The 52,436-nt window shown below is 39.7% G+C and overlaps 3 protein-coding genes across 4 annotated transcripts; 2 read left to right on the top strand and 1 right to left on the bottom strand.

The window, feature by feature from the left end:
- Positions 1 to 1,805: 1,805 nt before the first annotated feature.
- mespbb (mesoderm posterior bb) lies at positions 1,806 to 3,240 on the top strand. The gene is made up of 2 exons (XM_036934634.1): positions 1,806 to 2,449; positions 2,504 to 3,240. The coding sequence occupies exons 1-2, from the start codon at positions 1,852 to 1,854 to the stop codon at positions 2,683 to 2,685; spliced, it is 780 nt and encodes a 259-aa protein (XP_036790529.1). The 5' UTR covers positions 1,806 to 1,851; the 3' UTR covers positions 2,686 to 3,240.
- A 16,472-nt stretch (positions 3,241 to 19,712) lies between these two features.
- mespab (mesoderm posterior ab) lies at positions 19,713 to 20,875 on the top strand. Its single transcript, XM_021579621.2, has 3 exons — positions 19,713 to 19,733; positions 19,950 to 20,633; positions 20,816 to 20,875. The coding sequence occupies exons 1-3, from the start codon at positions 19,713 to 19,715 to the stop codon at positions 20,873 to 20,875; spliced, it is 765 nt and encodes a 254-aa protein (XP_021435296.1).
- A 2,297-nt stretch (positions 20,876 to 23,172) lies between these two features.
- On the bottom strand, positions 23,173 to 50,934 carry anpepb (alanyl (membrane) aminopeptidase b). 2 transcript variants are annotated; one of them, XM_021568270.2, is made up of 21 exons: positions 50,629 to 50,934; positions 38,971 to 39,369; positions 36,581 to 36,723; positions 35,931 to 36,067; positions 35,577 to 35,703; positions 35,331 to 35,485; positions 35,114 to 35,227; positions 34,799 to 34,942; positions 29,755 to 29,820; positions 29,463 to 29,528; positions 28,839 to 29,014; positions 27,532 to 27,608; positions 27,259 to 27,386; positions 27,104 to 27,159; positions 26,858 to 27,005; positions 26,652 to 26,743; positions 26,441 to 26,551; positions 26,120 to 26,287; positions 24,936 to 25,076; positions 24,226 to 24,307; positions 23,173 to 24,024 (listed from the first exon to the last, which is right to left on the bottom strand). In XM_021568270.2, exons 1-21 carry the CDS (start codon positions 50,880 to 50,882, stop codon positions 23,872 to 23,874), a joined length of 2,937 nt encoding a protein of 978 aa, XP_021423945.2. In that variant the 5' UTR covers positions 50,883 to 50,934; the 3' UTR covers positions 23,173 to 23,871. The 2 variants fall into 2 exon arrangements, with proteins under 2 accessions (XP_021423945.2, XP_021423931.2); XM_021568256.2 differs by lacking the exons at positions 23,173 to 24,024; positions 24,226 to 24,307; positions 24,936 to 25,076; ... (15 more) ...; positions 36,581 to 36,723; positions 38,971 to 39,369 and adding exons at positions 42,700 to 43,270; positions 43,398 to 43,479; positions 43,610 to 43,750; ... (14 more) ...; positions 49,715 to 49,863; positions 49,978 to 50,120 and having other exon boundaries at positions 50,230 to 50,934.
- Positions 50,935 to 52,436: the final 1,502 nt, after the last annotated feature.

The raw sequence follows: 52,436 nt of genomic DNA, 5'->3' as shown, positions 1-52,436 counted from the left end.
CTAAAACCACAAACTGGGTTCTAAGGCAAAAACTAGACTCACTGCTTTAAACAACTGTGGAGTGCTGAATGTGCGCCCCTGGGAAGGCTTGGGCCATGTCAGGCAGGCTGAAGGTTCTGGTTGCGTGGGGGGCGGACAGGACAGGTGCCAGCTCTGTCTCTAGCTGTAACTCTGAGGTGCCAAAGGCCACCACAGGCCCACTGGCCTCACCCCCGCAGTCCCACTGGCCCCTCTCACCCCGACCAGGGTGAGCCTAGGGTCACTCAGGGCCAGGGCAGCTGGGGATGGGGATGGATGCCAATCGTTGTACAATGTGTACAATAATGGAACACTGCAATACAGATACACTACTGGCTCCACTTAGAAATGTGACTGAGAATGATTGGGAAGCATGTTCAAGTATCCGGTAGCTCAACTCACAAATGAAATGAACACATTTTCTTTTGTGGTTTGAATGTTTAGTCACGTAAGGAAATGCAAAGTTGTGTGTACAGCACAGTGTAATCTGGGTCATTTTTTTTCTCTCACAATGTCCAGATCTAGACATTCTATTCACAGCTATATACTTGATCTATCTACAGAGGGAAATTCAGTGATCTTGACCTGTTCACCAAGGGTCGAGATGGGTCATGTAATTCCTAATCCTGCACTGTTTCCCATGGAGATGTTCACGAGTTAACAAAACCAGGCTTCAGGATAAACATAAACGTGTGAGGAAAACCCCCACGGACCTCCCCCAGTCTCAGTCCCAGTGTATCAGGTGGGCAATGCATCTATTGCTCATGGTGCTACTAGCAGTTGCATAACTATCAATAACATTCTCTTTGGCTCATATTTGAATTCATGTCAATGTATGTGTGTTGGTGTGGGAGGGGTACAGATGTCTCATTCAGGATGAATGTTCATATCTACTATGGCAGCCTAAAACCACAACATGACAGGTCAACCGGTCACAGAGTACACCGATGGTCAGTTTAGGTTCAGAGAAGAGTCAGGAGTGACTCTCTCACAGCCGAGGCGTCACTTGGCACCCCTAATGAGCTCAGCTAAAGACACAACCACTGTGTGAATCTGTAATGGAAAGTCACGCCACACGTGTAACTGGGACTAAAGAGATAATCAAACATAATTAAGACCTTTCATAGTGGGCTGTGATGACCAAAATGTACACACAATGCCATGCCCTGGGAATGGTATGCTGTAACTGACTTACATTGTTAAAAATTATATTACGCAGCAGTCTTTCAAATGTTCCCTATGTTATATCAATGATTAATGATCAAGTGATGGATTGATTGACAATTATTATAAATATTCAATAATATTTCATTTAATGTGTAATAATGGCTCTATATGCATAAACATTTGTTTCAGTCATTGTCATTGGAGCAATTATTTCCCGAAAATTCAGCCTCTGAACCACTATGGTCTAAATTAATAACTTGTGAACAGTGGCCTTTTTCAAATCATTGGCTGATGTAACTCATGAGGGAAATGATTACAAAACCAGATGATTTGAGACCACAATGGCAAAAACATTATGAGAGCAAAAATGTTTATTGTTTTGGTCAGGGGTCAAATTTGACACGTCTCTCTCTGAGCAGCAGTAGTATGATTTCCCAGCAGAGGACTGCATGGTGGAGCCTCTCTCTGTCCAGTAGGGCTGAGCTCTGGGAAGCTCTGAGAAGCTCTGGGAAGCCATGTTGATGGCCTGAGAGGGCCTGCAGAGGTGTCACTTCACACCTCCGACTCCTGCATAAAACCAGGGCTCTCCTCTTCACCAGCCCACAGGCCAAGCTCTTCAGTTCAGTCCTACCGCTCAACACGCAGGACAGGACACAGACAGACAGCATGGATATGTCTGCCCCTCTTCTCAGCAACTATGGTGTTGGTGTTCAGTACCACTGGAGTTATCCCAGTTCGGACTCTGAGTTTTATAACGTCTCCTCTCCAGAGACCTGCATCCTCTCCCCTTCTGCCTACATGGACTTCTCATCCTCCTGCCTGCCTCGGGGGACCGCCACAGAACCTCACAGGTCCACACACTCTGGAGGAGCCAAGGCGTCCGCTTCCCCATCCTCCAGTGACGAGGGAGGACACTCCGGAGGGAGGATTAGAAAGAACCGCTCCAAGAACCCCAGCAAGCAGAGACAGAGTGCCAGCGAGAAGGAGAAGCTGAGGATGAGAGACCTGACCAAAGCCCTCAACCACCTCAGGACCTACCTGCCCCCGTCTGTGGCTCCGGCTGGACAGACTCTGACCAAGATCGAGACGCTGCGCCTCACCATCGGCTACATCTCCCACCTGTCGGCCCAGCTAGAGCTCAGCGAGGAGGCTGTGTGTCAGAGGAAGGAGCTGAACCTCCCTGTGTCAGGACACCACGTATCGCCTCAACAAGACTCTGTGGGCCTGTGCCAGTTCAACACCTCCTCCTCAGGGTACTGCTGGGGTGAGGAAGCAGAGGTGGGGAGACGTGCAGGGCAGGAACAGATCCTCCACACAGCTACGCCCACGTACCCGCTCCACAACACTGGGATGGAGAGGCACCCACTCAGCAGTGAGATGGACACGTGTGCTTACGACAACAGCTTCAACTCCAGTATGGATTCGCTGTTGGAATCGCCAGAGTATGCAGAGGCTGCACAGTCATGTCAGGTATGTACAGATTCAATGTACAGTATTTAGATGTTCAAATATTTTTCCATTTATATGGTCAATGACAAGTTTTATTGCTGTTAATTTTGTTTACTCACAATAATTGGTATCACTCATTGCAATTTTTCAGTTTGATGGTTTTAAGGAAATTAGAAAATCTGTTTGAACCAGTAAACAAAATATTTTTTTTCTCCTTCAGATATACAGAAAAGATGTCCACTATCAGAACATTCCTCAAGACTTCTGGATGTAACAGACGTCCTCATCAAGAGAATCTACTGTCCAGTCATAGACGTTTACTTTGATCTACAGAGTATTTATATGTTAATATAACTAATTTCTATTATTTCCAAATTCTAGATTTTACACAACGTTCATTGTAAATACAAAACTTTTTTTAAGTGTATAATAAAATATGAACTAATAACTAACTAATGTGTCTTTGGCTATTCCTGTATTTAAAAGTAAGAGTTTTGTAAGTAAATTAGCAAGTTTGTAAGTAAAGAAGCATTTTAAGTTGTAAGTAACAGTATTGAAATGTTATTAATATATTAATGGAATATTCTGTACTTTTAAGAGAATCTACTGTCCAGTCATAGACATTTCAATCTACAGAGTATTTATTTGTTAATATAGCTAGCTTATTACTTTCAAATTCTAGATTTTATACAACGATCATTGTAAATACAGAACGTATTCTAAAATGTATAATAAAATATGAACTAATAACTAACTACTGTGTCTTTGTCTATTCCTGTATTTGATTCTTAAGGGTTTTGTAAGTAAAGTAGTACGTTTGTGAGTAAATAAGCATTTTAAAATGTAAGTAACAGTATGTAAATATTAATGGAATATTTTGTACTTTTTCTGTCTAGACGGTTTTACTTCCTCCATAAAAGTCAGCCCACACCACCAGACATTTACAGAGGCATATGACACGGAGTGCATTTTGTGATTATGGAACACAGCATGGCAGATTTGCCAGCATTATAACTGCTGTGATAGAAATAAACTCAAACAGTCCGACTGCCAGCTAACATAAACACAGCACCAATTGAATGAAAGCGAGCGCTCTGTAGGTCAAAAACGTCATTTTCAAACCAATATTTTAAATGCATGAGTAGCCTATACCTTCCACATCAGTACACACACTGAGGAAAGAATAACATAATCAAGAATGACTATGAAACACAATATCAAATTAAGATCCTACATCTGTACATACCAAAGCTTCAATCATTGGTCTATTGTATGCTTCCACACAATCTCCTTAACTTCAGAACACTGTTTATCTTTCACAGAGAAGCTATAAGTCAGGACCCACACTCCCCTCTGACATTAGCATTCTAATGACCCCTCTTATCCTAGACCAGATAAAGAGCTTAGCACTCCCATGCTAATACAAGGATGAGAGAGTACTGGTTAGAGCCCTGGTGGGCACAGTAAACAACAAGCTATTTTTGCCCTGGATCATAAATCAGATGCATGGAGGATAATTAATGAACTCCTTCACTTATCTAAAATCTTTAACTTTGACTGAAACCATGGATGCTGGTAACCTGTTGGTAGAAATGACTATATTGTAGCAATAAACAGGTAGATCAAGCTTGGATCAAGTGCCATGTCGTGGTCAGTATGCCACGATGTGGCAGAGACTGGAAGTGCTGCCATTCCACACACGTGTCACAATATGAGCTATGTATCGGCAATGTATCAGTATCAACTATGTATCAGCAATGTAAAAGTAGCAACTATGTATCAACTATGTATCAACTATGTATCAACTATGTATTGACTATGTAACAGTATCAACTATGTATCAACTATGTAAGAGTATCAACTACGTAAGAGTATCAACTATGTAAGAGTATCAACTATGTATCAACTATGTATCAACTATGCAACAGCATGAACTATGTATCAACTATGTAACAGTATCAACTATGTATCAACTATGCAAGAGTATCAACTATGTAAGAGTATCAACTATGTATCAACTATGTATCAACTATGTAACAGCATGAACTATGTATCAACTATGTAACAGTATCAACTATGTATCAACTATGTAACAGTATCAACTATGTATCAACTATCTATCAACTATGTAACAGTATCAACAATGTATCAACTATGTATCAACTATCTAACAGCATCAACTATGTATAAACTGTGTATCAACTATGTATGAACTATGTAACAGTATCAACTATGTAACAGTATCAACTATGTATCAACTATGTAACAACTAAGTAACCGCATCAACTATGTAACAACAATGTAACAACTATGTAACAGTATCAACAATGTAACAACTAGGTAACAGCATCAACTATGTAACAACTAGGTAACAGTATCAACTATGTATCAACAATGTAACAGTATCAACTGTGTATCAACTACGTAACAGCATCAGCTATGTATCAACTATGTATCAACTATGTAACAGTATCAACTATGTATCAACTATGTAACAGTATCAACTATGTATCAACTATGTAACAGTATAAACTATGCATCAACTATGTAAGAGAATCAACTATGTATCAACTATGTAACAGCATCAACTACGTATCAGCTATGTAACAGTATCAACTATGTAACAGTATAAACTATGTATCAACTATGTAACAGTATCAACTATGTAACAGTATCAACTACGTATCAACTATGTAACAGAATCAACTTTGTATCAACTAGGTAACAGTATCAACTATGTATGAACAATGTAACAGTATCAACTGTGTATCAACTACGTAACAGCATCAGCTATGTATCAACTATGTATCAACTATGTAACAGTATCAACTATGTATCAACTATGTAACAGTATCAACTATGTATCAACTATGTAACAGTATAAACTATGCATCAACTATGTAACAGAATCAACTATGTATCAACTATGTAACAGCATCAACTACGTATCAGCTATGTAACAGTATCAACTATGTAACAGTATAAACTATGTATCAACTATGTAACAGTATCAACTATGTAACAGTATCAACTACGTATCAACTATGTAACAGAATCAACTTTGTATCAACTATGTAACAGCATCAACTATGTATCAACTATGTAACAGTATCAACTATGTATCAACTACGAATCAACTGTGTAACAGTAACAACTATGTATCAACTATGAATCAACTATGTATCAACTATGTAACAGTATCAGCTATGTATCAACTATGAATCAACTGTGTAACAGTAACAACTATGTATCAACTATGAATCAACTACGTATCAACTATGTATCAGCTATGTAACAGCATCAACTATGTATCAACTATGTAACAGTATCAACTATGTAACAGTATCACCTATGTAACATGATCAACTATGTATCAACAATGTAACAATATCAACTGTGTAACAGTATCAACTATGTATCAACTGTGTAACAGTAACAACTATGTATCAACTATGACTCAACTATGTATCAACTATGTAACAGTAACAACTATGTAACAGTATCAACTATGTATCAACTATGTATCAACTATGTAACACTATCAACTATGTATCAACTATGTATCAACTATGTAACAGCATCAACTATGTAACAGTATCAACCATGTATCAACTATGTAACAACTATGTATCAACTATGTAACAGTGTCAACTATGTATCAACTATGTAACAGAATCAACTACGTATCAACTATGTATCAACTATGTATCAACTATGTAACAGTATCAACTATGTAAAATAATCAACGATGTATCAACTATGTAACAGCTTCAACTACATATCAACTATGTAACAGTATCAACCATGTATCAACTATGTAATAGCATCAACTACATATCAAATATGTAACAGTATCAACTATGTAACAGTATCAACCATGTATCAACTATGTATCAACTATGTAACGGTATCAACTATGTATCAACTATATAACAGTATCAACTATGTATCAACTATGTAACAGCATCAACTATGTAACAGTATCAACCATGTATCAACTATGTAACAATATCACCTATGTATCAACTATGTATCAACTACGTAACAGTATCAACTATGTACAAGGATCAACTATGTATCAACTATGTATCAACTAAGTAACAGTATCAACGATGTAACAGTATCAACTATGTAACAGTATTAACTATGTAGCAACTATGGAACAGTATTAACTATGTATCAACTATGTATCAACAATGTATCAACTACGTAACAGTATCAACTATGTAACAGGATCAACAATGTATCAACTATGTTACAGTATCAACTATGTATCAACTATGTATCAACTATGTAACAGTATCAACTATGTAACAGTATTAACTATGTATCAACTATGTAAAAGTATGAACTATGTATCAACTACGTATCAGCTATGTAACAGTATAAACTATATATAAACTATGTATCAACTGTGTAACAGTATCAACTATGAATCCTCTATGTAACATTATCAACTATGTTTCAACTATGTAACAGTATCAACTATGTATCATCTATGTAACAGCATCAACTATGTATCACCTATGTATCAACTATGTAACAGTATCAACTATGTATCAACTATATATACACTATGTAACAGCATCAACTATGTAACAGTATCAACTATGTAATAGTATCAACTATGTATCAACTGTGTATCAACTATGTAACAGCATCAACTATGTATTAGCTATGGAACAGTTTAAACTATCTATCATCTTTGTATCAGCATTGTAACATTGTCAACTGTGTATCAACTATGTAACAGTATCAACTATGTAACAGTATCAACTATTTAACAGCATCAACTATGTATCAACTATGTATCAACTATGTAACAGTATCAACTATGTATCAACTATGAATCAACTGTGTAACAGTATCAACTATGTATCAACTATGTAACAGTGACAACTATGTAACAGTATCAACTATGTATCAACTCTGTATCAACTATGTAACACTATCAACTATGTATCAACTATGTAACAGCATCAACTATGTATCAACTATGTAACAGTATCAACTATGTATCAGCTATGTATCAACTATGTATCAACAATCTAACAGTATCAACTATGTAACAGTATCAACAATGTATCAACTATGTATCAACTATCTAACAGCATCAACTATGTATCAACTATGTATCAACTATGTATCAACTATGTAACAGTATCAACTATGTAACAGAATCAACGATGTATCAACTATGTAACAGCATCAACTAAATATCAACTATGTAACAGTATCAACCATGTATCAACTATGTAACAGCATCAACTACATATCAACTATGTAACAGTATCAACTATGTAACAGTATCAACCATGTATCAACTATGTATCAACTATGTAACGGTATCAACTATGTATCAACTATATAACAGTATCAACTATGTATCAACTATGTATCAACTATGTATCAACTATGTATCAACTATGTAACAGTATCAACTATGTAACAGGATCAACTATGTAACAGTATCAACCATGTATCAACTATGTAACAATATCACCTATGTATCAACTATGTATCAACTATGTATCAACTACGTAACAGTATCAACTATGTAACAGGATCAACTATGTATCAACTATGTATCTACTAAGTAACAGTATCAACGATGTAACAGTATCAACTATGTAACAGTATTAACTATGTAGCAACTATGTAACAGTATTAACTATGTATCAACTATGTATCAACAATGTATCAACTATGTAACAGTATCAACTATGTAACAGGATCAACAATGTATCAACTATGTTACAGTATCAACTATGTATCAAGTATGTAACAGTATTAACTATGTATCAACTATGTAAAAGTATGAACTATGTATCAACTACGTATCAGCTATGTAACAGTATAAACTATATATAAACTATGTATCAACTGTGTAACAGTATCAACTATGCATCCTCTATGTAACATTATAAACTATGTTTCAACTATGTAACAGTATCAACTATGTATCATCTATGTAACAGCATCAACTATGTATCACCTATGTATCAACTATGTAACAGTATCAACTATGTATCAACTATATATACACTATGTAACAGCATCAACTATGTAACAGTATCAACTATGTAACAGTATCAACTATGTATCAACTGTGTATCAACTATGTAACAGCATCAACTATGTATCAGCTATGGAACAGTTTAAACTACCGTTGAATTGAGATTCTACTTTGTCTCTGTACGGACGCTTAGCTTGTTTGATAGCCTTGCGGAGGGAATAGCTGCACTGTTTGTATTACTGTCCACGTGATGGAAGCAGTCTTGGAGTGTGGAGTCAGCTTGGTCGGACCAGCGTTGGACAGACCTCAGCGTGGGAGCCTCTTGTTTTAGTTTCTGTCTGTAGGCAGGGATCAACAAAATGGAGTCGTGGTCAGCTTTTCCGAAAGGGGGGTGGGGCAGGGCCTTATATGCGTCGCGGAAGTTAGAGTAACAATGATCCAAGGTCTTTCCACCCCTAGTTGCGCAATCGATATGCTGATAAAATTTAGGGAGTCTTGTTTTCAGATTAGCTTTGTTAAAATCCCCAGCTACAATGAATGCAGCCTCCGGATAAATGGTTTCCAGTTTGCAAAGAGTCAAATAAAGTTCATTCAGAGCCATCGATGTGTCTGCTTGGGGGGGGGATATATACGGCTGTGATTATAATCGAAGAGAATTCTCTTGGTAGATAATGCGGTCTACATTTGATTGTGAGGAATTCTAAATCAGGTGAACAGAAGGATTTGAGTTCCTGTATGTTTCTTTCATCACACCATGTCACGTTAGCCAAAAGGCATACGCCCCCGCCCCTCTTCTTACCAGAAAGATGTTTGTTTCTGTCTGCGCGATGCGTGGAGAAACCCGTTGGCTGCACCGCCTCGGATAGCGTCTCTCCAGTGAGCCACGTTTCCGTGAAGCAAAGAACGTTACAGTCTCTGATGTCCCTCTGGAATGCTACCCTTGCTCGGATTTCATCAACCTTGTTGTCAAGAGACTGGACATTGGCAAGAAGAATGCTAGGGAGTGGTGCACGGTGTGGCCGTCTCCGGAGTCTGACCAGAAGACCGCCTCGTTTCCCTCTTTTTCGTTTTTTTTTTTTGGGTCGCTGCATGGGATCCGCTCCGTTGTCCTGTTTGTAAGGCAGAACACAGGATCCGCGTCGCGAAAAACATATTCTTGGTCGTACTGATGGTGAGTTGACGCTGATCTTATATTCAGTAGTTCTTCTCGACTGTATGTAATGAAACCTAAGATGACCTGGGGTACTAATGTAAGAAATAACACGTAAAAAAACAAAAAACTGCATAGTTTCCTAGGAACGCGAAGCGAGGCGGCCATTTCTGTCGGCGCCGGAAGTAATATGTGTATCAACTATGTATCAACTATGTATCAACTATGTAACAGTATCAACTATGTATCAACTATGTATCAACTATGTAACAGTATCAACTATGTATCAACTATGTATCAACTATGTAACAGTATCAACTATGTATCAACTATGTAACAGTATCAACTATGTTTCAACTATGTAACAGTATCAACTATGTATCAACTATGTATCAACTATGTATCAACTATGTAACAGTATCAACTATGTTTCAACTATGTATCAACTATGTAACAGTATCAACTATGTTTCAACTATGTAACAGTATCAACTATGTATCAACTATGTAACAGTATCAACTATGTATCAACTATGTAACAGAATCAACTATGTATCAACTATGTAACAGTATCAACTATGTATCAACTATGTAACAGTATCAACTATGTTTCAACTATGTAACAGTATCAACTATGTATCAACTATGTAACAGTATCAACTATGTATCAACTATGTAACAGTATCAACTATGTTTCAACTATGTAACAGTATCAACTATGTATCAACTATGTAACAGTATCAACTATGTATCAACTATGTAACAGTATCAACTATGTATCAACTATGTATCAACTATGTTTCAACTATGTAACAGTATCAACTATGTTTCAACTATGTAACAGTATCAACTATGTTTCAACTATGTAACAGTATCAACTATGTATCAACTATGTATCAACTATGTATCAACTATGTAACAGTATCAACTATGTTTCAACTATGTAACAGTATCAACTATGTATCAGCTATGTATCAACTATGTATCAACTATGTAACAGTATCAACTATGTTTCAACTATGTAACAGTATCAACTATGTATCAACTATGTATCAACTATGTATCAACTATGTAACAGTATCAACTATGTTTCAACTATGTATCAACTATGTAACAGTATCAACTATGTTTCAACTATGTAACAGTATCAACTATGTATCAACTATGTAACAGTATCAACTATGTATCAACTATGTAACAGAATCAACTATGTATCAACTATGTAACAGTATCAACTATGTATCAACTATGTAACAGTATCAACTATGTTTCAACTATGTAACAGTATCAACTATGTATCAACTATGTAACAGTATCAACTATGTATCAACTATGTAACAGTATCAACTATGTATCAACTATGTATCAACTATGTTTCAACTATGTAACAGTATCAACTATGTTTCAACTATGTAACAGTATCAACTATGTTTCAACTATGTAACAGTATCAACTATGTATCAACTATGTATCAACTATGTATCAACTATGTAACAGTATCAACTATGTTTCAACTATGTAACAGTATCAACTATGTATCAGCTATGTATCAACTATGTATCAACTATGTAACAGTATCAACTATGTTTCAACTATGTAACAGTATCAACTATGTATCAGCTATGTATCAACTATGTATCAACTATGTAACAGTATCAACTATGTTTCAACTATGTAACAGTATCAACTATGTTTCAACTATGTAACAGTATCAACTATGTTTCAACTATGTAACAGTATCAACTATGTTTCAACTATGTAACAGTATCAACTATGTTTCAACTATGTAACAGTATCAACTATGTTTCAACTATGTAACAGTATCAACTATGTATCAACTATATATCAACTATGTAACAGCATCAACTATGTATCAACTATGTAACAGTATCAACTATTTAACAGCATCAACTATGTATCAACTATGTACCTGTCACGCCCTGGTCTTAGTATTTTGTGTTTTCTTTATTAATTTGGTCAGGCCAGGGTGTGACATGGGTTTTGTATGTGGTGTGTTTTGTCTTGGGGTTTTTGTTAGGTATTGGGTTTCTAGCATAGTCTATGGCTGTCTGGAGTGGTTCTCAATCAGAGGCAGGTGTTTATCGTTGTCTCTGATTGGGAACCATATTTAGGCAGCCACATTCTTTGAGTGTTTCGTGGGTGATTGTTCCTGTCTCTGTGTTTGTTTGCACCAGATAGGCTGTATAGGTTTTCACGTTACGTTTGTTGTTTTTGTATTGTTCGTTTTTTCATCGTCATTAAAAATGTATCAAGAATACCACGCTGCATTTTGGTCCGACTCTCCTTCACCGCAAGAAAACCGTAACAGAATCACCCACGACAACAGGACCAAGCGGCGTGGTGACAGGCAGCGGCAGGAGGAGCAGCGATCACAGGACTTCTGGACTTGGGAAGAGATATTGGACGGAAAAGGACCCTGGGCACAGCCTGGAGAATATCGCCGCCCCAAAGAAGAACTGGAGGTGGCGAAAGCGGAGAGGCGCTGGTATGAGGAGGCAGCACGGCGACGAGGATGGAAGCCCGAGAGTCAGCCCCAAAAATGTATTGGGGGGGGAGGCCCACAGGGAGTATACCTACGCCAGCTTCCTGTGCTTACCGGAGGGCTAGAGAGACCGGGCAGGCGCCGTGTTATGCTGTGGTGCGCACGGTGTCTCCATTGCGGGTGCATAGCCCGGTGCGGTACATACCAGTTCCTCGTATCGGCCGGGCTAGAGTGGGCATCGAGCCAGGTAAGGTTGGGCAGGCTCGGTGCTCAAGAGCTCCAGTGCGCCTGCACGGTCCGGTCTATCCAGTACCACCTCCACGCACCAGCCCTCCGGTGGCAGCTCCCCGCACCAGGCTTCCTGTGCGTGTTCTCGGCCCAGTACCACCAGTGCCAGCACCACGCATCAGGCCTACAGTGCGCCTTGCCTGTCCAGCGCTGCCAGAGCCTTCCTCCTCTCCAGCGCTGCCGGAGTCTCCCGCCTATCTAGCGCTGCCAAAGCCTTCCTCCTCTCCAGCGCTGCCGGAGTCTCCCGCCTGTTTAGCGCTGCCAGAGCCTTCCGCCTCTACAGCGCTGCCGGAGTCTCCCGCCTGTCCAGAGCTGCGAGTCTGCAAGGAGCTGCCAGTCTGCAAGGAGCTGCCAGTCTGCAAGGAGCTGCCAGTCTGCAAGGAGCTGCCAGAGCTGCCAGTCTGCAGGATGCCGCCAGAGCTGCCAGTCTGCAAGAAGCCGCCAGAGCTGCCAGTCAGCATGGAGCAGCCAGAGCCGCCAGTCAGCATGGAGCAGCCAGAGCCGCCAGTCAGCATGGAGCAGCCAGAGCCGCCAGTCAGCATGGAGCAGCCAGAGCCGCCAGTCAGCATGGAGCAGCCAGAGTCGCCAGTCAGCATGGAGCAGCCAGTCAGCATGGAGCAGCCAGAGCAGCCAGTCAGCATGGAGCAGCCAGAGCTGCCAGTCAGCATGGAGCAGCCAGAGCTGCCAGTCAGCATGGAGCAGCCAGATCCGCCAGTCAGCCAGGATCCGCTATTCAGCCAGGATCCGCCATTCAGCCAGGATCCGCCAGTCAGCCAGGATCTGCCAGAACTGCCAGACAGCCAGGATCTGCCAGAGCCAACTACCTGCCTGAGCTTCCTCTCAGTGCTGAGCTTCCTCTCAGTGCTGAGCTTCCTCTCAGTGCTGAGCTTCCTCTCAGTCCCGAGCTACCCCTCAGTCCCGAGCTACCCCTCAGTCCCAAGCTACCTCAGTCCCGAGCTGCCCCTCAGTCCAGTGGGGCCCTTGGTGAGGACTACTAGGCCAGGGTTGGCGGCGAGGGTCGCCTATCTAAGGACGCGAGGAAAATGGACTAAGACTTTGTTAGAGTGGGGTCCACGTCCCGCGCCAGAGCCGCCACCGTGGACAGACGCCCACCCGGACCCTCCCCTATGGGTTTAGTTGTGCGGTCGGGAGTCCGCACCTTGGGGGGGGGGGGGGGGGGGGGGGGGGGGGGGTTCTGTCACGCCCTGGTCTTAGTATTTTGTGTTTTCTTTATTAATTTAGTCAGGCCAGGGTGTGACATGGGTTTTGTATGTGGTGTGTTTTGTCTTGGGGTTTTTGTTAGGTATTGGGTTTCTAGCATAGTCTATGGCTGTCTGGAGTGGTTCTCAATCAGAGGCAGGTGTTTATCGTTGTCTCTGATTGGGAACCATATTTAGGCAGCCATATTCTTTGAGTGTTTCGTGGGTGATTGTTCCTGTCTCTGTGTTTGTTTGCACCAGATAGGCTGTATAGGTTTTCACGTTACGTTTGTTGTTTTTGTATTGTTCGTTTTTTCATCGTCATTAAACATGTATCAAGAATACCACGCTGCATTTTGGTCCGACTCTCCTTCACCGCAAGAAAACCGTAACAGTATCAACTATGTAACAGTACCAACTATGTATCAACTATATATCAACTATGTAACAGTTTCAACTATGTATCAACTATGTATCATCTATGTATCAGCGTTGTAACAGTATCAACTATGTCTCAACTATGTAACAGTATCAACTATGTAACGGTATCAACTATGTGTCAACCATGTATCAACTATGTAACTGTATCAACTATGTAACAGTATCAACTGTGCATTAACTATGTAACAGCATCAACTATGTATCAACTATGTAACAGCATCAACTATGTATCAACCATGTATCAACTATGTATCAACTATGTAACAGTATCAACTATGTATCAACTATGCAACAGTATCAACTATGTGTCAACTATGTAACAGCATCAACTGTCTATCAACTATGTATACGTTTTGTAACAGTATCAACTATGTATCAACTATGTAACAGTATCAACTATTTGTCTACTATGTATCAACTATGTAACAGCATCAACTATGTAACAGCATCAACTATGTAACAGCATCAACTATGTAACAGCATCAACTATGTAACAGTATCAACTATGTAACAGCATCAACTATGTAACAGCATCAACTATGTAACAGCATCAACTATGTAACAGCATCAACTATGTAACAGTATCAACTATGTAACAGTATCAACTATGTAACAGCATCAACTATGTAACAGCATCAACTATGTAACAGCATCAACTATGTAACAGCATCAACTATGTAACAGTATCAACTATGTATCAACTATGTAACAGTATCAACTATTTGTCTACTATGTATCAACTATGTAACAGCATCAACTATGTAACAGCATCAACTATGTAACAGCATCAACTATGTAACAGTATCAACTACAGTTGATGCCGGAAGTTTACATACACCAAATACATTTAAACTCAGTTTTTCAAAATTGCTGACATTTAAACGTAGTAAAAATTCCCTGTCTTAGGTCAGTTAGGATCACCACTTTATTTTAAGAATGTGAAATGTCTGAATAATAGAAAACTTAGGTCAAATGTTTTGGGTATCCTTCCACAAGCTTCCCACAATAAGTTGGGTGAATTCTGGCCCATTCCTGACAGAGTTGGTGTAACTGAGTCTGGTTTGTAGGCCTTCTTGCTCGCACATGCTTTTTCAGTTCTGCCCACAATTTTCTATAGGATGGGGCCATAGGATTGAGGCTTTAACTTCCTGACTGATGTCTTGAGATGTTTCAATATATCCACATTATTTTCCTTCCTCATTATGCATCTATTTTGTGAAGTGCACCAGCCCCTCCTCCAGCAAAGCACCCCCACAACATGATGCTGCCACCCCCGTGTTTCACTGTTGGGATGGTGTTCTTTGGCTTCCAAGCCTCACCCTTTTTCTTCCAAACATAATGATGGTCATTATGGCCAAACAGTTCTATTTTTGTTTCATCAGATCAGAGGACATTTCTCCAATAAGTAAGATCTTTGTCCCCATGTGCAGTTGCAAACCGTAGTCTGGCTTTTTCATGGGGGTTTTGGAGCAGTGGCTTCTTCCTTGCTGAGCAGCCTTTCAGGTTAAGTCGATATAGGACTCTGTGGATATAGATACTTTTGTACCTGTTTCCTCCAGCATCTTCACAAGGTCCTTTGCTGTTGTTCCGGGATTGATTTGCGCTTTTAGCACCTAAGTACATTAATCTCTAGGAGACAGAATGTGTCTCTTTCCTGAGAGGTATGACGGCTGCGTGGTCCCATGGTGTTTATACTTGCGTACTATTGTTTGTACAGATGAACGTGGTACCTTCAGGCGTTTGGAAATTGCTCCCAAGGATGAACCAGACTTGTGGAGGTCTACAATTTGTTTTCTGAGGTCTTGGCTGATTTCTTTTGATTTTCCCATGACGTCAAGCAAAGAGGCACTGAGTGTGAAGGTAGGCCTTGAAATACATCCACAGGTACACCTCCAATTGACTCAAATGACGGCAATTAGCCTATCAGAAGCTTCTAAAGCCATGACATACTTTTCTGGAATTTTCCAAGCTGTTTAAAGGCACAGTCAACGTATTGTATGTAAACGTCTGATCCCCTGGAATTGTGATACAGTGAATTATAAGTTAAATAATTTGTCTGTAAACAATTATTGGAAAAATTACTTGTGCCATGCACAAAGTAGATGTCCTAACTGACTTGCCAAAACTACAGTTTGCTAACAAGACATTTGTGGAGTGGTTGAAAAACAAGTTTTAATGACTCCAACCTAAGTGTATGTAAACTTCCAACTTTAACTGTATGTAACAGTATCAACTATGTTTATTTTTATTTATTTCACCTTTATTTAACCAGGTAGGCAAGTTGAGAACAAGTTCTCATTTACAATTGCGACCTATGTAACAGCTTTGTAACAGTATCAACTATGTATCAACTTTGTATCACCTATGTATCAACTATGTATCACCTATGTAAAAGTATAAATTATGTATCAACTCTGTATCAACTATGTATCAACTATGTATCAACTATGTAACAGTATCAACTATGTATCAACTATGTATCAACTATTTATCAACTATGTAACAATATCAATTATGTATCAACTATGTAACAGTATAAACTATGTATCAACTATGCATCAACTATGTATCAACAATGTATCAACTATGTATCAACTATGTATCAACTATGTATCAACTATGTATCAACTATTTATCAACTATGTGTCAACTATGTAACAGTATCACCTATGTATCAACTATGTAACAGCTAGGTATCAACAGCTATGTTTCAGTATCAACTTCTGAGTGGCGCAGCGGTCTAAGGCACTACATGCAAGAGGCATTCCTACATTCCCTGGTTCGATTCCAGGCTGTATCACATCCAGCCATGATTGGGAGTCCCTTCAGGCGGTGCACAATTGGCCAAGGTTTGGCCGGAGTAGGATGTCATTGTAATAAGAATGTGTTCTTAACTGACTTGCCTAGTTAAATAAAAACTATGTAACAGCTAGGTATCAACAGCTATGTATCTGCCATGCATTAGATATTTAGCCATAATCTATGCATCAGCTATGTATCAGTTATGTATCAAGCCGCAGAGAGACAAACTGATCCTCAGGTCAATAGAGACACCGCTTTGGCACCTCTCAGTCTGGGGAGAGAGTATGATCCCTTATCTTAACAACCCTAATGTGAGAGAGGATGAGCTAGGATATGCATATCACTGGAGAGGTGAGGTGTTGGATATCTGAGGAATTAAAATGAAGCGCCTGTTTCATCAGCTTGCCAAGGGCATTTGATGTGTTAATAGAAAGCTTAAACCAGCCAAACACACCAACAAAGGAAAATAATTAGACCTATGTTGTTTACCTGAAATATACAATTCACCATGCAAGCTGGGAATAAAACTAGTTCACGTTGATTTGCTAATCAACCTAAGATCATAAAGATGGCAAGATTTTCTTATGCTTATCCCTTATTCTGGTTAAAGGGACCATCATCACATGTTAGAAATCTCCTCTAGAGTTGAGAAGTATATACAACAAAAGAAAAGAAAACATACAAAAATAATATTTCATCATTCAAAATTGATAATACAAAAAGTTATGAGTGTTAGAAAATGTAACACCGACAAAATACTACTACGATACAAAGTCATGGCAAAGAACTATGTCTCATATTTTGGCTTCACTAACCTCGGTGAACTAGCCAGTAGCTAAACACTCATAATATTACATTTGCAATACATTCAGAAGGGTCAGATTTAGAGGTTAGGCTGAGGTTATGAGAGGAGACGGGAATGTTACCTTCTGACCTGTTCTTCAGTGCATCTGTCAGTTCTGTCAGTGCCACAGAGGTGTCTCCTCACTCACCATGCTTCCTTTAAAAAAATAGAATGAAATCAGTCAGTGGAGAGTCAACTACTCTAGTAGTTTTAATTCTACCCATTCTCCTTCTTTTATTACCAAATTTGGCTCTACTGTGGAATGTGGGCATTGTATTTGTACTCACTGTAGAAATTAATAAGAACCATTGGTTGTGTTGCTGTGAGACACGCTATATGTGTGTGTGTGTGTGTGTGTGTGTGTGTGTGTGTGTGTATTCTGGCCATGTTTTAGGTCTCATCAACACAGCTCTACACCTATGAGGGAAGGGGCTAAATGTGACTCTCTTCTGTGGGAACATTCTCTTATGACCGGTTCCACAACCACTGCAATCCACACTCCCGGGGTGGGAAAGGTAGAGGTGCCAAATAGCACCTCAGGCCCAGAAACACAGCTAAGACCACAAAAACACAATGTTATTTCTGTGCACAGGGGTTATGAATATGGAAAAGGAGTTAGAGGTTGTTTATGATCAAATGACTCTTTCCAAAAGTTGTCATTAGAGCCCAGTTTCAAGTTTTGTATACAGACAATTACTATAGACTAGTTTTCAACCACATGTGTGATATCGCATTGAGACATCCCCAGACAATTACTATAGACTAGTTTTCACCCACATGTGTGATATCGCATTGAGACATCCCCAGACAATTACTATAGACTAGTTTTCACCCACATGTGTGATATCGCATTGAGACATCCCCAGACAATTACTATAGACTAGTTTTCACCCACATGTGTGATATCGCATTGAGACATCCCCAGACAATTACTATAGACTAGTTTTCACCCACATGTGTGATATCGCATTGAGACATCCCCAGACAATTACTTATTTTTGCATCCAGTGACTAATTCAATTGCTGCATAGAAAGTCACCCATCACCTTGATCTTGGCAGAGCCAATCTCTTCAGATCAAGACACGCTATAAATTGTGATACAACATTTAATGTACTCAGCATGAAGGGAGAAAAAACAAACAATATGGTTGGCAAATAATAGTCAAAACAGCTATATTCCCTCTGTTTCCCAAGGCAGTGTAGGAGTTGTCTGCTTGTCTAAACAGAGGAGAGGTGTGAACTTCACACATTACAGCTGGCACACTTCTTTTACCAGTGAGGTCTGCTGAGAGCCATGGGACTATTGGTCATTGAGAATGACAAGATTCTGCTGAAGGCCGGCAATGTGTTATGTAGATATAGGATAGTATTTGGGTTTTTATAGTTATTTGCATAATCTGCATTCCAAAACACAAATATAATAATTATAACTGTTTTTAACAGTCCCCACCCACTGGGCACAGACGTCAGTTCAACGTCTAGTTTTGATTTACATGTGGTTACGTTGTCAAATAATTTCACTGTGAAATCAAACAAAAAAATTATGGTTTAAAAAAAAGAAGACTTTTTGCAAATCCAACCAGTTTTCCACATTGATTCAGCGTCATCACATTGCTTTTTTATGGTGTGGAAACAACCTTGATTCAACCAGTTTTTGTCCTCTGTCCATATTAATTAATCAATACATCTGTCCATATTAAATAATCAATACATTCCTATCCGATACTGCCCAATTTAGTGAATTGTTAAAAAACAATAATCTCTCCCACCATGAATTCTTGAACTTGATGCATATTTCATTCTAATCTGCCTGCCACCTAACACCTGGCTCTAGGATGGTGTTTCCCAGGAACTCCGTAAGTCTAGTGTGATCTGTACTTGGGCACTTTGAAGTCCAGGCACCCTGATGGTGCCATATCACACCTGCCTGTAGGATAAATTGGGGAGCAGCTCTGGGGTCCTCCAGTACTCCTCACAGCCTCTCCAAGGACAGACAAACTGAAGATATTCATAGCTCAGAAAACACTGCAGTAATGGATTCCGTTGATTTCGCTAAACTCTTGTTTCTCCAGGCTGGAGAGCATCTGATGGACAGTAATGGCTTTCTGAAGCCGAGCTGTCCCAGCTCCGACCCTGGTTATTACAGTGCCTGTAGTAGCCTGTCACCTGCCTCCTCCATTGACTCCTTCTGCCTCTCTCCCCCTTGTTTACAGTGGGGAGGTGGTCAGGAGAAGGAAGATTCTGACGCTTCCGGCTGCATCAGCCATGTTGCCAAAAGAAAGAGGATAGAAAAACTCCCAGCTCAGGAGAAGAGGTCTAGGTCCAAGTTCCCTGGGAAGAAGCGGGAGAGCGCCAGCGAGAGGGAGAAGCTGAGGATGAGAGACCTGACAAAAGCCCTCAACCACCTCAGGACCTACCTGCCCCCCTCTGTGGCTCCGGCTGGACAGACTCTGACCAAGATCGAGACCCTGCGCCTCACCATCAGGTACATCTCCCACCTCTCAGCCCAGCTAGAGCTCAGCGAGAAGGAGACATGCCTGAAAAGAGAGATGGAAACCACACCACGCCAGTATATTCCACAATGCCCTCAGGGAAGCTCCATGTCTGGACAATGGTATCAGGAGAGACTACAGGGGAACATCCAGAGCAATGATCAATACTGTCTGCCACTGGTCACATCATGTACCAACAACACAGAACCACAACCAAACTACCTGACGTCAGCGGTCTCCTATCAGGACATGATCTTATATCCGGTAAATATGCCTCTATATCACCTCTATAATATTGTCTGTAATCTTCTAATTAATATTATCCAAAAGCAAACCATTGCTTCTGTTGAGAAAGAGCAATTTATAAAGCATATAGTTTATATCCCATGTCCTCTTTGAATTCTACATTTGATCTGAAACTAATAGGAATGTACTCTCTTCTACAGATGCACAACCAGGTGTTACAAAGTGACGTCAAGTCATTTGATATGGCCTACTACCAATAATGAGTGAAGAGGTGAAAACACCTGAAGATACAGTGCCTAGATCAGAGACATTATGGACCATTTTTTTAACCAAAATATCTATTTATAAACTGTGATATTGACAATTGTTGGTTGTTTCAATGAAAGTGCTAATATGTATGCAGCTATTTATGAGATTATATTTTTCTAAATCTAATTTATGCGTGTCTTGGATCATATTTTTAATAAAAACAGACAATAATATTGCTTTGTGTATTTTATTAATTGAATAATTAAACAAACTCGAACATGTTTTGGCCTTCAGTAAGCCTAATTACAATTTATGAAATATATCCATTGACTGATGAATATGAGGAATAGTGAGATTAGTAAACAGGCCTACAACATTGTTTGTTTCGACTTTATAAACGAGTGATATACCTTGAACCTTGATGCAAATGCTTGATGATGAGGATAAAACAACTGATAGTTAACTCTAACACATTAGGCCACCAATCCCGTGCAAGGACTAACCTAAAGTTGGCTAAATCTGCACAAATATTATGTAATTTGTAATCGTATAGTATCCCTGAATCGTCCTGCATCGCCAAACAACCTTCGCGCTCAGCTCACCTCAGCCTCGCCCAATCTATTTTTTTTAAACAAACATTACTGTAGCCATATATTCGATGAAAATACTTTTTTTCTCAATAGATCGTTTTATTTAGGACATATATGATTTTCATTGCAAACCAGAGATGAAATTTTTGCCAGCTGGGCTCCCGTGTGGCGTAGCGGTCTAAGGCACCCCATCTTAGTGCAAGAGGGGTCATTACAGTAGCTGGTTCGAACCCAAGCTGCATCACATCCGGCCGTGATTGGGAGTCCGATAGGGAGGCACACGATTGGCCCAACGTCGTCTGGGTTTGGCCGTCATCGTAAATAACAATGTGTTCTTAACTGACTTGCCTAGTTATTTAAAGGGTAATTTTTTAAAAATCAGCAGACATGCTGAGGGATGCTTTTTAAAAAAAATACAGTAGGCCATATTCCTATTGTATCCGACAAAAAAAAAGGCGCCCGGTAAAATGAAAATAAACTTGAGTTAACTATCGACAAAGATATTTACAAAAATATATACAGGTAAATCGGAGCAGATCTGCATATCAGGCTACAGCAGGTCGCATATTGTAACCTAACCTAACGTAGCGGTCGCAAAAGAAACGCCTGACCCTAGTTTTTGGTTTTCAGCGGAAAAGGAACCTAGGTTGAATTAGCTGAATCCATGAAAAACGAATACATCCGGTTGTTGGAAACGAATTGTAACTGCGTTTCTTTCTCACGCGTTGAAGGCGGAACGAAGCTGACGTTTCACTAGACGTACAGGCGGTTGGAGAGGAAACGGTATAAACATCCCATGACAAAAACTTTTTTACATTTTTATTTTGAACCTTTATTTAACTAGGCAAGTCAGTTAAGAACACATTCTTATTTACAATGACGGCCTACCCTGGCCAAACACAGGTCGCCTGGGCCAATTGTGCGCCGCCTTATGGCACTCCACATCACGGCCGGATGTGATACAGCCTAACATTAATAGCTATACGAAATATATACAATAGTGTCTAGTCATAGTACAAAAGTCAAATTTGCTATATTATTATATCACTCCCCTCACAACCTTTTTAGTACGTAAAATGTTAGAAGGCCTAACTAATAACTTTGTGTATTGGATGGTAGATCAAACACATATTCAATCTTCCTTACACAGGGGTGTTAATTGAACCATCATGGGGCTTGTAAGGGTTTCAGAGGATTATCAGGGGCTGGAAGTTGAGCTAATTGACAATAAAGCTTCATTTCTTCCTGGCCTGAGTAAACAAATGAGACCTATAAGCCCAGCAAAAGCCCTCTTTTGTTATTCATTCAGTACAGACAGCACCATGTTTACTCAAACAAGTAGCTTTTTCTGGGTGAAATATCTTCATTTCAGATTCCACAAGACTGATCTACAGTAGCCTACATTAGTCCAATATCAAGATGGCAGTCATGAGGTATGATTTTCTGTGCACAGCCATGAGATACTGTAAATTGCTTGTAGAGTAAACCTTAAAGAAGGGATGGGTGGTCAGACTAGGCAGGTAAAGCTTAAATCTCTGCATGTGCTGTGGGTGAGTCAAGGTGACAGCTAGTCCCCCTGCTATCCATGTGTCCTGATTCCCAGACAGTCAGTGGCAGAATGTCACACTCTGCATCTGTCCCTTTCCCATCTTCTTGCTCTTGCCAACACTTTGAAGGCCATTAACATGACAGCTTGACAACCGTTTTGTAATGGACAGGTTTATTGTTTTTCAACAAAATAGCATATAATCAAAATTATTTCTCTGAAACTGTAACATAATAGAAGTTCATAGACACTCATAACATTATTGTGCTCTGGGAAATTGCAGTATGGTCCAGAGAAAAATATGGTATATTGACTAAATGTTATCACCAGGAAGTTAATGACCTTACCCCAACATTTCTGATTTAAAAGCCCGGTGCAGTCTAAAACGTGATTTCCCTGTGTTTTATATTTCCACACTTTGAGAATGGAATAACTCTGTGAAATTGTGAAAATTATGATAATGCCTTTTTAGTGTAAGAGCTGTTTGAAAAGATTGCTTAAAATTTCAGCCTGTTTTGGTGGGAGGCAGTAAATTAGTTAATCGAGCAATAAGAGAGTTCCAAACCTCTGCCAACAGCTAGTTTTCAGTATTCCCATCACCACTCCAAGCACTCCGTCAGTCCTAGCTAAATTCTTGCTTGGGAAATTGCTCTTTGCTAAGAAGCTATTTTTATTTTTGACCATTTTAATTGAAAACAATCACAGGAACGTACTTAATTGTGACCCAGAAATGATTTGTTATTTAGATAAAAAAAACTACTGCATTAGATGTTTAACATACAATTAAAACCCAGCAAATAATCCAAGCACTTTGTCTGCCATAGTAAAATAACATATTTAAACCTGTTGGACAACCAAAGCATTGAGGAGTTTAGGCAATCTCACTCAAGAACCAGTCCCACACTTTCTTCTTGTTCTCATCCACCCATTTGATATTGGCTGTAGTTCTCTCAATGGCCTGCTCCAAAGCCAAGGTCCCTGAGCCAAAACCAATCTTAGAGTTGTCCTCCTTGAATTTCTGGAGCTGACATCATGAAAAACAAAGTTACATTTTAGTCTTAGTAACTATTCCCCAGGTCATTGGTGTGAATGAGAGTGTGTTCTATATTTGACTAAATACAAATATAGTCAGCACAATTCTTAATAAAGTAAGCTATTTATTAACAGTACAGCTAAAGAAAGTACTGTACACCCAGTCATTGAAACACTTCAATTAAAACATTACCTGCTCAAGTTCAGCTTTAGTTGAGAATCTCATTGTCACACCACTTATAAGATTGGCAAATGAGAAGGATCCAACACCATACCTAGGAATTATGACAATTACAAGTTAATAATGTCCATACACAAACCAAGTATACACTGAGTGTACAAAACATTAAGATCACCTGCTCTTTCCATGACTAGGTTTTCACCTCGTCAGTCTATGATCCCTTATTGATGTCACTTGTTAAATCCACTTCAATCAGTGTAGATGAAGGGGAGGAGACAAGTTCTAGAAGGATTTTTAAGACTTCAGACAACTGAGACATGGATTGCGTATGTGTGCCATTCAGAGAGTGAATGGGCAAGACAAAATATGTAAGTGCCTTTGAACGGGGTATGTTAGTAGGTGCCAGGCGCACCGGTTTGTGTCAAGAACTGCAACACTGCTGGCGTTTTCACGCTCAACAGTTTTGTGTGTGTATCAAGAATGGTCCACTACCCAAAGGGCATCCAGCCAACTTGACACAACTGGGACGCATATGAAGTCAACATGGGCCAGCATCCCTGTGGAACGCTTTGGACACCTTGTAGAGTCCATACCCAGACGAACTGAGGCTGTTCTGAGGGCAACAGAGGGTGCAACTCAATATTAGGAAGGTGTTCCTAATGTTTTGTACACTCACTGTATTTGATTTACTGATATAAGTGCCTTTTTGGGGTACAACTTACTGTGTGAACATGTACTCCCAGTTCTGTGTCACAAAGTCCCAAGCCAATGTTTGGCCTTGAACATTACTGGAGATGTACACGATGACAGACGTTGCATCCTGCTTACGGATTTTGTCTGAATCCAAAGTGTATCTCAGGTACCTGAATTGAGTCCATAGAGTATTGATACGTTTAGACAGATTGTTATAATTGACTGTATTTGTCAATATGAAGACAATGGAAAGCGAAAACAGTTCAATATGATACATTGCATTCGGAAAGTATTCAGACCCCTTGACTTTTTCCACATTTTGTTACGTTACAGCCTTATTCTAAAATGTATTAAATAAATACAATTCCTCAGCAATCTACACACAATAGCCCATAATGACAAATCAAAAACATTATTATTATTTTTACAACTTGATTGGAGTCCACCTCTGGTAAATTCTATTGATTGGACATGATTTGGAAAGGCACACACATCTGTCTATATAACATCTCACAGTTCACAGTGCATGTCAGAGCAAAAACCAAGCGATGAGGTCTAACGAATTGTCCGTAGAGCTCTGAGACAGGATTGTGTCGAGGCACAGATCTGGGGAAGGGTACCTAAACATTTCTTGGGGCTGGGGCGAAGGTTCACCTTTCAACAGAACAACGACCCTAAGCACACAGCCAAGCCAGTACAAGGGTAGCTTTGGGATAAGTCTCTGAATGTCCTTGAGTGGCCCAGCCAGAGCCCAGACTTGAACCCGATCGAACATCTTTGGAGAGACCTGAAAATAGCTGTGCAGTGAAGCTCCCCATCCAACCTGACAGAGCTTGAGAGGATCTGCAGAGAAGAATGGGAGAAACTCCCCAAATACAAGTGTGCCAAACTTGTAGCATCATACCCAAGAAGACTCGAGAGTGTAATCGCTGCCAAAAGTGCTTCAAAAAAGTACTGAGTAACGCTTCTGAATACTTGTGTAAATATGATGTTTTTTATTTTGAATACATTGGCAAACATTCCTAAAAAAACAATTTTGGCTTTGTCATTGTAGGGTATTGTGTGTTGATTGATGAGGGGAAATAAACATTTAATCCATTTTAGAATAAGGCTGTAACGTAACAAAATGTTGAAAGAATCAAGTGGTCTGAATACTTTCCGAATGTACCGTATGTCTAATAGTACCCTCACAAAATAACCAGATGTAACCTACTTATTCAGAAGTTCATGGTCCTTAGTACATGCCAGAGATGACATCAGTTTGTCTGCATCGCTGGCAATAGTGGCAGTCTTGAACATGTTCCAACCAAAATCCCACTCTGCAGCCCCGCCTGCTGCAATGGCACTGCAGTACACTGTCTTCCTCAAATTAGGATGTATCCTGATATCAAATGTTTTACATTGTTGTTACAGGGTAGTATTCTTTGTTGTTAAAAACCACGCAAAAAAATCCAGATATACGGTAGTATAGGCTAAATTGATACCAGACACTTCCTATAGTTTATAAATCAATGGATAACCAATATGAACTCACAGATTGTTGTCAGGGTCAGCCTTCCATTGACTGTACCAGCTTTTAGTCAGATTCTGACACTCAACCAGTCCACTGCTACAGGCCATCCTAATGGCATTCACCTGGTTGTACCTGGAAGTGAAAGGTATTCCTTGTTGTTATTATAAAGCCTTATACTCCTTTCAGACCACATCAAATACACCATATCAATGCTCTGGATCATTCCACTCACTGCTCATTATGCCCATCAGGAACTTTACTCCAGTCTGCAGTAATGGTCTTGAAGTGTTGAAAAAGGGGTGTCACTAGATTCCTCACATAATGCTATGACAAGGACAAAGAATAAGATGCTAAGTATGTATTAAAGTGAGATCAGTATATCTATATCAGTCTCGAAATATCTCATGTGTAATTGTCACAAATTAAATGACATTCTACCTGCATAGTCCCATAGACCTCAGTGCGATCAAACATGAGGTAAAAATAATCCAAGTTGTTCAGAGCCGACTCCCACGGTATATATTCAATTTCTTTGGAGAGGTATTTTGTCGTTTTCAGAGCTAATGTTGTGGGAATTAACTGTGCCCTGTGTAGAGAAATAAGGTTTAGAAATACAATCACCAAAATATGATGCACACAACACTTTGTGACATTGTGGTGGTTCAAAAACGTCGAAACCCCAACCTTGCTAGATTAAAAGCATCATCCACAAGTTGTGCTCTGTTGATAACTGGTATGACCTGCAAGAAAAACAAAAATCTGACTCTTATCAATGTTGTATTGAAGCAAAATAACAGTAATATCCTTCGAACATGTGATGAGTCAGTTTTTCCTTTTACCTGGTGATTAGTGCTCAGTTGGAAGAGGAGACGTTCCCAGTTGCCAAGGTCATAGTTAACCCTGTAGTATCCAGTCACATTGATGTTTGCTAGTACCCAGTGACCACTTGTCAATTTATTGTTTAGGGCTGTGGGGGGAAATGAATTCATGACAGTGAAGCTACGGAGAGTAGATCAAATCTGCATGTTATTTCATAGGACTATTTTATGTGTTCATATTCGTCCACAGTTTTCTACAGACGGCACTAGTTAAAAGGTTCTCTGTATCCGTACCCTCTTTCTCAAGCAGCCATATCTCTTTCTGAACCACTCCTGCTTCCATCCATTTGATTGGTACTATCCACTCGTACCTAGGCACCAAAATGAACTGGGCTTTTTTATTATATATAATCTTAATCATATGTAATACATGAAAATGCTATGACCATTCATTACATATACAGTGCTTTCGGAAAGTATTCAAACCCCTTGAGTTTTTCAATTTTTTTAGGTTACAGCCTTATTCTGAAATTGATTAAATGTTTTTTTCCCCTCATCAATCTACACACAATATATCATAATGACGAAGCAAAAATTAAATATTATATTTACCAAAGTATTCAGACTTTTTACTCAGTACTTTGTTGAAGTACCTTTGGCAGCGATTACAGCCTCAAGTCTTCTTGGGTATGACGCTACAAGCTTGGCACACCTGTATTTGGGGAGATTCTCCCATTCTTCTGCCCAGATCCTCTAAAGCTCTGTGAGGTTGGATGGGGAGCGTTGCTGCACAGCTATTTTCAGGTCTCCCCAAAGATGTTCGATCGGGTTCAAGTCCGAGCTATGGCTGGGCCACGCAAGGACATTCAGAGACTTGTCCTGAAGCCACTCCTGCGTTGTCTTGGCTGTGTGCTTAGGGTCGTCCTGTTGGAAGGTGAACCTTCGCCCCGGTCTGAGGTCCTGAGCGCTCTGGAGCAGGTTTTCATCAAGAATCTCTCTTTACTTTAATCCCAAGAGTCTTGGTGTTTCCAAACTTCTTCCATTTAAGAATGATAGATGCCACTGTGTTCTTGGGGACCTACAATGCTGCAGAAATGTTTTGGTTCTTTTCCCCAGATCTGTGCCTTGTCACAATCCTGTCTCGTAGCTCTACTGAAAATTCCTTCGCCCTCATGGCTTGGTTTTTGCTCTGACATGCACTGTCAACTATGAGACCTTATATAGACAAGTGTATACCTTTCCAAATAATGTCTAATCAATTCAATTTACCACAGGTGGACTCCAATCAATTTGTAGAAACAGCTCAAGGATGATCAATGGAAACAGGATGCACCTGAGCTCCATTTTGAGTCTCATAGCAAAGAGTCTGAATATTTATGTCAATAAGTTATTTCTTTTTTTAGTGTTCTATACATTTAACCAACATTTCTAAAAACCTGTTTTCGCTTTGTCATTATGGGGTATTGTGTGTAGATTTCTGAGGAAATTGTTTTATTTAATCCATTTTAGAATAAGGCTGTAACATAACAAACTATGGAAAAAGTCAAGTGGTCTGAATACTTTCAGAAGGCACTGTATATCTCTCCAGACCACAGACGTACTTGAAGTCAGATGGTGGTACACTCCCCACAGAATCAGGGTCCAGTAAGAAGTGCTTCTGGGTGATCAGTCCAGTGGCTGTGTTTATGGTGACCACTGGGAAGCCCATCTGAAGGACCCAGCGGTTCATGATGTCATGCACTGTACCAGGAAGTTCCATGTCACTGGCATCTACTGCCTAGAGAGGGAGACACAGGAGAATGATTAGAGATAGTATTATGGTCCCTGTACCATAGGAGGGCAGCATTTTCATAATTCAGAAGTCCACATTCTCATTGACATGACTGTAAATAGAATGTGAGCTCGGTCAGTATCATTTGCTGCTGTAAAGGCACACATAATATCCAGGCTGTATCACATCTGGCCGTGACTGGGAGTCCCATAGGGTGGCGCACAATTGGCCCAGCGTCGTCCGGGTTTGGCCAGGGTAGGCCATCATTGTAAATAAGAATTTGTTCTTAACTGACTTGCAAAGTTAAATAAAGGTTAAATAAATACATATCCTCCACATTCTGGCGGAATGTGTAGTACTGCCACAGATTAATCATTAATTCCAACAGTACAAAGTAACTAGCTGAAAATAGGACTAGCCAATGCACGCTATTGATTGTTTCTAAGGGACTTACTCGTTGTAGATGATCCCAAAGGTCTGTCCCCACTGTGTTGTCGTAGGCAAAGTGATTCAGGTAGCTCTAGAGGATAAATATGTATTCTGCACTTAGAACAATTAATCATAGGCAATATATTCTACAGTTAATAATGAGAAATTCACTTTCAAGGGGTCTACTCACTTGTTTTCCTCTCACACACTATGCAAACAGCATTCCTTAATGCTTAACATAACTATGATAAATGTGTATCATATCAAAAGAAGATCCTGGGCTGTAGCAGTGCCTTGGGACGGTAAGAAATACATACACTTAGTCCTTGGACGAAGACTGGTTCAGTTAGAAAATCTGACAGCATTCTCAACACTGATGCCCCCTGTAGAGAGAGTACAAAATGGCTGAAAACTAAAATGCTTTCAAAACAGAAATAATTAAACAGAAATTGAAGAGTTTAGGTTGTAGAATACTATCATTCACAACACTACATGAACACATTTATTTGTATTTATTTATTTTTATTTAACCTTTTTTTTTAAAGTATTCACACTCCTTTAATTTTTCCACATTTTTTGTGTTACAGCCTGAATTGTATTTTATTTTTATTATGATAATTTTTTTGTGACTGGCAAAAGTCAAATGGTGGCACACTCCCCACATATTCAGAGTCCAGTAAGAAGTTCTTGTGTGTGTGTGTGTGTTTATGGTGACCACTGGGAAGCCCATCTGAAGGACCCAGTGGTTCATGATGTCATGCACAGTACCAGGAAGTTCCATGCCACTGGCATCTACTGCATAATTCCACAATGTCAAAGTGGAATTATGTTTTCAGAATTTTTTCAATTTAATTAAAAATGAAAAGCTGAAATGTCTTGAGTAAATAATTATTCAACCCCTTTGTCATGGTAAGCCTAAATAAGTTCAGGAGTAAAAATGTTCTTAACAAGTCACATAATAATTTGCATAGACTCACTCTGTGTGGTAATAGTGTTTAACCTGATTTTTGAATGACTACCTAATTTCTGTACCCCACACGTAAATACCGTGCATTCAGAAAGTATTCAGACGCCTTGACTTTTCCACATTTTGTTACATTACAGCCTTATTCTAAAATGGATAAAACAAAATGTTTTCTCGTCAATCTACACACAAAGGACATAGCAAAAACAGGTTTTAGAAATTTTAGCAAATGTGTTAAAAATAGAAAACTGAAATGTCACATTTACATAAGTATTCAGACCCTTTACTCAGTACTTTGTTGAATAACCTTTGGCAGTGATTACAGCCTCAAGTCTTATTTGGTATGATGCTACAAGCTTGGCACACCTGTATTTGGGGGAGTTTCTCCCATTCTCCTCTGCAGATCCTCTCAAGCACTGTCAGGTTGGATGGGGAGCGTTGCTGCACAGCTATTTTCAGGTCACTCCAGAGATGTTCGATCGGGTTCAAGTCCGGGCTCTGGCTGTGCCACTCAAGGACATTCAGAGACTTGTCCCGAAGCCACTCCTGCATTGTCTTGCTGTGTGCTTAGGGTCGTTGTCCTGTTGAAAGGTGAACCTTCACCCCAGTCTGAGGTCCTGAGCACTCGGGAGCACGTTTTCAACAAGGATCTCTCAACTTTGCTCCGTTCATCTTTCCCTCGATCCTGACTAGTCTCCCAGTCCCTCTAAAAAACATCCCCACAACATGATGCTGCCACCACAATGCTTCACCGTAGGGATGGTGCTAGATTTCCTCCAGACGTGACGCTTGGCATTCAGGCCAAGGAGTTCAATCTTAGTTTCATTAGACCAGAGAATCTTGTTTCTCATGGCCTGAGAATCCTTTATTTGCCTTTTGGCAAATTCCAAGTGGGCTGTTGTGCCTTTTACTCAGGAGTGGCTTCCGTCTGGCCACTCTACCATAACAGCCTGATTGGTGGAGTATTGCAGAGATGGTTGTCCTTCTGGAAGGTTCTCCCATCTTCACAGAGGAGCTCTGGACCTTCTCCCCCGAATGCTCAGTTTGGCCAGGCGGCCATCTCTAGGAAGTGTCTTGGTGGTTCCAATCTTCCATTTAAGAATGATGGAGGTCACCGTGTTCTTGGGGATCTTAAATACTGAAGACATTTTTTGGTACCTTTCCCCAGATCTGTGCCTCGACACAATCCTGTGTCGGAGTTCTACGGACAATTCCTTTGACCTCATGGCTTGGTATTTGCTCTGACAACTGTGGGACCTTATATAGACATGTTTACTTTTCCAAATCATGTCCAATCAATTGAATTTACCCCAGGTGGACTCCAATCAAATTCTAGAAACATCTCAAGGATGATCAATGGAAACAGGATGCACCTGAGCTCAATTTTGAGTCTCATATCAACGGGTCTGAATACTAATGTAAATAAAGTATTTCTGTTTTTTTTATACATTTGCAAACATTCTAAAAACCTGTTTTCACTTAGCCATTATGGGGTATTGTGTGTAGATTGATCAGGATAAAATAAAAAATAAAAAATTAGAATAAGGCTGTAACGTAACAATGTGGAAAAAGGGAAGGGGTCTGAATACTTTCCGAATGCACTGTATCTGTAAGGTCCCTCAGTTGAGCAGTGAATTTCAAACACAGGTTCAACCACAAAGACCAGGGAGGTTTTCCAATACCTTGCAAAGAAGGGCACATATTGGTAGATGGGTAAAAAAAAGCAGACATTGAATATTCCTTTGAGCATGGTGATGTTATTAATTACACTTTGGATGGTGTATCAATACACCCAGTCACTACAAAGATACAGGTGTCCTTCCTAACTCAGTTGGCCAATGGTGACATTAAAACAGTTTCAGAGTTTAATGACTGTGATAGGAGAACTTAGGATGGATCAATAACATGATATAAATAATAAATAAAACCTAACATAACTCAAACGGAAAGAATTTGCATTTGTAGTTACTCCACAATACTAACCTAAATAACAGAGTGAAAAGAGGAAAGCCTGTACAGAATACAAACATTCCAAAACATGCCACCTGTTTGCAACAAGGCACAAAATTAATACTACAAAAAATGTGGCAAGGCATTTAAGTTTTTGTCCTGAATACAACATGCTATTTTTGGGGAAAATCCAATACCACACATTACTGACTACCACTCTTCATATTTTCAAGCATACTGGTGGCTGCAACATGCTATGGGTATGCTTGTTATCGTTAATGACTGAGGAGTTTTTCAGGATAAAAAATAAATGAAATGGAGCTAAACACAGACAAAATCCTAGAGGAAAACCTGGTTTTGTCTGCTTTCCACCAGACACTGGGAGATTAATAAACATTTAATCAGGACAATAATCTAAAACACAAGGCCAAGTCTACACTGGAGTTGCTTACCAAGAAGACAGGGAATGTTCCTGAGTGGCAGAGTTACAGTTTTGACTTAAATCTACTTGAACATCTATGGAAAGATGGTTGTCTAGCAATCTCCAACAACCAATTTTACAGAGCTTGAAGAAATTTGGAAAGAATAATGCGCAAATGTTGCACAATCCAGGTGTGTAAACTCTTAGAGACTAACCAAGAAAGACTCACAGCTGTAATCTCTGCTTTTCACTTTGTCATTATGGGGAATTGTGTGTAGATGGGTGAGATTTTTAAAATTTAATTCATTTTGAATTCAGGCTCTAACACAAAATGTGGATTAAGTAAAGTGGTATGAACACTTTTCTGAAGGCACTGTACATTGTCTTACAGTGCCTTGCGAAAGTATTCGGCCCCCTTGAACTTTGCGACCTTTTGCCACATTTCAGGCTTCAAACATAAAGATATATAACTGTATTTTTTTGTGAAGAATCAACAACAAGTGGGACACAATAATGAAGTGGAACGACATTTATTGGATATCTCAAACTTTTTTAACAAATCAAAAACTGAAAAATTGGGCGTGCAAAATTATTCAGCCCCTTTACTTTCAGTGCAGCAAACTCTCTCCAGAAGTTCAGTGAGGATCTCTGAATGATCCAATGTTGACCTAAATGACTAATGATGATAAATACAATCCACCTGTGTGTAATCAAGTCTCCGTATAAATGCACCTGCACTGTGATAGTCTCAGAGGTCTGTTAAAAGCGCAGAGAGCATCATGAAGAACAAGGAACACACCAGGCAGGTCCGAGATACTGTTGTGAAGAAGTTTAAAGCCGGATTTGGATACAAAAAGATTTCCCAAGCTTTAAACATCCCAAGGAGCACTGTGCAAGCGATAATATTGAAATGGAAGGAGTATCAGACCACTGCAAATCTACCAAGACCTGGCCGTCCCTCTAAACTTTCAGCTCATACAAGGAGAAGACTGATCAGAGATGCAGCCAAGAGGCCCATGATCACTCTGGATGAACTGCAGAGATCTACAGCTGAGGTGGGAGACTCTGTCCATAGGACAACAATCAGTCGTATATTGCACAAATCTGGCCTTTATGGAAGAGAGGCAAGAAGAAAGCCATTTCTTAAAGATATCCATAAAAAGTGTTGTTTAAAGTTTGCCACAAGCCACCTGGGAGACACACCAAACATGTGGAAGAAGGTGCTCTGGTCAGATGAAACCAAAATTGAACTTTTTGGCAACAATGCAAAACGTTATGTTTGGCGTAAAAGCAACACAGCTCATCACCCTGAACACACCATCCCCACTGTCAAACATGGTGGTGGCAGCATCATGGTTTGGGCCTGCTTTTCTTCAGCAGGGACAGGGAAGATGGTTAAAATTGATGGGAAGATGGATGGAGCCAAATACAGGACCATTCTGGAAGAAAACCTGATGGAGTCTGCAAAAGACCTGAGACTGGGACGGAGATTTGTCTTCCAACAAGACAATGATCCAAAACATAAAGCAAAATCTACAATGGAATGGTTCAAAAATAAACATATCCAGGTGTTAGAATGGCCAAGTCAAAGTCCAGACCTGAATCCAATTGAGAATCTGTGGAAAGAACTGAAAACTGCTGTTCACAAATGCTCTCCATCCAACCTCACTGAGCTCGAGCTGTTTTGCAAGGAGGAATAGGAAAAATGTCAGTCTCTCGATGTGCAAAACTGATAGAGACATACCCCAAGCGACTTACAGCTGTAATCGCAGCAAAAGGTGGCGCTACAAAGTATTAACTTAAGGGGGCTGAATAATTTTGCACGCCCAATTTTTCAGTTTTTGATTTGTTAAAAAAGTGTGAAATATCCAATAAATGTCGTTCCACTTCATGATTGTGTCCCACTTGTTGTTGATTCTTCACAAAAAAATACAGTTTTATATCTTTATGTTTGAAGCCTGAAATGTGGCAAAAGGTCGCAATGTTCAAGGGGGCCGAATACTTTCGCAAGGCACTGTATGTTTACCTTGCTGTAAGAGATGACATCAAACTGTTCACTGATTTGCTCAGGCTTCTGGATGTCATCGTCTTTGGAGGACAGGGGGTGAGAGGAAGCCAAGGCATCCACTGCAAACACCCTGTGCACATCATCAAGAACTATGAGATCTTTCTGTGGAGGAGAAAGATAGGGCTCTAGTATACTGTACATGTTGTGACTTTCAGTGACTGCTTGTACACAGAAAGTTAGATTACTAGTCACATCTGGCACCACTATCACCTTTTTATCAAATGCTAACGGGAGGGGATGGATGTGTGTCTTGTCTTTAATGGGAAACCTTACCACGTTCCAAGTGGATTCAGCATAATCCGCCCCAAGATATGACACGTAGGATGCAAAGCCCTCATTCAGCCAGACTTCATTCCACCATCTCAGGGTCACTAGATTTCCAAACCACTGACGAAAAGAAAGACCATGACAGATAAAAATTAAATGAATGTTTGAATTCATCTTTTTAAGAACGAGCAATGATAGTCTGATTCCCTGGACTGTATCCTACCATGTGTGCAAGTTCATGTGCAATGATGGTGGCTGTTCTCTCCTTGTTTCCATTGGAGGATGTTAAAGGATCGTAAAGCAGATTTGTTTCCCTGTAGGTAACTAGTCCCCAATTCTCCATGGCCCCAAAATAAAAGTCAGGAAGGGCAATCTGGTCTATACAGGAATGTTTGAAAAGAAATTATTTTATTTTCCAAAACAAATCATGATATCATTTGCAAATCACGTGGTCAATTTAAAATCTTACCTGATTTGGAGAGAGGGTAGGTGGTATTGTAATACACCTCAAAAAAGGACAGGATTGGTCCTGTTAGATTGAGCGCATATTCTCCATGTCCTTCACTGATGGATTTTCTACGAGCCCAGATCCGAATCTGTGCGGACAGGCCAGGAGATTTATTCCAATCACAACTCTTACTGATGTAAACACTTACAGTACACTTTGTACTGTAAACACCCACCCAACATGGACAAGAACCATCACTGGTTAGATTACGGTTGAGAAAGTACACAATACATCCACAGGCTCAGCAAGAGCGTACCTTGTATGATTGTTGTTACTGCAGTTGAAATTATGCAAACATTGAGTTGATTTCATTACCAGAATATCTCCCTCCCGAGCGCTGATAAATGAATAGTCACAGACAATCAGGGCCAGTAGGTAGGTTGACATGCTCTTGGTTGGCTCAAAACTGGTCTGTGTGACAGCCTCTGTGTATACGGTGGCGTTAACTATTTCTAAAGAAGATCAGGAACAGATTGTCAGGACAATATGATCCCTTGAAAGAAAGGCTGTCAAAGGGTTTCAGTATAAACAGTAACATAATACAGTATTTAGTTTAAAGGTGCAATATGAAGAAATCACTCCGCCATTTCCTGGTTGCTAAAATTTGAATAGTTTGCCTAATTTCAGTTTATGTGACGAACAAGCAATGCATAGTGTAGAGAATCATTGTACCATCTAAACCGCTGTGAAATATATTTTCATTAACCAAAAATATTAGATTTTCAGCTGATTGAAGCTGGTGTATAAAACCGAAAGCAAAAGACGCAAAAATGAAATTTAAGATTGGGAAGCATAGAAACAGCACGCATAGAACATATCTACAGCTTTTTAGACCTGCTTTCATAACTTATATTTCTATGTGAATTTGGTCAGGTCGCCCAAAAAGCTACATTTTGCAGCTTTAAATAGTTGTGATTCCTGGAAACTAGGGCTATGTTTGGATGGATATAGCCGTTTCAACTAACCTGGCTCCTTGCCGTTTGACAGGGCCACAGTCCCACGGGGATGGAGGAGTGTGATGTGGAAGACTGCTTTCCTCGCAGGCTCATCAAAACAGGGGAAAGTTTTCCTGGTGTGAGTAGGGTGCATCTGAGAGGTAGCTACAACCCTGTGAAGGACAAGCATAGTTTGATTATTACTGAGTCTGTGTGTGGAAAAATCAAAATCAAAATCAAGAGTATAAGGTGTACCACCATTGAGGTTATACCATTTAGACATACATTCATATTGAAGATAAGATTCATGATATGCATAATATTACGTAGCTGAGTATCTGTGTATTGTTGTACAAAGGTTGGTAAACAAACAGCGTCTGGGACATTTTAAAGGGAAGACTAATCACTCACTCCTCTAAAGCTACTTCCTGTTTGACTGTGGGAGAAAAACTTCAGGTTCCTGTTTTTCAGTGGAAACCCACCTCTTGATTTGTACATATTTACGATACACAATTTTGCTGAATGTAAATGATTAGATATGACTGAGTTTATTTAACCTATTAGAGTTTTCAATGCAGTATGACACTGAGTACTGATAAGTTTTGTGAGAAATGGAAGAAAATATTAAACATTTAAGTCATGTAGCAGATGCTCTTATCCAGAGTGACTTACAGGAGGGGGGGTTACTAAGCTATATGGAATTGTTTTAAGAAGGTCATACCAAGGATCATGAATGTTTTGATTATGAATGTTAAGACCCCTTGAAGTATCAATTTATTTATGGCCTTACTGCTATTAGCCCATAGAAACACATTGAATAACAGATAACAGTCCCCCAAAATATCAAAAGGAAGTTTGTTCTGAAGTGTCTCTCCTATATCTGAGAGACATAAGATAGATCAGGAAACATTTGTTTGTTTTTTACATGTATTTAACCCCATATGTTTGGCATTAAACAGTCTCAATATATACAGTGCCTTCGGAAAGTACTCAGACTCTTTGACTTTTTCCAGCCTTATTTAAAATAATAATTATTATTTAATTTTTAAAAAAAATACTCAGCAATCTAAACACATTACCCCATAATGATAAAGTGAAAAACTGTTTTTTACAACTGTTAACAAATGTTTTAAAAATAAAAACAGATAAACCTTATTTAAAAAGTATTCAGACCCTTTGCTATGAGACTCGAAATTGAGCTCAGGTGCATCTGGTTTCCATTGATCATCCATGAGATGTTTCTTCAACTTGATTGGACATGATTTGGAAAGGCACACACCTGTCTATACAAGGTCCCACTGTTGACAGTTCACGTCAGAGCAAAAACCAAGCTATGAGGTCAAAGGAATTGTCCGTAGAGCTCCAAGACAGGATTGTGTCGAGGCACATATCTGGAGAAGGGTACCAAAAAATGTCTGCTGCATTGAATTCCCCAGGAACATAGTGGCCTCCATCATTCTTAAATGGAAGAAGTTTAGAACCACCAAGACTCGTCCTAGAGCTGACAGCCCAGCCAAATTGAGCAATCGGGGGAGAAGGACCTTGGTCAGGGAGGTGACCAAGAACCTAATGGTCACTCTGACAGAGCTCTAGAGTTCTGCTGTTGAGATGGTTGTCCTTCTGGAAGGTTCTCCCATCTCCACAGCACTCCACCAATCAGGCCTTTATGGTAGACTGGCAAGACGGAAGCCACTTCTCAGTAAATGGCCCACTTGGAGTTTGCCAAAAGTCACCTTAAGACTCTCAGACCATGAGAAACAAAATTCTCTGGTTTGATGAAACCAAGATGAAATTATTTGGCCTGAATGTCAAGCGTCACATCTAGAGGAAACCTGGCACCATCCCTACAGTGAAGCATGTTTTTTTTCATACTTTTGGTGGGCCAAGACTGAGGTGGAGCGGGGTCCACGTCCGGCACCCGAGCCGCCGCCGTAAGAAGGCCCACCCGGGGCCTCCCCTTTAGAGTCAGGTTTTGCGGCCAGAGTCCGCACCTTTGGGGGGGGACTCTTTCTATTTCTTTCAGGACGACAGATTTTTTACTTGTCAGCTCGGGATTAAATTTAGCAACCTTTTGGTTACTAGTCCAACACTCTAACCACTAGGCTACCTGCCGCCCCAATGCAGAAGATGCAGAAGTGCGACATAGACGGATGCGGTCGATTGAGACAAAAATGCAAAAATATCTCTAGCTTAAACGGACAGATTTTTATGTTGATTGTTGTATTATGCTAATGAGATGTCCGTGCAGGCACAGACATCAACCTTAGGGGTTTAAGTGTCTTGCTCAAGAGCACATCGGCATACATTTCATCTAGTTGGCCCCGGGATTAGAAACCAGTGACCTTTCGGTTACTGGCCCAACACTCTTAACCACTAGGCTACCTGCTGCTATTATCATAATGATGATTCAATTGACTCACTTTTTAACTCCGTCTTCTTCATATTCACTCCTATAGAAACCTGCTAGGTCATCAGCCAGCTCCCCAACAAACACTGTGTCCAGCTGGTAGGATTCTCCAACAGCTAACTTGCCATTCAGTTCCAATACCAGGAACTGAGTTGTTGGCTGTAGCCAGGATTTCTTTATGGTTGGTGCGGGTGTGCTACCGAGAGCAGAAAGTTTAGCCAGATGGTCATCCCCCCACTTGGTGTAGTTCAGCTTGTTGGAGTGTATGAGGATCAGGTCTGTCTCCTTCACACATTGAAAGACCACATAGGATTTCCCTGTGAAGATGTAGAGGCCTTGTGCGTTGACGGTGAGTCGGGGCCACAGGGTCAGGTTGTAGTGGTCAGGCTTCAGGGTGTCTGGGAGACGGTACTTGTCCCATGGGGCGACGACCTCTACGCTATCTGTCAGTGCAATAGCCCACAAGGTAACGATGGTCGCCACAGAGAGGACTCCCAGCACAACGCAGAGAATAAAGAACTTGCTGATTTTGCAGGATTTCTCCATGTCCTAGAGGAGTCTCAGCACGCACTAAGTGAGAGGGCTGAGCTGATATCAGTGCTTCCCTTCAAAATTAATGGATGATCTATTTAGTAGTAGCTTTTGTGGGTGGGGAGTTGCTGACAACTTAAAGAAGATGATAAGAGAGAAAAATGGGCAGTAATAACTTTTTATTGTGTTGTTCCATAAGCAACTGGCATTTTTACACATTCATCGATCACCATTCCAGGCATGACCAGGGTTGGGTAGGTTATTTTCTAAATGCAATCTGTTACAGTTACTAGTTACCTGGACAAAATTGGAACCAGCAACGTAACCTTTGGATTACCAAAACTCTAATGTAATCTAATTACATTCAGTTACTTTTAGATTACTTTCCTTTTAAGAGGCACGAGAAGAAAATAAAAATGTAGGTTACCAATTGAATGACATCTATTGCAGGATAAATCAATGTTAAAGTTTACATAGCTGGCCATATATGGATGTTAAATTGTACTTGATGGGTTGGTTATGTAGGCTTCTTCTAACCCATAGCTTTCTACTACATTAAATTATATCTTTACATTAATATGTATAATTTTTAAGTCCAAAAATGGATGTAGCAACTACAGATTTGCTCTTTAAGTCTATCAAAAGTGTGTGAGTTTGAGCATGTGTCCATTAGGCCTATGTATGTATTTTTTTATGAGCATGAATTAGATTGAGTAACAAAAGCCCTACATTTATTCCAAAGGCTGGGATCCGCACTATGCAGCTGTTGCAAGAGCTCATTTTTGCTGTCCACTGGTTTCAAAACCAATGATTGATAGGCAGCTTAAGTTTCTTGAATTCAACCATTATTGGGTTCAAATACACATTTAGATTTGTGAACAGCCATCCACAACAATCACAATCCAACCAAAGGCGCAAATAGCTAAATCAGAGAGTAGCAGTGTGATTTATATCAATGCTCTATGTACAGTACCATTCAAAAGATTGCACACGCCTACTCATTCAAGGGTTTTTCTTAATTTTTACAATTTTCTACATTGTAGAATAATAGTGAAGACACACAATTATGAAATTACACATGGAATTATGTAGTAACCAAAAAAGTGTTAACCAATTTATAATATATTTGAGATTCTTCAAAGTAGCCACCCTTTGCCTTGATCACAGCTTTGCACACTCTTGGCATTCTCTCAACCAGCATCATGAGGTATTCACCTGGAATGCATTTAAATGAACAGGTGTGCCTTGTTAATTTGTGGAATTTCTTTCCTTATTAGTGCGTTTGAGCCAATCAGTTAGGGGTAGGGGTGGTATACAGAAGATAGCCCTATTTGGTAAAAGACCAAGTCCATATTATGGCAAGAACAGCTCAAATAAGAAAAGAGAAGCAACAGTCCATCATTACTTTAAGACATGAAGGTCAGTCAATCCGGAAAATTTCAAGAACTTTGAACGTTTCTTCAATTGCAGTCGGAAAAACCATCAAACGCTATGATGAAACTGACTCTCATGAGGACCGCCACAGGAAAGGATGACCCAGAGTTACCTCTGCTGCACAGGATACGTTCATTAGAGTAACCAGCCTAAGAAATTGTAGCCCAAATAAATGCTTCACAGAGTTCAAGTAACAGACACATCTCAACATCAACTGTTCAGAGGAGACTGCGTAAATCAGGCCTTCATGGTCGAATTGCTGCAAAGAAACCACTACTAAAAGGACACCAATAAGAAAAAGAGACTTGGTGGAAATTAGTCCAAATTTGAGATTTTTGGTTCTTTGGTGGCTACTTTGAATAATCTCAAATATAAAATATTTTTTTAATTGGTTAACACTTTTTTGGTTACTACATCATATGTGTTATTTCATATTTTTGATGCCTTCACTATTATTCTACAATGTAGAAAAAAATTTTAAAAAATAAAGAGAAGCCCTTGAATGAGTAGGTGTGTCCAAACTTTTAACGGGTAATGTAGATGTCAATAGTAAGTGATATCTGTATCGCTGTAGACTACACCACTGCTGTCATCATTACCTCCAAGCGTTTATTCAAGTTGGTTAATCTTTGGATGCCGACAGCAGTCACACCATTGGAAGAAATGTTTGGACTGTAGCCTAAAAAGCATATTCATGCTCTTTTTCCGTGATCCATCGAACACATTTGGTGTGTCATCATAGTGGTCTCTGACTTGTGGTCAGATTCGCTCAGTTGGAACAAACTAAAACTTGCGCCTTTTTTCAATGATGATTTGAATGTCATTGAGAAAACAGAAGTGTCAAAGTTTTTTTTCCACAAACATCATTTCTGAATTTAAAAGTAATCCTGGACGTAATCATCTAGTTTTTCAAAAGTATCTATAATCAATATTACAATATTTTCTGTTGGAAATGTAACAGATTGCAGTTACCGTTTTTTGTAATCCCTTACATGTTACTCCCCAACCCTGGGTACGACAGACATAAAATCACAGACATACCATCACGGATCCCTCGAACTGTGTCATTACGCATACCTGGTCCCCATTTCCCTGATTGTAATTGTATAAATTTGCCCTTTGGTTCACCATTGGGCTGCTGATTAGTGTTACAATGTCCGTTGGTTGTGTGAGTACCTGTGCCTTGTTGTTTTGACTTTCGTGCTGCTTGTATTGCGCAGATGATTACGGGTCTCGTCCCGTGTATTGTGCAGATGATTACGGGTCTCGCCCCGTGTGTTAATCGTTGTGCGCTGGTGTTATTTATTCGAGGTACTCCTCGCTCTTTTGTTTGCGTTTCAACCCTGTGTTTTGTATACGTCTTTGTCATTACATGGCACGCCGTAATTTGGATTTTTTTTTTTAAACACACAACAAAACTATTACGCATTCCTGCGCCGGTCTCTCGATCCTTCATACCAGCGTGACACATACAATAGTTTTGTAGGAAAAGTGCAAAATACTTTTAGGCAACCTATTGAATTTGACAACATTTTTAACACTTTTTGTTACTATTTCTGTAATTACAGTGTAACAAGTATTGTAAACGCTCTACTTAGGTTTGAGCTAAGGTTAGGGTTTAGAGTTTTTGCTGCGAGTACAGTGTTGTAATGAGTAATTACAATACGTGTTACACTGTACTTAGATGCACTTGACACCATATCTACTGTAATCAAATGTTTGTCCAGTGACTATTTCAGAATGTCCTCTGATTATCATAGAATGATGTATTACCTTGTTATAAGGAGAACCGTTTATTTCCAGTAATGTAAAAGCCCAAAAGAAGCAAAATTACATAAAAGATGCAGTGTAAAACACGTGTATTATTTCCACAACAATAAACCAGTGTTTTATAACAAATCAGCATTGTAGATAGTTACTGTCTTCAAATATCTACAAATACTGACTTAAGCAAAACATACTATGATAAAAAATAAACTTCCCCAAAAAGTTATTCAGGATGCAAGCATGTATCAAAATGTCTTTAGTCTTTGTTAGAAAAAGCACATTTCAATTCATACATAGTATTTCTGATTAAACGGCAGGATAGCTGTAGAATCAAAATGGTCCTTTAACCGTTAAAGAGACACAACTCTCGTAAAAACCGGGAACATAGCTTTTGGATAGGTGTGTGTTTCTCCATGTGACCCTTATTCTTTAGGAACCTCTGTTCTAAACCATGTCTGCACTGAGTCCTTGTTCTCCGCCACCCATTTGATGTTAGCTGTTGTCCTCTCAATGGACTGTGAAACTGCCAAGGTACCTGAGCCAAAGCCAACCTCAGAGTTGTCCGCCTGGAATTGCTTGAGCTGTGACAGCGAAGAGAAACATGAACTTATATTGTGAAGAAACCTCAATATTCAGGGTCCACATAGTATTCCAATACAAACATGTTGAGCAGTACGTGCTGAAAAATCTCCTAAACTTTTATTTTACCTGTTTGAGCTCAAATTCTGTTGAGAACCTCTTGGTCACACCATTGATGAGATTGGAGAAGGAGAAAGATCCACCACCGTACCTATGACAGAATAAGAGGTAAGGCTAAAGAACAGCATCTAGTGAAGAGTTAGATCAAATATCAGTGTGACAAATAATTACTTTGTAAATGAAACAATCAAAACAATATGTGTTTAAAAGCTCAAACTCACTGAGTAAAGATGTAATTCCATCGGTCTCTCATAAAGTCCCAGGCCAGAGACTGGCCCACCACGTTGCTTGCAATGTAAACAATGGTAGAGGTAGCATCCTGCTTGCGAATTTTGTTTGCGTCCAGGGTGTATTCCAGGTACCTAAATGTGGCATGGAGGTACAAAGACAATATGAGGCATTGAAGCACCTCATATTCATGTCAGACACACAAGGCTCTTTCAAGCTTTGTTTTAATAGGTCTCCTTTTGACGCCAAGCAGAGAATCAATGCTTTGCTGCTTATTGAATACTCTCTGACACTTACAAGAGGGCAAATAACAGATTGCAATTTCAGGTTAACATTACTATATTTAGTCTGGCCTGGATAAACTTGAACTCACTTGTTGAGTAGCCAGGGCTGCTTGGTACAGGCCAGGGCAGATCGAAGCTTGTCTGCCTCAATAGCGATGGTGGCAGCCTTGAACTGATCCCAACCAAATTCCCACTCCGCAGCCCCCCCTGCAGCAATAGCACTGCAGTACACTGTCGTCCTCAAGTTGGGGTGTATCCTAATAGAATATCAAATATTTCAGCATCTATCATGCTGTGTGGTACTCAAAACATTTTGATATTTACTGTTACAGGTGTAGGATCTTACTTTGTAATGAAGAAAAAACAAATTATAATTAAAACATTTACTAATTTACACTTAAAACACAATGTTTCTGAAGTTTGTAATTTCCATTTTGAAATTTCAGGTGTCATTTTCCCTTAGGAAAAATGTATCAACCCCTACAAAAATTATAATCTACATAATAATTTACATTTCCTTTTACTGAAGGATTATTTTCCTACTGTATAAAACTGGCTCAGATTAAGATCCTACATCTGTAAGGGTATTCAGAAATGAATCTGATTTGCATTCAAATCCTACTGAACTCACGGATTGTTTGTAGGGTCTTTCATCCACTGACTGTACCAGCCTTTAGTCAGAGTCTGGCACTCTTCCATACCAGTGCTGCAGGCCACCCTGATGGCATTCACCTGGTTGTACCTGAGGGTGGAAACATACAAGTAAAGGGAGAGTAGAGTAAGGGGATTGTCTTGGCCTTCAAATAGTGATATTGTGAAAAGGATACTTTTGTTTGGACATGGCTGGGTAAAAGCAAAAATTAAAATTTATATTATAATCAAGAAATGTAAGGCTATTGATCTACTCACTGGTCCATATGTCCAGTGGGTACTTCTGTCCAGTTTTCAGTGATATTCCCAAAGTGCTTAAAAAGTGGTTCTATTTGATATTTTAGGTAAGTCTAAAAGATCAAAACAAACATGAGAAAAAGTATAATTTCCAATACTATTTTGTTTAGTATACAGCCCATAATATTATTTGTAAAATGCTTTTTATTTTTTAGCATTGCTTTTCTAGATAATAAACCAACCTGCATATCCCCATAGATTTCACTCCGATCAAACATGAGGTAGAAAAAGTCCAAGTTGTCCAGAGCTGACTCCCACGGCATATATTCCCTTTCACTTCTGAGATACTTCGTTGTTCGCAACGCTAATGTTGTGTTGATATATTTTGCCCTTGACAGAGAAAATATACAAATGAATTGAGAATCCTTCTAGGCCTACTATTTATGAATCAAATACCAAGTATTACTATTTAAATCACGCATAGAGTAAACTATGTACTCACCTTGCAAGGTTAAAAGCATCATCCACCAATTGAGCTCTGTTGATAACTGGAATAGACTATGCAAAAACATTACCATCAACATTAGCATGAATGACTGTTTCTGTATTTTGTGTAATTTGAGTTTATTTGGAGAATCGGTTGTTTTCATCCATGTCTGACCTCATGATTGCTGCTCAGTACACCGAGGAGACGTTCCCAGTTGGTGTTATCATAGTTAACCCTATAGTATCCAGAGACGTTAAGGTTGGCCAGTATCCAGTTGTTCCCAGTGACTGCCATTTCAGGCTTATTAGCTTAATATTTAGGGACAAAAGCAACATGTCAGTTTCCAAATCATCATATATCTAAATAATGCTCTTTGATAAGATTCTCTTGGCTGTACTGTAATCCCTAGCTTTTGCTCATCTCCATCTGTGAACTGTTAATTGCGTTTAAATATACCACAATACATTTGACAGGTTCCCACATTGTCAGTGGTTGTAATGCATACCCGTTTTGTCCTCTAGCCATGTCTGTTGCTGTACAAATCCTGTGTTCATCCACCTGATTGGTACTATCCACTCATAACTGGGGAAAGACATTATCATTAAGTTATTGCGCGCTATACAGTTTTTTTAAAATTAGTATTAAGGTTGTTATGAATGATACTGAGACACTCATAAAGGTGTCATGACTGGTTCAGAAAGGTTTTATGTATACCCCCCTATAGTAAAGTGTTAGCATTTGTTTAATCCTCAACTTAGTTTGCAATTATTCATCATTTACATTCCGACTTACTTGAAGTCAGATGGTGGTACACTCCCTGCAGTGGAAGGGTCCAGAAGGAAGTGTTGCTGGTTGATCAGTCCAGTGGTTGTGTTTATGGTGACCACTGGGAAGCCCATCTGAAGGACCCAGCGGTTCATGATGCTGTGCACAGTTTGGCCTGTGGGAAGTGACGTGCCAGTGGAATTTACTGCCTAGAGACGAAGGAAAGAAACGTTAAGGTTAAAACAAATATATACAGTACCAGTCAAAAGTGTGGACACACCAACTCAATCCAAGGTTTTTCTTTATTGTTACTATGTTCTATATTGTAGAATAATAGTGAAGACATCGAAATAACACATGGAATCATGTTATTTCAAAAAAGTGAACACCAAAAAAGTGTTAACCAATTTAAAATATAATATATTTGAGATTCAAAGTAGCCACCCTTTGTCTTGATGACAGCTTTGTACACACTTTGCATTCTTTCAACCAGCTTCATGAGGTAGTCACCTGGAATGCATTTCAATTAACAAGTGTGCCTTGTTAAAAGTTAATTTGTGGAATTTCTTTCCTTCTTAATGCATTTGAGTAATCAGTTGTGTTGTGACATGGTAGGGGTGGTATACAGAAGATGACCCTATTTGGTAAAAGACCAAGTCCATATTATAGCAAGAAGAGCTCAAATAAGCAAAGAAAAACGACAGTCCATCATTACTTTAAGACATGAAGGTCAGTCAATCCGGAAAAGTTCAAGAACTTTTAAAGTTTCTTTAAGTGCAGTCGCAAAAAACATCAAGAACTATGATGAAACTGACTTATGATGTTCGCCACAGGAAAGGAAGACCCAGAGTTACCTCTGCTGCAGATGATAAGTTCATTAGAGTTAATTGCACCTCCCAGATTGCAGCCCAAATAAATGCTTCACAGAGTTCAAGTAACAGACGCATCTCAACATCAACTGTTCAGAGGAGACTGTGTGAATCAAGCCTTCATGGTCGACTTGCTGCAAAGAAACCACTACTAAACCAATAAGAAGATATTTGCTTGGGCCAAGAAACACGAGCAATGGACATTAGACCAGTGTGATGGCGTGGGGGTGCTTTTTTCGGAAGCGATACGCCATCCCATCTGGTTTGCGCTCAGTTTGACTATCATTTGTTTTTCAACAGGACGATGACCCAACACACCTCCAGGCTGTGTAAGGGCTATTTGACCAAGAAGGAGAGTGATGGAGTACTGCATCAGATGACCTGGCCTTCACAATCACCTGACCTCAACCCAATTGAGATGGTTTGGGATGAGTTGGACTCCAGAGTGAAGGAAAAGCAGCCAACAAGTGCTCAGCAAATGTGGGCACTCCTTCAAGACTGTTGGAAAATCATTCCAGGTGAAGCTTGTTGAGAGAATGCGAAGAGTGTGCCAAGCTGTCATCAAGGCGAAGGGTGGCTACTTTAAAGAATTTAAAATATACTTTTGATTTGTTTAACACTTTTCGTTTTACTACATGATTCCATATGTGTTATTTCATATTTTTGATGTCTTCACTATTATTCTACAATGTAGAAAATAGTAAAAATAAAGAAAAACCCTTGAATGAGTAGGTGTGTCCAAACTTTTGACTGGTACTGTGTGTGTGTGTGTGTGTGTGTGTATATATATATATATATATATATATATATATATATATATATATATATATATATATATATATATATATATATATATATATATATTAGTTGATAGGATTTTCATCAATTATCATTACTGTTTCAGCGTTTGATTATGTAATAATAGAGAGAACTTACCATTTGGAGGTGATCCCAGAGGTCAGTATACACTGTGTTATCATAGGCAAACGTGTTCAGGTATGTCTGGGAGAATAGGGGAAAGAATATACAGAAAGGTTATTCAGCAACACAATAAACATACATAATTGCTTTGGACTTATAGATGCATTTTACTATCTACCCTGTACTTACTCTTCTCTTATGACAGCCAGAGACAACCATTTTTGTTCCAACATCTGCAGTACAGTGTTACTCAGGATTATATTAATAATATGATAATATACTATACATACACCGAGTCCTGTGGAGAAGACCTCTTCAGACAGGAAATCAGAGAGCATTCTCAACACTGATGCTCCCTGTGGACGCCACAGAATTCAAATGACGATACATGATATAGCTACAACTAAAACAAATGTATATCAATCAAGGATAGATATTTAAAGTCTGCAACACAATTAGTCACATTTTCTGATTTTATTTATGTTGACATCAATGTTTTTTGTTCTTCAAAGATCATGGCAGAGAAAACACTTGAGCGTACCTTGCTGTAAGAGATGGCATCAAACAGTTCACTGATTTGCTCAGGCTTCTGGATGTCCTCCTCTCTGGAGGACAGGGGGTGAGATGAGGCAAGAGCATCTACTGCAAACACCCTGTGCACATCACCCAGAACTATCAGGTCTTTCTGTGGAGGGAAAGGACATGATTATACACTGAGTAAATGAGGGGAAACCTCTCCAGTCCACTCCATGTGGACAATTGATATGCATCGTCTTCATAATTTGTTCAGGCAAAGAAAATAATATCAATGACAGAAAGCTGTCCATATGAAGATCTGAGATGAATAGTTGAAACACTTACAATGTTCCAGTCAGGCTCTGCTTCATTTGCCCCAAGATATTCTACGTAAGACGCAAAGCCCTCATTTAGCCACAGGTCATTCCACCACCTCAGTGTCACAAGGTTTCCAAACCACTGAACAGAAGAGATTCATGTTACTTACAAGACCATTCAAAATAAAACAGGTTGACTTCAATCCAAAGTAATCAGCTAACACAAGACATTAAGATAATATACAGTAGGTTATGAATTGCTAAAACATACAGTAACTGCATTTACTCATAAATGTCTCAAGTTAGCCAAAGTACATGACCCAGTTAATCGTTTTATGAAAACACAAGGAGGTACAGTATATTGTATGTACAATACTGTATGTAGTTCCCATACCATGTGGGCCAGTTCATGAGCAATAATGGTGGCGATCCTTTCTTTGTTTGAATTGGAGGACATCTTCGGGTCGTACAAGAGGGCTGTTTCTCTGTATGTAATGAGTCCCCAGTTCTCCATTGCTCCAGCATTGAAGTCAGGCAAAGCAATCTGGTCTGGAAGAAAGAATCGGCAAACAAAAAGGATGACAGTTTCTCAGCCATATATGGTACTATAGAGCTACAATAACTCCATGAATAAAGACTTGCCACATAAGAGTTTATTGACAGCATACGGCTTCCCATAAAGTGTCTGAAACCTATAAAGAAATCTAGCATCTAAAACCTTATAAAGATGTAAGAAATTCAACTTTTATAAAACCCTTACCTGACTTTGGCAGAGGGTAGGTGGCATTGTAATATTTTTCGAAGAATTTCAGGATGGGTCCTGTTTTGTTGAGGGCGTACTCGCCTTGTCCATCAGCGATAGCTTTTTTGCGGGCATAGATCCGGATCTGAAAACAATTTAGCAGCATTGCACTTCATACTGTACATCACAAACACAGCTATATCTACATGGACTTTATGACACTTGAACATTGAGCTTTTTCCTTGAATGTGACAAATGGAAAAGTGGGACTGAACATAGTTATTCTAAAGAATAGGTCAAATACATTACCAGAACATTGTCATTTGTGCTGTTAATATAGTCGTAGTCACTGACAATAAACGCCAACAAGTATGTTGACATTTTTTTTGTTTCGTCGAAAGATGTCCTCCAAACTCTCACAGTCCCCTCGGGCCCCTCCTCAGTGACTTCAACAGGAGCTGAGCAAGAATTAGGAAAAGAGAAGTGCGGACAATAAAATGTTTTGATAAGAATCATAATGCAGCATTTCTGAATTATGACCAAAGCCTTCTTTAAACATTCACAGTACTGACCATGCTCCATGCCGTTGGACAGGGCCACTGTCGTCGGGGGATGGAGGAGTGTGATGTGGAAGATGGCTTTCATTGCAGGCTCATCAAAACAGGGGAAGGCTTTCCTGGCATCTGTGGGCTGCATTTGAGTTGTCGCAACAACTCTGAGATAAACAGTACAATGGTTCAGAATTGTTTCGTCAAATGTAGGTGTAATCTATCGACTTGATAGATCTACATCAGCATTACAGTTTAAGCTTCATTACAACTTACTTTTCTTCTCCTTCCTCCGTATATACACTCCTATAAAAGCCTCCCAAGTCATCAGCCAGCTCCCCAACAAACACTGTGTCCAGCTGGTAGGATTCTCCAACAGCTAACTTGCCATTCAGTTCCAATACCAGGAACTGAGTTGTTGGCTGTAGCCAGGATTTTTTTATGGTTGGTGCGGGTGTGCTACCGAGAGCAGACAGTTTAGCCAGATGGTCATCCTCCCACTTGGTGTAGTTCAGCTTGTTGGAGTGTATGAGGATCAGGTCTGTCTCCTTCACACATTGAAAGACCACATAGGATTTCCCTGTGAAGATGTAGAGGCCTTGTGCGTTGACGGTGAGTCGAGGCCACAGGGTTAGGTTGTAGTGGTCAGGCTTCAGGGTGTCTGGGAGACGGTACTTGTCCCATGGTTCATTTGAGGGTGCAGTTGTGGGTATGACAGGTGTGGTGATCTGTGGCTTGACAGTTGACCCTCCAGGTGTGGTGACCGGTGGCTTGATAGTGGAACCTCCATTAGTCGGATTGACAGCCTCATTTTTGGCTACCTCTTGAGAATAAACGACTGCCAACGCAATGACGGTGGCCACTGCCCCTGCACCAAACACAATGCCCACCACCCCAACAAACTTACTGATATAGAAGCCTCCCCCCATGTCCAACTGGCGTAAAACTACACAGCAAGAGAGATGATGTGGTGTCTGTGCAGTTTTTTATATAGCGGTACACCAGTGGACTCTCCTCCCACCAGGACTAATGGCTAAACCATTAACAGGACATAGCTCTGGTAGGCAGAGACACACAGTTACTTCTAGGGGTCACAGATCTAGGTTCATTTTTTATTTTTGACCTTTATTTAACTAGGCAAATAAATTCTTATTTTCAATGATGGCCTAGCTGCCTGTTCAGGGGCAGAACGACAGATTTGCACCTTGTCAGCTTGGGGATTTGAACTTGCAACCTTCCGGTTACTAGTCCAACACTCTAACCACTAGGCTACCCTGCCGCCAGGATAACCAGGATTGTCCTCTTAGTAACAATTGCCACTGCTTGACAGGAGGCCTTAAAAAATGGCGGAGAAAGAGAATTGAAGGCAAATTTTGAGACGGTACACTATTCATGTAATAGCAACTCCATTTAATACGGTCTAACAGAATATTACACATTGTAAATAAACCACTTAATCCAATTCCTCATACATAGAAATGCAGTCTTTTAGATGTTGAAAGCACATTGTTGTGGGTATTAGATTTCTTTAGACATGCTTGGTGGTAGTTTCATTGCACAATCAAGCTACATTACCTCACCAGGTAAAGTCTTTACCACAGCTTCAGTAAAACTACATTTGATTGGTATGAAGCCAGAATACATAATAAAACTGTTAAAGAATAACTTGTTATTCGTTACATGCACAAGTATTATCTTGTATTGTTAGTGATAGAATTATCCTCACGTGGAAGGCCTCCGACAAATGCCATAACAGCTCTTGTTCGTCAAGTTATCACATAATCATTACAGAACGTCATATGCAGTGAGTTGATTAGATGAAGAGCGGAAAGGCTTATTCAAGTCTCAGACCTAGAGGAGACTAGCTACTACTAGTGATGTGTGTGTTTAATTTGTTCAACTTGTTCAACTGTGCAATCAAGGCTCATAAGCACCATACAGGCCTTTGTTTTCTCATAAGATAGAAGTATTAGAATAAATTAATCACCATGTAATCAAACCAGCTCAAGGACAATCTGTACAACACATCTTTATGATGCATTCTATGGCACCTGATTTCACAATAGTTTGAGATATTAAAGCCAGGTTATTCCAGTTGAGTCCATAAAACCTCACCTTGGGTATCGTTTAATATCTACCTTGGGTGTTACTCATCTCAGCATTAATTTGATAAAGGGAATTTCAAAATGCACAGAGATCAAATTTTCCAAGAAACTACGTTTAGACAGGAATCCCAATTCTGACCAATCAGATCAGCTCTGAAAAAGAGCTGATGTGATCTGATGCGCAGACCAGCTGGCTGCTGTGTTTACGGACATATTCAATCAATCCTTATCCCAGTCTGCTGTCCCCACATGCTTCAAGAGGGCCACCATTGTTCCTGTTCCCAAGAAAGCTAAGGTAACTGAGCTAAACGACTACCACCCCGTAGTACTCACTTCCGTCATCATGAAGTGCTTTGAGAGACTAGTCAAGGACCATAT

Source organism: Oncorhynchus mykiss, chromosome 2 (assembly GCF_013265735.2).
Source record: "Oncorhynchus mykiss isolate Arlee chromosome 2, USDA_OmykA_1.1, whole genome shotgun sequence".
Classification (NCBI taxonomy): Eukaryota; Metazoa; Chordata; class Actinopteri; order Salmoniformes; family Salmonidae; genus Oncorhynchus; species Oncorhynchus mykiss.
Note: the sequence above shows the minus strand (reverse complement) of the source record. Positions and strands in the feature narration are given on the sequence as shown.

What these genes read in the sequence shown, in the direction of transcription:
- mespbb (XM_036934634.1), top strand. Translation starts at nt 1,852, where the DNA reads ATGGATATGTCTGCCCCTCTTCTCAGCAACTATGGTGTTGGTGTTCAG. An exon ending in CTCCTCAGGGTACTGCTGGG is followed by an intron (nt 2,450 to 2,503) that starts GTGAGGAAGCAG and finishes TCCTCCACACAG; the next exon opens with CTACGCCCACGTACCCGCTC.
- mespab (XM_021579621.2), top strand. Translation starts at nt 19,713, where the DNA reads ATGGTGTTTCCCAGGAACTCC. An exon ending in TGGTGTTTCCCAGGAACTCC is followed by an intron (nt 19,734 to 19,949) that starts GTAAGTCTAGTG and finishes TTGTTTCTCCAG; the next exon opens with GCTGGAGAGCATCTGATGGA. An exon ending in AGGACATGATCTTATATCCG is followed by an intron (nt 20,634 to 20,815) that starts GTAAATATGCCT and finishes TCTCTTCTACAG; the next exon opens with ATGCACAACCAGGTGTTACA.
- anpepb (XM_021568256.2), bottom strand. Translation starts at nt 50,882, where the DNA reads ATGGGGGGAGGCTTCTATATCAGTAAGTTTGTTGGGGTGGTGGGCATT. An exon ending in CAGCCCTGGCTACTCAACAA is followed by an intron (nt 43,751 to 43,989) that starts GTGAGTTCAAGT and finishes TGCCACATTTAG; the next exon opens with GTACCTGGAATACACCCTGG. An exon ending in CAGAATTTGAGCTCAAACAG is followed by an intron (nt 43,271 to 43,397) that starts GTAAAATAAAAG and finishes TCGCTGTCACAG; the next exon opens with CTCAAGCAATTCCAGGCGGA.